Source organism: Scomber japonicus, chromosome 10, assembly GCF_027409825.1.
Source record: "Scomber japonicus isolate fScoJap1 chromosome 10, fScoJap1.pri, whole genome shotgun sequence".
NCBI lineage: Eukaryota > Metazoa > Chordata > Actinopteri > Scombriformes > Scombridae > Scomber > Scomber japonicus.
In genome coordinates, this window is record NC_070587.1 from 5,828,444 (window position 1) to 5,897,214 (window position 68,771).

At 39.5% G+C, this 68,771-nt stretch overlaps 3 protein-coding genes across 3 annotated transcripts; 2 read left to right on the plus strand and 1 right to left on the minus strand.

Annotated features, from left to right (window-relative positions):
* The first annotated feature begins 5,404 nt into the window (after positions 1 to 5,404).
* On the plus strand, positions 5,405 to 14,552 carry thrap3a (thyroid hormone receptor associated protein 3a). The gene is made up of 10 exons (XM_053327567.1): positions 5,405 to 5,526; positions 8,317 to 9,219; positions 9,906 to 10,589; positions 10,770 to 10,942; positions 11,440 to 11,551; positions 11,842 to 11,926; positions 13,216 to 13,394; positions 13,503 to 13,686; positions 13,776 to 13,916; positions 14,035 to 14,552. Exons 1-10 carry the CDS (start codon positions 5,405 to 5,407, stop codon positions 14,266 to 14,268), a joined length of 2,817 nt encoding a protein of 938 aa, XP_053183542.1. The 3' UTR covers positions 14,269 to 14,552.
* Positions 14,553 to 16,845: 2,293 nt separating this feature from the next.
* sh3d21 (SH3 domain containing 21) lies at positions 16,846 to 29,637 on the plus strand. Its single transcript, XM_053327561.1, is given in 18 exon segments — positions 16,846 to 16,956; positions 17,523 to 17,680; positions 17,796 to 17,853; positions 18,607 to 18,716; positions 19,300 to 19,390; positions 19,500 to 19,561; positions 19,645 to 19,684; positions 20,197 to 20,291; positions 20,718 to 20,819; positions 21,181 to 21,232; positions 23,717 to 23,767; positions 23,872 to 23,933; positions 23,935 to 23,993; positions 25,207 to 25,375; positions 26,203 to 26,277; positions 26,416 to 26,612; positions 28,696 to 28,759; positions 28,883 to 29,637. Coding segments are annotated over 18 exon segments (1,482 nt in total). The 5' UTR covers positions 16,846 to 16,952; the 3' UTR covers positions 28,916 to 29,637.
* A 3,858-nt stretch (positions 29,638 to 33,495) lies between these two features.
* Positions 33,496 to 46,039, minus strand: eva1ba (eva-1 homolog Ba (C. elegans)). The gene is made up of 4 exons (XM_053327565.1): positions 45,767 to 46,039; positions 36,531 to 36,696; positions 34,993 to 35,094; positions 33,496 to 34,875 (listed from the first exon to the last, which is right to left on the minus strand). Exons 3-4 carry the CDS (start codon positions 35,057 to 35,059, stop codon positions 34,451 to 34,453), a joined length of 492 nt encoding a protein of 163 aa, XP_053183540.1. The 5' UTR covers positions 35,060 to 35,094; positions 36,531 to 36,696; positions 45,767 to 46,039; the 3' UTR covers positions 33,496 to 34,450.
* Between the last annotated feature and the right edge of the window lie 22,732 nt (positions 46,040 to 68,771).

A 68,771-nucleotide genomic window follows, 5' to 3' on the forward strand; every position in this document is an offset into this window, starting at 1 on the left:
TGAATAATTTGCTGGAAGTTCAAGCTGTGATGCTGAGTCAACATTTATATCTTGGAAACGCTGTAATGGCTCAGTAGTTTCCATCCTGGATCCTTGGACCACCAGAAGATTCATGGAGTAACACAGTTAAATGAGTTGTTTAATTTGACCAAGAGTTTGACTGCTGTTTTTAGTGGTAGGGCCAATGACAGAATGACTGTTGTGATTGCAGGTTTCACCAAGTTGAACTCCACCTACGGTAAACAGTTGCAATCCTGGAACAAGGCTACCCAGTCATAGCAACAAGAATAGTATTTTCAACATGAGTTTACTATAAATGCTTATCTAAGTGGGTTTTGTGGTCTAACGTGAATCTATTTCAGCGGTCCACTGGTGTCGAAAAAGAAAGTTTGAGAACGTTATCGTGCAATTTCATGTTGGTTTACAGGATCCTGGTAGAGGTCAATCCTGTTTAACAAATACAAGCTGCCAAAAAGTACACCCAAAAGGTGTGTCTGTGTTTAATTATGCTTGCATGGACTGAAGTCACATTACAAGACATTCAGTTTTGTTTTCTCTTTTGTATATTGATAATTAAATCAGTGTGCTGTGTGCATGTGGCTCAAACATTATTGTAATTATTTTAACATTGTTGTGCCATTTCTGTTCACACAAAACATATAATAACAGCAACATTGGACAACATGGAACTTATTTGTTGTCTCACTCTTCACTGAATTAAATGAACTGGTGCCTCCACAGTAGAAATTGAAGTAGTATTCCAGTTAAACAACATGCCACTCATAATGGACAACATAAACACCAATTGTGTCTAAGCTTCATGCAGAGACTCCAAAACACAAATGACAACTGTCCGTATTTTGGAAATATAGCACTATAACTCATCATTTGCCAGGCTGTTTCCAACTGACCAAAATAGACAGGACCTTTAGCTGATGAGTTCTCTCATGTATGCAGCAGAGTTCCACAAACATGGTGATGACAGACAGCTGAGAAGCATGTTGGTGTGAGGATGCCTTAGTGACACTCTGCTGTGTCATTTTCCTTTCAAAAGAAGCCTAAATGTGCATCATAGAAACCACACAGTGGTGTGGCAGTGCCTTATATACTATTTCAAATGGTTAAAAAAGGTATCCTTCCGGAAATAGTAGGAAAAGTTAGCCAAAACTTGGATCATGGCCAAGTTCAATTTGAAATGTGTTCTCACTTGTCACTGTAAATGATAAGCAAAGAATAATGTTGTACTAAATCTCTGCGTGAGGTCATCTGTTTTTCTTTCAACCAGTTAACAGTAGCTCCCTGAAGACCTGAATGAAAGACAATGAAAAGCCAGAGTTCAGTGAATGAAACAGTCTATTCAGAGGCAGTTGTTTTCACTTAATCACCCGAGGAGGAAGCTGTATAGTTTATCTTGTCTTTCACAGTCCTGCTGCTGGTTTAGCTATCCATTAACTGCTTCAACATGTGAACTGTCTTGAGGGAAAACTAAGGCATTGCTACATTTCAATAACCCAACATTGTGCCAATGACAGTTGCTGTGGCTTTTCTGAAATAGTGAGCAGGGTGTCTCAGGGGCACATATAGATAGCAAGTGTGATTCCAGCTGCCACTGTGGCATCCCAATCATAACGATAGGCCAGTTGATTGAGAGGAGTGTTTCTTCTCGTACTCTTTGAGCCCTGTATCGAGTTGCCGGACCATTGTTGTTAAGAGCTACTTTTGCTGTTACATGAAATAAACAGGTGATGAGGATTATACAGCTGTCGTTCTCTGCTCCATGGGGACTCTTAATCGTGTGTGCATGTTCTTGAATTTCTTTCCATGTGTGAATCACTTTGTCATTCAATATTCTTTATTCAAAATGCATCTATGTCATCATCATCATACCATGTCATTTGGATTATTTTCCATAACCACTTTGTATGTGGATATGTTGCTGTGGTTAATATTTCCTTATTCATGGTTTTTGTCCCTCACTTTAATTTTTAAACAGGGTGACCAAGGAAAGTTTAATTTGGGTCAACTGGTATTGTACTTATCAGGACAGTACTTTGTGATCATAACAACATCCTTTATCTGATGATTTATGTGCCTGATAAAATATTGAAAGCAGGAAAACTAAAGTTAGACCATGTTTTTCTTGGTCCCGTGCAGCCATTTGTGACTGCGTTATCAAGTGCATCATTTGATACAGTGTTGACAAGTGTGGGGTCATTAATAGTCACGTCATTTCAGTGATTGATGGGAACATAGATGAGGTTGGCAGAGGGGAAAAGCAGTTAGTTCAGGTTTAGGATGGTTTAGAAAAGGAGAGGAAGCAGTCATTCAGGAAAAAATGTAATCAATTGAGAGTCCTCCCATGTATACTCAGAGGTGTGTGTGTGCATTTGTGTGCATGTGTGCCAGTAACAGCATTTGTGTACGTAAATCTAGTAGTGAGTAATTAAAGACTAAGCTTGCCACAGTCTTTTTGACTGCTTTGGTGATTACACTGCCGACCACACACTGTGCAGCTGCAGCTGGTTATCAATCATGCGTTCAGAGTGAGTCTATAGAAAAAGATCCCAATGTAAAATTCTACCATCTAGTTTTTATATTGAATGCAGGAGGCAGAAACCAGTTTTTTATACAGATGTACTATACATACATATACTCACAGTTTAAGGTTCAAAATAAGGTTCTCTGCATTACTAAAGCCATCATAATGTAATAGACACTTTTGCTGGGAAACCTTAACTTTGTATAGCTGTTCTTTACGCAGTGCCTGCTGACACCCACATAAAGGAAGTTTCAAGGAAACTATTTTCAGCCATATGAAAATGTCTGAAACACAGATGTAGTAGTTTTACAGGAGAGGTATTGTGCACAGTTCCAGGTGTATATTGTTTATACAAGCCCTTAATGCAGACCCTCAGTTCATCCTGTTTCTGTAACAAGTCGTTTTAGCTCCTGTCTCTTCCAGGCGCCCCTCCCATTGAACCCACTATATTCTGATTGGTTAGCTTCGAGAAGATGCCTCTCAGAAGAGGAAGGCTATGTAACAGTATTGGAAGGATTTCACTTTTTTTATGTTTTCTAGCCAAAAACTATACATTTCAAATACATTTATACATGTTTGAGGCCCAATCTGATCTGAAATTTCAATTGTGCAACGCAAATAACCTTCGTAACAAACTTTAAAGAACGGACATTCATTTGGTGGAATGCGCAAATAATCTGACGTCAACATGAATAAGTAGGTAACACTGCAAACGAAGCAACAGAGCAGGTTGAAGCCCTAGATTTTGATTTTCATGGTGCATTTTTACTTGAGTTCACCTCAAGTTTTGGACCTTTAACCATAGATATCTGACATCATAACAGTATAAAAATAGCCAAAAACCACAAAAAGCATAATAAAACCTTTAAACATTTTATTGCTACTACTACAACTACTACTACTACAAATTCAAAATAATCTTTGAGAATTAAACTTTTGCCCAAGACCTGCCTACAAGGCCAAACTCTTTTGGTATACAAAAGTAAATCATAAATGTATTTATTTTATTGTTTGGCTACCACATGCTGGAAACGGGCACATGTGAATGCCATTCTTTAAATGTGCACAGTAAGCTAAATTGACGGTCTGTTGAGGCTGGGCCTTCAGGAAATTATTCTCTAAAAGCCAAAAACAACAAGCTGCCAGGAATGAGAAGAGTGGGACGTTCATAGAGCATGGTGAGGAGGCGGGGGGATGATGGATCCATTTCAATACTCTCCAAAATAGTAGCAAGGATACACACAGGGACCACCATGTGATAGCGTGCGCTGGTTTTGAAATCCCTGTCATGTGTATTCGGCAATTTCCTCCTTCCAAAGTCCCTGAAGATCACTTTCATAATGAAAGATCAATTATTTGATCCCTGGCATTTACTGTACTCAGGGGATCATATATCACAGATAATGCCTTGTGGACTTTGGCGAGAACGAGATGCTCCTGCTATAGATTGCATTAATACTCTTGAAAGTATTCAAGTAGAGCCCTGGAGAAGTACAGAAAAAAAACAGTCTTTGAAGTTAGAAGTTTATTGAGGTGTATGTGCACTGAACAAGTAGTCCACAGTAGCATCCACAGCAGATCATTAACCTGAGGAAATGACCCCCCCCCCCCCTCTCCCCCCCCACACACACACACCATTAGTCTAGTGGGGTGAAAGGGAGATTAAGTATTATATATGGACTAGTCATGTGGAGTTACAGTAACCTTTGCTTTTCTAACAATAACATTTAAGCAAACTGACAACTAGATAAAAGAGGTGCTTTAGATGCCAAAGTAGTTAATAGTTCATGTAAAGTAATCAAAAGCATTTTCAAGGAGAACATTTACTGTACAGCAAAGGGTAGATTTTTGTAGATCTAAATTAGACTTAATAATCCTCTGTCAAGAGTCCTAACATAGCTTTATTGGTACATTAAACATAGCAGCACTAAGCTGAAACCTGTTGTTCTTGACAGACATGCAACATAATATGGTCTCACACTACCATAGTATGCACAGTGTGCTAAATACTTTAATCCAGATCTGTTGTCATTAACTTTCTCTAGTTGTCACCTTCTCAGTGAAAGAATTTGAGTTTCCAAGTTTAAACTAAGTGGAAACAGAGAGCAGATATTTAAGACGTTAAAAGTGTGAATTAGTAATGAAGCTTCAAAGAAGACTGAATTGTTTCATCATTGGTTCATCCTTCAAGGAATTACAGTGGTCGGCACTGACGAATGAGAAAAATAGTACTGAACATCCTGGGTTAACATTTTTCTTTTTCTTTCTTTTCTTACACACACACACACAGACAGAGACGCAGGCTCAAATATTTCTATCATCAGTTTTCATTTATGCTGTAAATCACCATGTGAATGTACAGTATATTAAAACAGTATGGCATAACTTACTGATAACTGTAATTTTATATTTGTATTTTATTGTGGGCTCAATAGTTAAGCAGTCATATGACTGACATAAGACTGCCCTCTATGCAAATGATCAGTGACTAAATAAAACTGGTTCTGTTTGGATGCCCTACACCACGGCAGATTGCCTTCTTCCTTTTTCACAGCTGTTCAGTTTCCTCACTCAGCTTTTGCGTGAAGATTGTTTTTGAAGTGCACCTCTGATGGCTTATCTCTGTTGGATATTCTGTTTCATGGATTTGGATTTTTGACTCTCAACTTTCCTTAAATTAATTTCACTTCACACGGCCATTGTCGCACCACATGCCAATACTCATTATTTGCTGCCAGTACCTTGAAAAGGTACAAAGTAATTATTGTTTTCTGCAAAAACATTGTTTGTTTTCTGACATTCCTCAAAATCCTAACCTGGATGTACAACTCTTTTGTGACAGTTTGAGGTGGGCTGTCTGCAGTGATGTCCAGATCCACAAAATCAGCCTCTCGGTCTCGGAGCCGCTCAAGGTCCCGGTCAAGATCCCGGTCCACCTCTCACTCCAGAAGTCACTCCAGATCCCGATCTAGGAAGCATCGTTACAGGTAGATTTTAATTTTATGAACTACCCTCTTTGACAAATAATAGGCTGTGTTGTGTTTTCATGGTAAAGATCAACTGCATTGTCCTGTATTGGTAAAGACACCCCTATTAATTAAAACACTGTTATCTGTCCTGAGCTTTAGAAAAATTGTTTGGTAGACAAGATTTATTAAAACAATGTTTATTAACTGAGTCTTCAAAGGTTTTATACAGTACATATGAACAAAGACTGCATTGACGCCTATTACGGTGTGATTTACTGTCACCCAACAAAGTTGGTCATCGTGAAGATTGAGAAACTAGCAACAGGTGCAGTAGTCAAATCACTGTCTCATCATGCATAGATGTCAACTCTGACACATGCCATCTCTTTTGCTATACACCTTTTCCATTAAGATTTTAGTAAATCTGAAATGAAATGTGCTGTTTACAAAAAGTACATATCCAGAAAGTTTATTTGTGGAGAAATTGTCAACAAGGAGTTCTGTGTTCTGTTATAATCAGGATTTCCTGTGAGCTGCAGATATGTTGTTACCATCTGTAAAACCTAGTCTTGTCCTGGACTTTATGAGTTTGATTCTCATATGAGAGATCAATACCAGTGTAGCGCATTAATGGATTTGGGTCTTACCCAAGCTCTGGAGAAGGCTTCTGTGTCCAGAGGAAATTGATGTTTTGAGATGTTTTTAGTTTAGCTGCCGGCTAGTGAAGTTACTTAGAGTGAATATTACTGCAGTTTGCATTTCTTGGGAAACATTTACATATTATTTGACCACAGCCACACATGAAAATATTTTATCAGGCTTATCAAGGCAGCATTTGTTATTCATTGCTTTGCTCAAGTAAAAGTGCATTGACTGTGTGGTTATCTGCTGTATTTGTGTATTTATAAGAAAAAAATGTGGCTTCACTCTGATGCCTCTGCTGCTTTTGGCAGTGTGATTGTGGCATAGCAGTAAAATGGCAGGGTAGCTCATTTCCTGGCAGTGTTGCAGCACATTAAAATTAGCATAAAGAAGGGACGTGGAAGGAATCTTTCTGAAGTCACCTCGCACATGTGCAAATAGCTTTATGGTCTCACTATTACTTTAAGCCTGAATGCATACATTTGCATACGTTGTACATGAACACCACAAACACCCCAAAAAGCAACGCATTTACACTTACACCCAGTAACGACTTTTCATTACATTTCCATCTCTCTTACTGACACTATGCCTCACTTTTAACATCTAACGGGACCATAGAACTACAGACGTAGAACTGTCACAACTTGTCTTAGTGACTTGTCACTTGAATAAAAAGAGAAGTTATAATGTGTTATTGGCTTTAAATTGAAACATGATTAAGGCGCTCATATCTGCAACATTTCGGTGCAATGATCCAAACAGCAATCTGTGTCTAATTGATCTTTTAATAAATCCTCTCTGAACTGATTGGCTAGCTCTTGTATCTGGCAAGCATAGAGTCAAAGGATTTGAGTAGGAGTATTTTTTTCCCCCCTCATATGGTCCATGTGACTCCCCTCTCCATTAGAGCTGTTCAGAGGAGATGTAGTTTCTGTAGCTCGCACTGTGAGTGTGCAGTGCTGCTTAGTGCGCTGCCTTCTTTAATCACTCTGTATTCCAATGAAAAAACGCACTAGGTGAGTTATGTGCTTTTTTAGCTTGTTTTTAGGATTGAAGAATGTGTTTAGCTTTGATCTGTGTATAAATTGTATACTATGTAATATCTCACCAGACTTGTACATTTATATACTGTACTAAATTTGAGTTGTAGTCTTTATATGCAACACAATTTTCATTGGGAAACTGACTGAGCAGTTTGTTACTTTTTATTTGTTGACTGTTGTAGTGGTTTTAAAAAATACTTGCAGAACTGAACTGAGAACTGAGTTTGATGTCTAGACATTTGTTTGAGACATTCATAATCTTACCTTATCTCAGATACCAGTAGAAAGTTGTGTTGAAATGTGGTCAGGCTGAAAAAGAGCATGTTGGGCTGATTAAACCACTGATTTGAAGAAGTGAACATACAGTGTCATAACTCGAAGACAATGTTAAATGTTCAGCCTGGAGTGCTGCAGCGGGTTATATTGCAGAAGAGCAGCAGAGCCACCATGTGGACTAGTCTGATCCTGCAGCCTGGTTCAGCACCACACTGCCAAATCTCAGCTTTTCCTCATTTTCTCTCTCATGCATGAAGAAACTCTTCTATATACCAATATATGTTTTACTGATTCCAACTGATATATGGCTGCCAGAAGCATGTGCATTTCTGTGCAATGCAAATTTATGTTATTAAAGTGTGGATCATCCGTATGTTAGGCCACTGGTTAGCCTGTTATGCTTGTTACATTGTTGGTGTCAGTGCAGGAAAAGTAAACAGAATGGTTTAAAGAGGCAATGTGCTACAGTAAGTAGTATTTGTATTGTTAATTTATCAGTGAAAGCGGTCATTGTTGTGCTGCTTATCAGTGATACAGTTGAAGTATATTGAGCAGGCTGCACAAGATATGTGCCTATAAAATGTATTCAACACTACTGGATGTTTTCATAGTTTACAGAATCAAAGTGGATTCATAAGTGGTAGTTTTTGGACACTGATAAACAGAAACATACTCTTTAATGTCAAAATGTGTGTGTATACATGCAGCTGCCCAACTACTGTATGAAGTGGTACCAGAACTGAAATTGTGTTGCTTTGTATGGGGTCAGAGATCAGAAAAGCTATGTATCTTTTGAACTTTTTGGAAAATAATAATGTGATTTCTGTCTTTAATTTTTTCACAGCTCTAGGTCTCGGTCACGGTCAAGATCTCATTCTCCAGCTCACAACCGGGAGAAGAAATATCCAAGGGGATACCAGAACAATCGGGAGTTCCGGGGCTACCACCGCGGCTTCCGGAGGCCGTACAATTTCAGGGGCCGAGGGCGGGGTTACTTCCCACGTGGACGCTACCAACGTGGTGGTGGGGGCGGTGGCTACAACAACAATAATTTCCGCCCCAACTGGAAGAATTACAAGCAGCACCCTCAAAAACAGTATCAGTACCAGCAACACCAGCAGCAACAGCAGCAGCAGCAAAACCATTCACGAGGACGATCTCACGGCTTCCAGAAACGCTCAGGAAGCCCCCCTCACAGCCAGTCTCGTCAGTCTGACCGATCCTCCTCACCCTTATCCAGACACTCACAGCATTCGTCCTCTTCCTCACACTCCCCCTCTCCAAAATGCAGGCCAGCCTTGTTGCTTCTGAACCAAAACTCCAAAGATGTAAAAGAGGATCTCTCAGCCTCCAAGGAAGTCCAAAAGGGAGGAGGGGGAGATGGGGAGCAAATGGAGCTGGTTGGCGTAATGGCAGGGGAAGTCAAGGAAGGTGCAAGCAGTGGGAAAACTGAGGGGAACTGGCAGTGCCTGACAGACTGCAACAGTAGTCCAAAGAGAGCCAGTCCTCTGGCAAGCTCTGTTGGTATTGTTGGTCAGAATAGCCATACTACTCAGTCTAGTCCTTCCACAAAAAACACAAATGACATCAGCAATGGAGCCCCCTCCTGGCCGACGGTGCATAATTCATCCTCTACAAAAAAACCCTCACAGGAAGATCTAAATCCAATGCTTTCCAGCTTTGACTTCTTCTCCAGTGAAGAATACCCCGATGGAGATAAAACAGCTATCTCCATTGCCTTCAGAAAGTAAGGCTGATTTTACTCTTCCTTTCTCAGCTATATTATGACATTGTTTTATTAAACTTTGTTGATGACATGTTGTGCATTATTGTTTAGTTTTTAGATGGTTTCAAACACACATTTTAGGCCACACAATGATGTTTTTCTTGGCTTTGTGAGCTTTTGGTAGTCAGTTGTGGGCTTCTTAATGGACCAGTGTGTAGGATTTAGTGGCATCTAGCAGTGATTGCCACCAATTTAATACCCCTACCCTCGCCCTCCCCATCGAAGTATGGGAGAACCTATGGGGGCCATGAAAGACCCTCTTTAGAGCCTGTGTTTGCTTTGTCAGTTCTGGGCCACAGTAGTTATGACTATTATATTCCATTTCTGCCAGGTTCTTTCACTTAGATACCACTTAATTCTACACACTGCACCTTTAACAAACTACAGTACGGTTCAGAAATTTAGAGGAAGTCAAATATTTGTCTTGTGCATTGTTTTCATAGACTTATCAAACATTCATATGTCACAACTGTTTTAGAAAATCTTGTTTGTAGAGGCTCCAATATGACACTTGTCAGAAAACACCATTAATCCAAGACCTGGAGATAACATAAGCAACCTTAACTATGATAATTTGATATTTAATTCTTTAAATTGTCTCAAGTAGCATGCCCAGTGAGATACAACATCTCTTTGTCATTGTTTAGGTTTTTGGAGGAGCAAAATAAAAAAGCTAAATCTTCTTTGGAAAATGGCAAGAATGCAGAAGAAAATGATATGGCTATGGAGCAAGGCAAAATAAACGGCAAAGTATCCGCAGTTGTCTCTGACTCAGTGTCCAGAAAGCACAAAGAGGACACTGATGATGAAGTGTCTCTGAGCAGCTTTTTGAAAGCTTCTCCTTTTCTGTCTGGTGATGCTGAGGAAGAGGAAGAGATGATCATAATGCCCAACTTAAAGTCACTTCAGAAAGACCGGCACAATGGGGATGAGTCCTCTAAGCCAAAGAGCAAGGTCACTAACTCAACCCGAGAAATGTTCGAGGGGTGTTTAGGCAAATGGCAGAATGTGGCCTATTCACAGGTAGCTAACAGTGACCTTGGCGCCATGGCAGAGGAGATGTATCTCAGTCGAAAGCCGGACAAAGCAGCTGCCATTGCTGCTGCATTTGCTAAGAGGGAGTTAGCAGGGAATTTTGAGGAACTGTCCAGTTGTAAAGCCAGAAATATGGTAAAATCTCCCTCCATCCCATCACCTACACCACCACCAAGGAGGAACTCCGACAGAGAGATGTTTATGATCAGGGTTGAGGACTCACCTCTCATGTCCTCAAGAAAACAGGAAGCAAAATTTAATGTCAGAATGGATATCCTTGGAGATAGCCTCATAAGGTGAGCAATCATACTTCTCTCTGCAGTCAAATCTCTACATCCAGCTATAAACTTTGCAATATTAACTGCACTTTTGCTTCTTATGTTTGAAGGTTTTTATTTAATTCAAGAGCAACATGAATTCTATTAATATCTATAGACAAGCAGGGGACTAAATAAAATGCTTGTCCCCATTTTCAGCTCTTCTGATATTTTAGCTGAGGAGCGACAGTTGTCTCAGGATCTTGTGCAGTCCTCAAAAAAGGATCAGGAGTTTCGCTCCATCTTTCAACATGTTCAGGCTGCCCAGTTACAGAGGAGTCCCTCTGAGCTGTTTGCTCAACACATTGTCGCCATCGTTCACCACATTAAAGGTGAGTCCTCTCTTTGTAAGCCATGTCTTCACTTATTATTCTCAGTACAGATCAATCTATCTTTGAGTAATGAAATAAGCATTTGTCATCTTGAATAACACGTTTTTCTTTTTCTTTGGCCATTGAAGTTACTCGACATATTCATTTTTGATAGCATCACAGTATATTGACATTGTGAATTGTCTGGAAACTAAATTTAAGAAATTGTTTATAGACACAATAACCAAAAATGTCTAACTATTAATTGATTATCAAAATAGTTGAGTGAGATTCCTTTTCTTCAGATCGACTAATCGATGTGTTGTTGCAGCTCTAACACAAAGCTCTGCCATAATAATAATTGTACCCCATGTCTCATGCCTCTGCTGGAAAGAAAACTGATAGAGAGATGAGAATATTCTATATTTGACAAGTCAATATTTGCCATCACAGATGGACAGAGATGTTATTGATAACAAGGAAGAGCACAAATAACTAAATATTCTTTCTCAATACAGCTCAGCATTTTCCATCTTCTGGAATGACTCTAAACGAGAGATTCACCATGTACCAAAGACGAGCCGCAGAGAAGGAAATGATGAAGCAAAGAAAAAGCCCAGAGATACACAGGTAGAGTCGCCTATTGAGTGACCCTCTCACCTTCAGTGTGCTGTGGCTTCACCTCCTCTTTTAACAGCTTTCAGGTATTTCTCTCACCTTTCCTACCTGAAAATCAACAGACTATCTTGGCTTATTTGTTCTCATGCTCTGTGGAGGTCAGTTTTATTTTCCCACCAGTTTTTCTTTTATTTTTCTGTTTTATGTTGTGTTTGTTGTTCGGTGTGCCTCAGAGTGTGTTTTCCTCTTACACCTGTACAATCTTAATACTGTTTTTTCTTAATTGTGTTCCTTTCTTGCAGGAGAATTGATGTTTCACCAAGTGCTTTTAAGAAACACTCTCAACTTTTTGAGGCGATGAAAAGCTCAGAGGAGGGCACTTACAAGGTGACTGAATATTTTGCAGTATGAAGTATGTTGGAAAAACAAACAACAGCAATCCAGTGAGCAAGCCAGATGCCTTTAGACTGCGCTCTCTTAAAGCCTGTGGCTTTCCTTGAAAGGAGATGCTCAAAGTCTAAGAAAATGCAAATGCAAAATATGGCACTTTGACTTTGTTGTTTGTTATATACCACCTCCACAAATGGTGAATTGGTTATACTGTGGGCACAAGCCTGACCAGGGCTAATGAATCAAATAAGGTCAGAAATGGAAGCTGCTGTGCCCAAGCTGTTCAAAGGACTCTAAGAAATTGTCTTCGTAAGTATCCTTTACAAAAACTAGGAACGGAAATAACCAACAGCAAGCAATAAATGCACCTGTGCTTGTATTTACATGCTTAACTTTCTGAGTAAACCCTCACAATATTTCTTTATTGATGCACATGGACACATATGATGACGCATTTGTAAACATGAAGCGCAAAAACAACAAAAAAAACGTTAAATTGAGTAAACTCAAATTAGCGTGAACAACTGTATTTTCTTGTTCTTCTTAATGCCATAATGGTGGTTTGCATGTCATAACCAAATACCTATGAAGTGGATATACATTAGTTACTACCAACTATTTCCCAAAGCATACCTGAAAGTTTTTAGATTGATTTCCCACCCTCCATACAGCTACTGGTTTCAGTTCATATCAGTATGGTATGATAATCAAATAGCAGTGACTTGAAACTTTTGAAACACTTGTTTTTAAATTGCCATGAATGCGCCTTGTCACTGAGATACCAACATCTACAAATGTGGCTGCTAGAAGTCATTTTACACAAACAAGGCAGGATGGGTGATGATGAAATATGTTGTTTGATTGGGTTGCTAGCATTTCCTTCAAGCACTTGAACGCACCAGTGAGGAGGTTTGAGACTAAATGCTGATGGATTACTCCTTCAGGTCAAGTCTTTGCAAGTTGATTATCATACCGTATTATGGTAAAACAGCCTTAATAATCCAAAAACATATGCTTTGGGAAAAAATGGTTGAGATTTTTAGATAATAGGCTGAAAAGAAAAAAAATGCAAAACTAGTTTGGCCCGTAAAGTGCACTGGAAAACTCACTCCAGAATGGCTTGGTTGTATTCATGCCAGCTGGCTGTTACCTAGGTATTTACCCCTTTTTCCCCATGGACCCTATTATTAAAATGTACAAACCAGCTTGGCTGAGAGCAGACTGATAGCATCTACTTGCTAATCCAAAGTCTGTCCACGGTCTTTGTTCTGTTTTGATTTGCTCAGGACGGCGGGGGAAAAAAGGGCGATCCAATGGACCTTCGTTTGGATATTGAATGGCGTAAAAAATATTCCAGCCATGAAAGAGATTATAATCAGAATCGGGGAAGAGATAAGGGAGATTCCCCAGATTCTAGTACAGAGAGATCTGTGGAAAACCTCTCCAAATGCCGCAAGAAATCAAAGTATGTGTGAATGCCCTATGTTTTGTATTTTTTGAGACTATCTGCAATTACACTTAATAATAACAGCTAAGCACGTGGAAAATTTGCATGTAAAATTTCTCCCTGTAGGAAAAGTAAGAAGAAGCGCTCTCGCTCCAGTTCATCCTCGTCTTCCTCATCCTCTAATTCCCAAAAAGTAGAAGACTTGCCCGATGACAAGTCTGATCTTAAAGATGAAAGCTTTAACAGGGCTCGACTGGATCAAAGGGAGTCACCTGGACCTGTTGAAAGAGGAAGGCCACGTGGAGGATTTGTAAGTCAAACTCATGTTGTTTTGAAGAGATTAGAAGAGGGGAGTTTTTGGTTCTTTACAATCTCTTTTTTTTCTTCTTCAAATTACAGCAAGTGAGAATTCGTGGAAGGGGCTGGAGAGGGAATTATCAGGGAAACAGTTCACAATGTCACCCTGCAAACATGGCAATGCAACCAAAAAATGACGAGTGGGACCCAGAATTTACTCCAAAGAGCAGAAAATACTACTTGGTAGGGTAGATCTCTTCCCTCATGAATGTCTCCCATTTCTGATTAAATCACACTCATATATGTTGTACACATATATTTTGTCAAGTTTGCTTTAAACATCCTTTTTTTCCCTTTTCAGCACGATGACAGAGAGGGTGAGGTAGAGTGCAAGTGGGCAGACAACCGAGGGCGAGGACGGGGGAGCTTCACGCGTGGAAGGGCGCGATTCATCATACGCAAAGCCACCGCAGTTCCCAACAGCAAATTCTCCAAAAGGGCTCTTGATAAGTTCAATGGGGAGCAAGGTGACATGCAGGAAGAAGAGGCAGAACAGGACCATAAAGAGGGAGAAATCAATGGAGAAAATACTTGAGCATCAAAGCAAAGTCATTGAAAGATCTTAAATGTCGTCTGTGTTGTTATGGGATCTGACTGAGTGATTTTATCCACAACAGTGGGTTGTAAAATGCAGATGAAAATGTTTTCAATCTCTGCTATCGCTTCAAAAATGTATAGGCTTTCATTTCACCCTGGACTGCTCACTCTTACTTTTACTTGACATGGTCATTTCCTCCATCAGGACACAACTTAGGACTAGTAGAAGCACTGTTAAAAGGGTGAATTAATGTTTCTCAGAATCTGGATTTCTTAAACTTTTTTTTTTTTTGTGGCTTTATATGATAACATTTTCCTGCAGCGTTTTGGTAATATTTACACTTTTCTCAAAAAAAAAAAAAAAAAAAGATCTTGTAGATGCTAGTGCCTTATACTTCTGAAAAATGAATTCATGTTTTCTGAATAGTTGACCAGATAAATTGTTTTTCTGGTAAATGCATTTAAAACTAATTTAATTCCCCCCCACTGTGAGTTTGAAAAAGAGTTTGTTGAGTAGCTTTGTTGTTTTGAGCTGTGTCGTGCCTGGATTAGTAAGTAACAGCAATAACTGCACAATAGTTCATGTTGACATAAAAACATCACTGTTTAGCCAATTCAGTACTCGACAAATGACCCTGATCTGACAACGGGACCAAACTGTAAAGGGTCAAAGGTTATGCTCAGCAGTCTTCATTGTGCAACATCCAACAGATTTACAATATCAGCTGCTGTTTTAATTACATTTAAATATGCTGTCAGAGATTTCTATCCTTCATAGATATTTGCTTGATCTTGGATACCACTTATCAATGTATAATATTGATAGTGATTATATGTTTTTCCTCCTGAGACATTCATTGTAGTTTTTGTACATGGGAAGGCAGGATTTTGACTTTGTTCGTAAAGAAGAATTTCCTCTTATTGCAACAAATTTTGATGTGAATTTAATTTGCTGTTCTTAAACTTTTCTCCAGCCCATTATGTTTAATCAATTATGTACACTGTGTGCAACTGTGTCAACATTGTGATAGAAGAGACTCAAAATTAGCAGTTGATTAATATGTAGTTTGTAAGAAACAGAAATACAGCACAGTTTATAGGCCAAGGATTAAATCTAGCCCTAGAGTAATGGTGTTTTTTCAGTGCATATCTTCTTCAGTCTAGGATCAGGCTCACCACTGTTAGGCAAACTGCCTGTAATATTGAAATACAAGCTTTTTTTGTGCCTTGCTGTAGGTGCACTTTTCTCATTTGTACAGTACAGATTGAGATTAACATGTAATTGTTTACCTGTTTAGGGGATATTGCTTTTTTAATAGGTGTTGTTATTGTTTATTTCTTAGAGATTGTAAATTAAAGATACACTGATTACTTTGATGTTTGAATCAAGTTGTCTTATTCTCATTTCTTTTGGTACAGAGCTTTTCAGGCTCATTATTCTAAAGCAACTTTACTGCCATTGTTGCAGTTTTCTCATATCACGATAAAAGAGAAAACCCACTAGACCCTGATAATTTAATCAGTGAGTAAACATCCTGACAACAATGAGACCTTACTAATGATAGTAAATGCTAATTCACAGTCCCCAGAAAGACTGCAGCATATTGACGTAAACCCATCAAGCGGGACAACATCAACCATTTCTGAGTGAAAAGAACCCCCGACTGAACTCACAACCATAAAGGAAGAAACAGTTCACTGGTTCTTTTAGAGTAGCAACTACCTAGGCAGGCTTTCTGATGACACTACTACTGTGTGGTTAAAATGGAAATAAAATATTAGGTTACAGTGCAGTCAGGAGATTTGTTTTTGTGCACGTGATGTGAACCATTTCCTCATACTTACAACACTATCAACAATTACACATATAAGAACACGTAAGTAACACATTCAGTCTGCCCTTTGACCTTTCTGGGTTCCCTACAATAGACATAGTCATACAACATGCCCCAACACATACAGTACAGTAGTGGGCTGAGAAAAGGAAAGAGAGAGAGCTTCAGCTACTAAAACTGCAGCTCATGTACCATTTAAAAGTACATGTTTATCCCTCTAAAGTGTGTCTAGTTCCCTTTATTTGCTCTCTATTTGATACTGAAGAGATGTGTTAAAGTCAGTCAGCAAAACCTCAGTTCTGCTTTCTATGAAAAGTCAGCTGCTTTGCCTCAAAGGCGGATAACACACCTAAATAAGCTCTTCCCAAAAGCATAAGATACTGACTTACACCGACTTTGAATTTCTGTAGAGATAAATGACCCATGAATCCAAACCTGGATTAAAGTCCATTTGTGATGCTTGTTTATGGAGTTGTATGTTCTAATATTTTTGTTGCTGCATATAAACAACAGTATATTTACATGTTTCATTTTAAGTCACACATATGAGCTGTGTTACTTCTTCCACTATAAACCTGTCTTACCTGTTTGTCTCCTCCTTCTTTCTCTCTCTCTCTCTCTCCCTCTCTCGCTCTCTCTCTCTATGACCCATCCTACTCCTTGCTGTTGACTGGCCAAGATTAGCTTCAGGAAAAGTTGCACAATGTTAATGTTTGACAAGTAGGAAGAAGGGCCTTGGCAGCATAGCCGCATGCTTTCAGTTCTCCTGCTTTAAGAGTTCGTTTCCTGCTTTGTGAAGGAATTACATTTAAATATCTGAGGGAGAAAGACACGACAGACAGATACAATGGGTGAGTCAGCATTATCGCCTTTTCTTGTACACAGATGTTCTCAAAGTTTTTGTCTCTCATCTGTTTTGTTTGGTGGTCATCGGAGAATTGGTGGCAAAACTCTTGTTGCTTTCGTGTCAGCACATAAATGCTGTTCATTTTAATTTGACATGCAAATAAAACTCAAGTGGTGGTAAAGTATATGATTACCATTGCATAACTTTGCCTAGACTGAATGTATTTTTATATGATAAGAGATACCTTCTGTAAACTCATTTTTGTACATATCATTTTAGTTAGTTGGTTTTCGCTTAATGTTGATGTTAAGGTTTGTTTCTACAAAAGCAGAGCTGCTGTACAGTAAAACTATGTTTCTGTTTATTGGGAATAATAAGAGATCAAAATAACCAAAAAACAATATGATTTATCTATAATAATCGGCATTCACTCATAGCCCATAATCCTTAGCAAGCCTGCACTGTGTTGAGATTTGTCTTGAAGTGTCAGGACACATTACATGTGAGACAAGTATGCCAGCCTTTGTGCAAAGGATATAATTTTCTGCCCCATTTACGGATGTACTGCAGAGGTGCTGGTGCTGATCGACTTCGAGGGCACCATGGGAGATGAGCTAACAGTGAGGATGGGGGATGTGGTTAAAAACGTCACCAAGGCCAGCGAGGAGGGATGGCTGGCGGGGGAGCTGAGAGGACAGAGAGGCATCTTCCCTTCCAACTTTGTCAAGGTCTATTATTCTAACACTGTCCAGCCAAAAGCACTGCAGTGTTAGTGCAATGTGTGTTTATCTGCATTCATGTTCATCCACCTGTCTTATGTCTGGTTTTGGTTTCTCATTACAGGAGGTGCCAGTCTCTTTGATAGGTGACATTATGAGGGAACCACGAAGCATCAGAACAAGTACGTGAGGGGTTTCATTTTAAAAACTATATTCATGTCTGGAATAATGTTACTTGAGTCAATAATGTGGTAAAAAAAATTCTAGTGCAACATTCCAGCACCTGTGCTTTTTATATGCCAATACAAGCAGTTACTTCAAATTTGCCCACAGTGGAATTAACTTTAATAACATCCTGAGTTTTATTGAGAGACTGTGCCAGTGATTTCAAATTGTCCATATCTCAATTTGGAATAAAAGTCTCGATTTGCAAATAACTGACCTGTAGTTGTACCAGATGAAATGTTGCTACATTCCAGCATTTTTGTGTAAAACACAGTCAATTAGAGATTATAAGATCTACTAACAATAGATATCCTTTTAAAAAACTGCACATATTACACTTTTAAACCCGTAACTCAGCTGGCACATGAGCAAACCAAATATGAACCCTGAAAATATTTGACGATGCTATTCAAACAAGGTTGGTTTCACTATTGTAACAGTTAAAAGTGTGGTCAGCAGCACTGTGCAGCAGGGGAGCTTACTGTAAATATATGTTTACCACATCCTTACCACATAAAACATGATTATAATGTATAGATGGTGCAGACAAAACAAATACAGCTCCTGTGAAGGATGAGATGAGTTAGAAACATCAATGCGTGCTTAGTGCTTTGCAGTCCAAGCACTCTCCTGTTGAGACTTGAGACTACGCTGCCTTCTTTTAAGTTTAGTTTACCACTGGATTATTGACTTCTGGTCAATCTTTTCAGCAAAGAGGATGAAACAGCCGAGGAAATGTGAGGTAACCTACGCCTACAACGCGCTGAATGAAGATGAGCTGGAGCTGGTTGTTGGGGAGACTATCGAGATCATGAATGAGGTACAGTAGTGTCTCCTCTCTGCTGCTCAAACACTCACAATTAACTAAACGGTGCTTGCTCTGCAAACATGCTGCAGTAGGCTAATGGTTAGGAAACTACGCCTTTGGTTGCCTGTGTTAATACCTGCTGGTAAAATTCTGGATATTTGGCTACTGTAGAATTGCCTAGAAACAAGCCTGGTTCTTCTTGATTGTTGCTAGAGTTGCTCAGTAGCCAAAACCAGTTATATAGTATAACATTGTTCCCTCAGCCTATTTTCTTTAGGTAAATAAATATATGTTCATATGGTATTCATGTATTGTATGGGCGATTTATATTTGACTGCCAGGCTGACAAAGCGTGTTTCAAATTACAGCGTTACAGAAATTCGTGTGAACTGATCAGACTGGTTTCTGAGAGTTCATGTGGACGTTCATAGAGCCAGAGATCATTTATTCACTGATTGTAATCTCTATAGTGTGTATAATGGATGTTAATGTTTCATGTTTTAGTGAAACAGTTGTACAATGTTTATTTGTGTTTTAAAAAATGCATCTGTTTTCTGACATATTGTTTTCTTGCTGTACATTGTCTCTGCGACAGATTGAAGATGGATGGTGGATGGGGGTGAAAAATGGCAAAGTGGGGGCATTTCCATGCAATTTTGTCCAAGAAATCTTTGTTTCCCCAAAAGGTGGATGAACCTACACTTCTTGTGTACTTTTACTGTTTATTTCCTACATAAAATTTAAATCAACACTGAAAAACAACTAAACTAACTATGGGCGATACTCTGTTCACAGACCTTAAACACAACGAGGGCAAGATAAGACCCAAACTCGCAGACGCTGTGTTCAATAAAGGGGTGGGTAACGCAGAAATAACTTTATCTAACTACATGGATTGTTTTCCTTTGATTTCATGTATTTTGTGTTTGTCTCTTTTCAGCTGTCTCAAAAAGCAAGTGTGAGGAATAAAGCAAAAAATGGTAAGTGTTTCAATTTTTTTCTTAAGTCACATTGTAAGTTGCTATAAAACTAGTTTTTAAACCTCATAACCATGAACCAAACAATAGGGGATATCCACATTCCACATTTTAGACACTCTTTCTATTTTTGAACATCTCAAAAGTAACTAGACAGGTCTAATTATACCCTGACACCATCAACATGTGACAAGCTGTAACTCTTGTATTTGTAGCTGAATGGTTTATGGGTGAGGTAAAAAAAGAAATAATGTAGCTTCATCAGTTACTGAACATAGTGTTACATCAGAGTGGAAAATCCTTCAGGGGTCAGGGTTTTACAATTTTTATCTCGAGTTTCTTACAACCCCTGTTCTGTTATTCTTTGAGTGAGTAATATGTGATGTTGGATACAAGCCTGATAAGAGCAGTCATTATGGCTGATGTGAACCTCCTATTCCCATCACACTTGAAGTATATCCCCATGCTTGTATACCGTAAAGCTTGTAACTGTGTTTACTCTCATGTTTCCTCAGTGGTGGAGTGTTGCCAAGTCATGTTTAACTATAAGGCCAAAGCAGAGGATGAGTTGGACATGAAACAAGGAGACATTGTTATGATACTGAGGAAGGTTTGAGCACATTTTATTGATATTTCATGACAATGTTTCTGACATGCTATCCTGTAAGGTCACGCTTTTGACAGACTCAACAACTCCCGCGGGTGTCATTTCTTTCCTTTCAAAATAGCTGCAGGTGGATCATATTGTTTAACCAGCCCAACCGGTTGGGTTTCTATAAAGGAAATCATACCACAATGCACAAGATGACGCAAATGTTTTAATGACACAAATGATATAACAAAACATACTGTACTGTATAATGAAAGAGAAATACTTCCAAGAGTTTTAAAACATAAATAAATAATAATCAATTGTGGGCCACAGGCAGTTTGGTTTGCTTGACCGTTTGGTAACCTCTTGTGCTGCAATTTCACATCCCAGAGGACTGTGCTGCTTGTCTTTGAGGTTATGTGACTCTTTAATCTCCATCTGAAGGAAACAGAAGATGATGGCTGGTGGGAGGGAGAGCTGAACGGACGCTGTGGTTTCTTCCCTGATAACTTTGTCATGGTGATACCACCAATGGATAGTCTGAACGTGAGTGGACCTGACCCACTATCTCAATAATATCATTGCTGGACTGGAACGTAACCATTTTCAAGACGGGTTTGACTACTTTGCTGTGCTACCATGAAACCATGGACATGCTTTATAGTAATAACTATTGGCTTTATTATTTTGAAATATCTTTTAAAACACTGGATACATAATAATGTCTATTTATCTGCCTCGGCAAGTCTACAGTCAATGCACAGTGACTCAGGGTTGTCTTTCCTCTGTTTTGGAATTACTCACTGAAAATTCCCTCAGTGGAAAGAGTGTGTAAAGTAGAGGTGTCTTGAATGCACAAGGGGACGTACTTGCCAACCTGTTGAGTTTTCTGTTTCTCCTCCTCTAGCCTGCGACCACAAGCCAACCGCCTGTACGCAACTCCAACAACAAACTCTCAGGTAAGCTACAGAACAGCATTGATCAAACAGAGCGGTGTAGGGACAGATGCTGTTCGACACTAGAGTGGGTAGCAAGGCTTCATGTATTAGAGGTTCTGACTCATGACATCTGGCTGCAGTAGTGTTTAGCCTGGCGCTGTGTTGACAGTTTGGGCTGTGGTTTTAGTAGATGGGGAAACTGGCAGCATTACTGGTTGGGTCCTTTTCAGCATGAAGTATAAAAACAGACAAACTGGTCCCCTGATCAATGTCATTATTTCAGTGTGCTCCTGAAGACGACCTTTCAGTATTGTTCTATTTCTGCCTTTTATTACATTTGATGTTTAATCTTAACAATGACACAACGTTCTTTTCTTTTTAAGTTGAGTACTACCATCCACCTTATTTATCAAAGAATTATATCAGTGCTTATTTTGATGTATATAATAACATTTTACTGCTGGTTTAATTGGTGTGAGTCACAAGAGTTATGTGAACATGTTCCTGACACAATGATCTCGTTCTGTTAGATTAAATGTACCTGATAACACGGTACATCACAAATGGTCTGTGACAGTCTGGTCAGATATCATGACTTTAAGTATTCATCTAGTCAGCATGCAAAGGAGTTTAGACAGACAGATGTTGTCTGCCCTGTAGTACACATAGATTAACAACACTGTTGTTTGTTGTCACACAAAATCTGTAGAACATTTGTATCATAGAAAGGGAGCCAAATCACACATGATAACAGTGGAAGAAACAGAAGAATTAAAATATCTACAGTTAGTAGATGCTGTGTGTGTGCCACGTTTTCTAGTAAAGAGCTAATGTAGACTGTATTGTCGAGCTGTTTGTAAAAATGTTTTTGATAGTACATTTTTTAAAAGTTTACTTTAAAGGTACTTAAATGTTAACATAATGCTCAATGTTTGTTCCTGAAGTATCTCAAAGTATTCTGTTCTTAAATTAAATTGTTGCTGCTGATATGAATCAAGTGAATGCACATTAGCATCCTTTGCAGAAATCAAATTTGCAAGTTTCAGAGGAGGAGGATGTGGCTTTTAGTTTCAGCTGAGGAGTGCTGTGTCTGCAGTGCAAAGTTGCAGGCTAAAGTTGTTGGCAAACATTTGTACCAACAAAACAACTAAAATGTCTTCCCTTTACATCTTTTGACTTCCAAGCTTTTCAAAAGGTGTAGCATTAGTGGTTGGACAGGCAGGTGACACCACTGCCACACAATGAGCTCTGTTATTCAACAATATCACCTGAGGTAACTGAATCTCAGCACAGCCTGACATGTTGCATTTCCGCCACATTACAATAATTGCAGCAATTTTTTTTCCAAACACTATCACACACAAGAATTTCACAGGAAGTCTCGGGCAATAGTGAGATGGGGGATGGTTAGGGTAGTCATGTGACACAGTTCAGGAGACTTAGAGGAAACAAGGGGGTGGGGGGAGCTGAGGAGAGCTCTGTCACAGAGATTTTCACAACTAGCTCGAGAAGCAGCACTGTGGCAACCACTGCTTTGTGGATGGTTTGCTTGAGAGGGAATATTACACAATGCTATGAGCACTCAAGGTAGGCTTCCTGTGTCCGTTATTTATCTCTGAGTTTACTATTCCAAGTGTCGTGAAAATTGTTGTTCCCTTTTTCTTGAAGGCTACGCACTACAATATTTGTACTTTTTATATTTGTGATTATATTTTATATATTAAGATCAAACTCAGGTTTGCAATAAGAATTAGACTTTCATTTGGGATCTCTAACATTACCTTCAGTTTACTGAGGTTTCATAGTTTAAGCATCAATTCTCTCAGGCTCCAAGGTTAAGTTCTCTCAGGCTGTGTTTCTTCTCTGAGCTGAGCCAGTGACTGTCCCTAAAGAACTTGTTGAGACCCTCGGGAACTGTTACTGCATTGCTATTGGATACAGCTGTGACCTGAGCTGCTCCTGTATTTTGCAATTCATTGCCTTCCCATGCATCTGCTCTTAAACAAGATTACATTGTAATTAAAGACTGTTAGCATTTTTTCCTCAACCACATTAAACCCAAATTCCTTTTCGGGTTCAAAAAAAGAAGAAGCAAATTCCCCTCTACAACTAATAAAACAAGCTTGTGGCATTTAGCAGGAGTATGAATCATGTCAACAATAGTTTATTGTATTGAAATAAGATTTAATATTACCATAACGGCCGCAGTGCTTTCATTGAACACAGGGGAAGTCACACCTGCGCAGTGTGAAAGACAGATTTGTTGATCATGCACGCCATTTTAGCAACATCAGTGTCAAGTTCTTATTGTTACACACAATGACACCAGAGACATGACCTGCAGAAATGCTCAAGCTGGCACTCTAATGACTCAAAGCAACAACTTAGTCTGACAAAACCCTAATGCAGGATGTCACTGCGTCATTCTGTGCAACCCATTCTACAACTTGACAACAAGCTTATTAAATAACTGTAAATAATTGTTTATTCACTGCTCCTTTTCAGTAAAGACAGACGCCACAGCAATGGAAAAAGGCGGTTCAACAAAGACAAAAGGTATTAATAGCATTAGCTTTTGTTAAAATGAAAACATTGTTGGGATATGTTCCATCTAAAAGACAAATTATGTTGTGGAGTAATGTGAATAATTTGCTTCACAGATGATAAAACAGAGGTTCAGAAAGACTTCAGAAGCAATCCTCCAACCAAAGTCAAGCTGCCAATCCATCAACAAGCCTATCCCGCCTCCCGTCAAAGACAAACCTAGCAAGCTTTTACCTAAGTGAGTGATACTAAAGCATCTCTGATATCATGTCTCATGCACTCCAGACTTACCCAACCACTTCGACTGAAAACTGAATAGTGATTCATTTGCAACCTTTCTGAAGCAGAGGGCCTTTGGGAATTGTCTGGAACACTTTCTCCTCTTTGTCCTGGCACCAGGAGTGGAGCTTTTAGATGTTAAAGGTTTTGGTTGGTGCCACTGGTTGCTATGGTGTCCTTAAAGAAGAATGCCAGGATGCCCAACCTTTAGTAGTTCAGTGGAAACTCTGGGATGAGTCAAATCGGGCCTAAACAGACGAGTGCAGCCCATTTCCTGTTTCCTGAGCAAACACACACACACACACACACACACACACACACACACACACACACACGCACACACACACGCACACACACACACAAACACTCAAATACACACACACACGGCTGAGAAAACAAAATTAGCCCTGTCTTAAAGGGGCTGCTAGTAGAGAACAAGCTTTTCTAAAAAAGGAAGGGATTACTTTCCTGCTTCTTTAAGAATTATTATTAATGTTTACAAAAGCTCAAATCTTCCAGGCTTTTACCTCCAGGCTCGTTATTTAAAAGTCTACCATCAGATAAAACTAGTTTGTAAAGGTTATAGCAGGTGAGACTCTAGAGACCTGGTATAACTTCATACCGTAAGTGTGCTGTGAATGTGAAACATGTGCCAGAACAAAATAAGATATGCTGTGCACCTGCATCTACCAGAGTTTACGAAGCCGTCAACCACATTCAAAGTTTCACGACCAGCATGTTAGGAGAGAATTTAAGAAATTTAGATTATTTTGTTTCCCATTGTTGACATGTGTTACTGAAGAGGACCAGTGTAAGATTTAGTGGCATCCAGTGGAACAGAGTCGGCAGAAACTAAATATTATATTCATATGTTTTAATTAGTGTATAATAAGAATCACTGTCACTTTCATTACCTTAGAATGAGCTCTTTAGGGAGCGGGTCTTCCATGGAGACCATGTAACACCACCATGTTTCTATAGTAGCATGGACAAACCAAACACTGGATCTTAAGAGGGCATTTCATGTTTTTCGTGAGTTTCACAGCCCCCGTGGAAGATTAGGGAGGTGCATTCATTAGGTTAGAATCTGCAACCTCACTGCTGAATGCCACTAAATATTATACACTGTTCTTTAAATATGATGGATTTTTACTTGATTTTTTTTCTCCCAGTAAACCCAATGGTGATGTGGCTGCTGCCTTACCAAAACAAGCAGAGGAGAAAGAGACAGACCAGTTTGATGGAGTGGACGTGCAGACTGAAAAGCTGAGCCATCCCACAGCAAATAGAGCCAAACCCCCAAACAGAAGACCACCATCAGGCCTGGTCACAGTAGCACAGGTATGACTTCTTTAGTGACAAGCCGATATTGATTTATCACTTTTCATACAGTGATTTTTTGCCTGAGTTAAAAAAGTCACATAATTATATGAACCGTCTACTGTGGCAGGAACCTTTGTAGTCTGAGATTATCACTGCAGCAACGAGGAAACTCCCTCATTTATCTAGTGCATACTTCTCGGGTGAAAGAATTTACATTTCCTTTTCACAAAAGCATATGATAGACTTCCTAATAATGGACACAAACACATTTAGTACCTTGTATTTCTATATTCTTAAACCCATTTTGTTGTTTGGTGGTATGTTTTTCTTATTTTTGTACATAAAATATATTTCCTGCACAGCCTTGAGTATAATAATCGATAGTATTTTGCAAAGTACACGAGTGGTAACTCTTAGACAGAAGACTTTTTCTAACAGATATATTATGTTTCAGGCCACTCCCATTTTATGCAAAGGTTCAATAGTCACACATGAAGCAATCATTGTGAGAGGAGATCATTTCTGCACTACCAACCTCAACAGATAAGACTGTAATGTGGCAACAAGGCGTGTTTGAACAAGAGGGCGAGCTCAAAATGATTGCCATGAGTGTTCACTTTTCCCTTACAGCAACAAGATTAGGCTTGATATCAAGGAAACACTGAGTCATTCTGGGAAATGAAGGAATTAATTCACTGAAGTAGAGGTGAATTATGAGGGTGGGATTTTCCTTACTTTTATTGTGTGTACTTGGCTTCCAGTCAATAAACTGGCATAGTGGAGGTATGTTGAGAGGAATGATTCTTGCCATTTACGTTGTGTGTGATTGTTCTCTGTATACCCAGAATGCCACCGACCAGACAGAACCAGATGTATCACCAAAAAAGCTTCAGACAGAGAAATTACCTGGCTTGCAAAAGGTTTGTGACACCACACTAGTCCCAGTTCAGCCATGGTTCAGGAACAAACCAATATTTCATTTGAATGAGTTAATATATTAGCGAAAATTGGTTCTATGGTCTGTACAACGTCATGCAAACCTACCTAAATCATTTCAGGGTACAGAAAATCTCATGCCATCGCCTGCAAAGCCGGATCTTCGTCCCAGAACGCCGCCTCCAGTTCGACCAGCACCGCCCAAAGTAGTTGTGGATGGCAAAACTGTGAACAATAAAGAGGAGCCAACTGTAGAGAGCCTGCAGGCTGACATCAAAGAACTGAGGATGGCTCTGGAGCTGCTGCAGACACGACATGAGTGAGTGTTACTCAGCTGATTCCATTTATCTAGGAGCTGTTAAAGAGGAAATTAAAGCTATGGTATATCTTAAATGCAAACGCAAAACTGTCTCTTCATTTAATCACATGAAGTGACTTCAAAATATAAATGCTCCATCTTCCCTGGCTGAGATGTTGTGGGCATTTTATCCACACAGGAAGTGACTAATCGAAACGTACGAGAAACATTGAAAACATAAGTGCCCCATCTAGAAAAGAAGTGGGCTGAACAGTGTTAGATCTTTTTCATCTGCTGTGTTTTTGATTTGCTTTGATATGAGACATCACAGAGGCCTGGGTGGTTAACATGGTCAGTGCTGTGAGCAGTTGTAGACACAGGATATCTTAGCAGCTTAACTGAAGCCATTTCCAGCCATTAACATGTGAATTTAATCAGTGTAGCTTTTAAAAAGGTGAATCTACACAGTCAGGCATTTCAAAAAAGCATATGTCCATTAGAGCTTCATGTGCAGTGTCTAAAAAAATGCAAAGTGTGACTGTAGCTAATGATTTGCTCAAATGAGTATCCACTTATGCCTATCTCCATATCACATTTTTCAAATAGTCTAATTTGGATATTGGTTGTAACGGAACAGCTATGCTAGCAGCTGTATGAGGCTGTACTTAGTACTTAATGCTAACGTCAACATGCTAACATGGTCACAGTGACAAGTCTAACATGCTGATGTTTGGCATGTAATATGTTCACTATGTTTAGCATGTTAACATACCAACATGTTCTAATCAGAACTAGACACAATGTACTGCTTATGACTAAAGCTGGCGGGAAAGTAAATTTTGCAAGCATTGTATTAACATTTTGACCAGATCATAACCAGGAACATTGACCTATGAAAATTCATCCTCAGTAAGAAACAAATTTCATGGCAATCCATACTATAGTTATTAAAACCACAAAACTGCCTTTGTCAGGGATCAACAAAGTTAGTTGCATTCGTTCTCTGAGGATAATAAATGTCTTTACCAAAATGTGTGCCAATGTATGTTGTAGTGTTTAGCTATTTCACTTAAAAAGTAAAAACTTTGACCTGCAGGTGGCGCTGCAAGAAAGGTCTGGGATTACCAAAACAATAATAGTCAATCCCCTCACGACCATAAATATTTGCACTAAATTTCATGGCCGTTTATTCTAGTGTCAACTTAGACACTTCACTAGAAAACAGAAATATCAACGTCATCATTATTCTGGCTCAAAGTAATGGACTGACCAACAGACAGAGTGACATTTGGCATCGCCAGAGCCACATTGCTAGCATGGATAAAATAATTAGTAAAGCAGTGCTTTCATGAGATGAGCTGATTTGTCTCATTAGTCTAATTCAGACTACTAAAACCTCATATCCGCTTCAGATAAACTTGGCAATAAAGAGTAGATTTTCTCCCCCATCTCTTAGGGGCATCTTTAAAACAGTCAATATGAAACCAAAGGAGTGATTACAGAGAGCAAACCTATTTCAATGATCATATGGGCACCTGACTATTGTTTTAAGACAGACTTTAACATTTTTTAACCAATCCTTTCAGTTAGAGACTTTTATGAAGATAGAGTAAAGAAGTTAGGTTAAGAGTTAGCTTGCCAGTATTATATAGTGTCAGCGACATAACTCAAAAGTACTTTAAATGTTGCAACATGCTATCTGTGAGATACTCTTCCATTCCTCAGACTTCTACCAGCATGCTTTTTATTTGTTGTGAGCCAACAGTCGCTCTCATGATGTCTGCTGAATGTTTTACATTGCGCCACCAAATACATAAACCTTCATACTGAAAGTCAGAAATGCGACTGTTAGTGTTTTATTAAACGTGGTGCATCCATGTATCATACCGTACATTATTATTATATTGTCTGTTCACTACAGGAGTATGATTAGAGTAATTAAGAACAAGGCCATATCTGTTTTGATCTAATTCATGCTGTGAAATGTAACCAAAGTTTAAATATACAGTAAGTTGTTCAAAGTGACTGGCACTGTACATGTTGACCTATTTACACATGCCCATGTCTACAAGCACCTTTTTTCATCTCTGTCTCTTCTGATCAGCCGAGACATGCAGGAAGTGAAAGAAGAACTGAGGGAAGAAAGAAACAAGCGACAGGCACTGCAGGTCAGTGAAGCGCTCCTTGAGTTTCACGTGCATCTGTTCTTCTTGCTTACTGCATATTGCCATGTCAAAAAATACAGTAGCTGTGGTATGATTGATAAATTCAAACATGTCTTTTCCATACAGGAGGAAGTTTCAGCTATGACGATGAAACAATAACCCCAAACACAAATTGTGATTGGACTGTCTGAAACTGTGCCATGAAGGCCTTTGAGCTGCAAATTTGAACAAGATGAACTTTTTTTTGATGTGGAGCCACGGAGAGGAGGAAGAAAACCAAGCGAACCCTCCAACTGCAGACATACAAATGAGGACTTCATTAGTCAAAGGATCTAGTGAATCCTGCACTAGACCAAGGACACTGGATCCTTAAGAATACTTTTACAAGATGTACTGATAAAATATTTTACATATTCTAATGCTGGAGATCACAGTTATTGATAAAAAGTGGAATATCTTGTTTTGCATTGTTCTATTTTCAACTATCACAGTTCCTATTTCAACATAGGTTTCACTGAACTTTTGACATTTACAGCATTGATGCCTCAGCTAAATATGTATAGCTGTAAATAGGAGACAATATTGCAATGTCCTTTTTTAGAAAACTTTAAGATCATTTGGATCATCCTCAAGAATATTAATATTTGAAAAGCTACTGTCAAAAACTGACAGGTAAATTTTTATACCAGAATGTAATAATGCATTGATCCACTGGGGGGCACTGTACATCTAGTATTATAAAGAAGTTCTTACCTTTCCACAGTGCCTGCTGCATTTATGGAAGTGGGCTGGAGCTTGTGACCTCACATACTGATATTACATTGAGAAAAGTAAATGTGTTAAGATGTAAGATTTAAGTGTTAATAAAGAGTGCTTTTATGAGACAAAACCTTGCAGAGTGCACTTAAAATGTTTGTGGTCAAGAGCATTTTTACAGTTGTGGAAAAGGCATCCCATGTCACTCAGAGGAAAACTGACTCACGCTCAAATCTCAGAACGTAGTGACTCACCACAGTGGACGCAGAAAACGTGGGAAGGGAATTAATGAGAAATTCTTTGCACCCATCAGAGGGAGAGATATTTAATTTGACCATATTTGGACCACGACCACACCTTCAGAGTATAGATTTGGTTTTGGCTCCAAATGACAGTGGCTGTGATGGTGGTGTGTTTCTGTCTAAACCTACTAGTGTTGCCAACTGCATAGCACATCTGGACAACATCTGGAGCTCATCAGAGACGAGGTGCTTCTGGAACTGCCATGGGAACATACTATTTTAAAAAACTTAGAATAATGCCCATTAAGGGAATATTCCCTCTCGGGCAAAGGGTGACATGAAAGTAAACAAAGAGTCAGTTGACAATTCGTACAGTTCTGAACTTTAGAAAGATATGAAAATGAATACCTTTTTCTTAAAAGCCCTCCAAGCACAAGTGAACATTTGACTTTTTTCACTGTGATTCAATAATCTTAGTGATGACAAGTGCTGCTCACACTAAAGGCGCTCCTATAAATCATAATGCACAGCTTGTACAGATATTTGACTCGCTTGGAAGAAATATAGTACTGTAAGTCTCAGACAAAGACAACACAACGCAGTGCACCGTAACTGGGGGAATCTAAGACAAGTGGGATAGGGCTGTTGGGAGTGCAGAGTGTTGAAAACTGGAGCTCAAAGTTCAGATACAAAAAGCACTCTGAGATAAAAATAGAAATAATGAAACGCCAACTGAAGTGACAAAGAATAGTTTGTCTCTGTCAAAAGAAGGGCTGGACTGATGCATGACCTCATGGGAAATGACAATCCACCAGTTATTAAAAAATACCAGTTTAATATGGAGAAAATCACTATGAGGAATCACAAGGCAGTCACTTAAAGGCTGTTTTTAACTAAGGAATTATATTGTTTGTGGCATTTTAGAATTAAATCAAATGAGATAAATTTAACTATTTACAGCAGTGGTTAAATAGCATGAAGCTATAGATCAAGAAAGAATAAAGGGGTGTTTTCTGGCATCAGCCAAAACACCACAAATGATAGTCTTACCCGTGTTGCTATGTTCCTCTTTGTGGAGATCATTCCCACGCTGTGTTGTGGTTCAGACTTATGGTTTTCCCAAACTGGATTTCTGTCATGTTGATGTTCACTTAATTTTATTGATGTATTGTTTCATAGCTGCATAATTACCATAAGGCTTAAAATAGGTTGCTTCTAATTATATGTGCATCTTGACTACATCCTGCAAAATGAAAACGATGAAATTCAAAATAACGAATCGCTGGGGTCTAGTAAAACATATTTTGGATCCTATGAGGTAGACGCCATTCAAATTCACGAGGTTTATACAAATATAATTACATCTCTACTTGAAAGAGTCCACCATCAACGCCACTGATTTCTGAAAGCCTTTGACCACATGAGAGGCTTTTCCAAGACCTCAACAGAGACAACTTCAGTGTGGGCTCCATCTGAAAACAGTGCGGGCCCCAAGGCAAACCTGAACTCTGTGTGCTCCTCCAGCACATTGTGTACTTTGAGGACAACTCAGACATCTTGCGGAAGTTCTTGGCCTGCCTTCCTCTCCAACCAAAACCTTCCAACGTGCAACGCTACACCACACTCAAAAGCATAAAGGTCTAACACTAAAGTTAACAGCATCCAGGGTGAAAATGGACACATATCATACACTAACAAGCATTTAGTCCAGTTTGCCTTTTGTAAAGCTTTGCCGACATACCAACAATTCATATATTCATACATTCATGACTTGTAAATGAACTAACCACTGACTTGAGGTAATATCCAGAACAAACTTTTGCCCATTGTAGGCAATTCATCAATGTCGTTTAAGTCTTTATTGGCAGTCAAACAATATTTCAGTCAGCCAACTCACATGAAACAAATTTATTATGTGAAAGATAAACAGTATACACAGTTCATACTGGCCACCTAGGCTCTGACCATGTCACTCTCCTCGTGCATACAGTAAAGTCAGAACAGCATAGATTTGAGAGTGATAATACCCCCAAAAACCACATGACATACAGGGCACCAGCTATTGTGTGGAATCCTGCAGGACTACAAAAGGAATCTAGCGAGCACCTTCTTTGTGTGGGCTGAGCACCAGCTGCTGTGTGACTTTTACTTAGCAGAGCACCTCCAATCAGGAAATAATACCATTTTAACAAACGGAGATGGCTATTATTAAACGTTATGTGGCAGCAACATAACCACAGCAGCAGCAACACCAGTGCACATGAAAAACAGTGAAGCAAGCTCTCCTGGCATCAAGTTAAAATACCTCTAAGCTGAATATAAAGTTCCTGAAGACTGTTAACGTGGCTACCTACAGTATGTTTTATGAAACAAAAGTCATGCTGTGTTTCTCATGAACCCAGTATTGGGAAATACTGATGGTAATAGGCTGTGTGTGCGAGGACAGGGTTATCTACTGTATATATCTACCCCCTAGCCCATGTTTCAGTATGACATGAATCAAAAGCATTTTGAAAGCAAGCAAACAAGCTCAGCAAATGAAGGAAAGCAGCACCAATGCAAACATTCTATAGGCTAGTTAAAAGCAGCATAAGAGCATACAGTAGCAAGCATCATATCAACAACATAAGACTAGAAATGAGCAGTCAGCAAATATCAACATATCAAAGGAATGAACGTATGAGAGCCAACATTAGCAACCAGCATATCAACAGCACACAAGCAGAAATGATGAGCCAGCATATTGACATCTTAAAAGCAGAAATAAGCAGCCAGCAGACAAAAGACATGCCGAGAAGACAGAAGGGTCAACAGCCAAACTCACACACTAACCCACCTCTAAAGTTTGAACTTGTAGTACTGCTTTGAGGATGACCTGAAGAGGCTAAAAAGTTGAAGGAAATGTCTGGGGAGATCCAAAGTAATTAGGATTCATCCTCTGGAAACCACTGAAGTTTGTCTAAAAGGATCTGCCAATTCTGATAAGATATTTCACCAGGTAAGTGCAAACTATGGCCTGTTGGTGGCACTAAATGTAAATTCATTATCTTGGGTACTTGATTAACTGTACTAAATAAAGACATCTATATTGTCAATATAATAAATATTAATATTTCAGACCAGCTGACATTACTGTAAAACCTGGATACTAGAGTTTTGATTTATAAATAGCCTTAAAGCATTACTAAGCTCACAAGCTACTGAGCAGAGAAACATATGCACAAGTAGAAGAGACTTAGCTTGGAGAGGAGGGGGCGGTGTAGTCCCATATTGTCAACAGCAGGTGAGGATAAAACCCCGACTGTTGGCTTGACGTGGCAGCTAGTCGGCGGTATAATGGTTAACGACACAAACACTCATTTTTAATCAACAAAACTGTCCTGAAGTTATATAATTGGAGTTCTGGCCGCAGCCATCTTTAGGAAATAATACAAAGGCAGGAGCAGGAGACAGGTTAAAAGTCCCGCCTTTACATTGAGGGTGCGCTTGATTTAAGTTGCAACATGTGCCGACTGCAACACATCTACCTGAACCAACTTCCACAATTTTCAGTGTTTTTTTTTCTTTACTTAAAGCTGTCCATGCATTATTTTTGTTATCATGGCATCTTTTACAACCCTATAATGTCAGACTCCACCAGAGCATATACAGTATATATATAGCCTATACATATATATATATATATATATATATATAAACCCACATTTACTGTCACAAGGGGACTGTTTTGGTTCCCAGAAATTTTTATTATAAAACTGTATTTATTTAACCTTCTAAGGCACATACGTGAGACACTGAGCAGGAAAAACAACTTACAAAGGCTAACCTTTTCCATTAATCATGCTGGCAAAATTAGGCTGTCTCATTCAAAAAAAAACCCAAAAAACTCTAGATATAAATCCATGGCCCGAAGGTACGGAGAAGAAGAGCTTAGTTGAATATTTGTCTGACATTTGAGCATTATGAAGAGAAACAACAGTGAATTATTCCAGCTTAATACTTTAATTTTGTCATTTCCTTTGGTGGAATTATCCCTGAAAACACAGACATGGTGTAATATAGCCTACTCATAAATTAAGACTTAATTGTCTTTACACTGTAATCTGACCGTCTAAATTGATTGATATGTTCTTGCTAAGACAGTCTAATTTCCTTTGAGAGGTCTCCTGAGGGTGTTTTCTTGGAGACATTTCAAGAGTAGTTTTGTATTTTCGTCATTAACTCACCATTCATAAGGAGAAATGTCCTCATTCACACAAATGATCTTCATTGCAACATACAGTACATACATTGTCCTTATTTATACTTTCATTTTTTTAGTCACTACATACCTAGTGTGCATTTTTGTCATTAAGCGCCATACATTTCAATAGACCAGTTACTTCAAGTGTCCATCAGCTCCCACATTCATACTGCATTGTTTTCATATGGATTCATTAGTCTTTAAGACACCTTGTGGATTAATAGAATGTAGTCAGTCAAAAAAAAAACATTGCTACATAGGAAGTGCAATATCACATAGTTCAGCTCTGTCAGAACCAAGTATATCAAATGTGGCACATCACTGTCTGCCTGTTAAGGTGATGTTGCATTGTCTCTGACACAGGCTTTCAAGTCTTAAAGGCTTCAGGGACTCTGGGCCCACCAACAGGTCTCTGCTTCTCTTTCACAGAGCTCCCTTGTCGCCTCATGTATCTTAGTAGTAATGCACTCTTCCAATAGTCCCTGTTCCTGACCCGAGGATATCAGGCTGGCCGTTCCTCCAAATCTCACGTATGATACGTTCCCTCTCCTCCAGTCGCTGTGCTCGCTCCAGCTCTTCAGCAGAGGTAAATACGTTCACGCTCAGTGTCCCATCTGCTAGGCTGGTGTGGTTACCAACAGGGATTTCAGTGCTGGGCAAAGGGATAGGTGCTTCTACATCCTCCCCTTCATCATCTTCTTCATCCTCACTCTCCTCGTCCTCCTCACTGATGTCTTTTAACTGTTTTTTCTCAGGCGTGGAGGGGGCAATGTTGGTCCGTGGCTTGCAGGAGATGCGGATGACCAGGAGGCAGAGTGTCAGCACCAGGCCGAAACACACTCCAAGCACAAAATAAAGACCAAAGCTCTCCGGGTTTGCTAAAGACAGGATACAGAAAATAGTTTTTTATATATTTATTTCTTTTAAACAACAAAACTCTCATGATGAACACAGGTTGATGTAGGTATCGTGCGGGGTTTTAGAAGGTGATTTACCTTTGATGTGTGCATATGCAGCTATGCTGTTGCTCAGGAGGTCCATTTCTTTTTTCTTGACATCCATGGTGATTTTGACTTTACTTTCTTCACACCTGAAAAACAAGAAATCACATGGAATACTATATTAAATCTGACCTCGGCATATATAGACACCCAATCATTGCTCTTTCAGGTGCTAAACATCTTTCTCAAACACTCTTCCACCAGTGTAACATTCTGTGCAGCACATTGATGTCAAACACACTGACCACAGCCCTTCTTCATATGCCTACGGGTGGGTGTGATGAGGCCTCCAAGTGTCAAACAAAAGCTCCTCTGTGCCCTCTTTAAGTACTGGCTTCATCTGGGATCATCATAATGCGTTTGGCACATGGCAATCTGCCACTGCCTTTCTTTCTGAACCATGACAGCCCTATGTAAAAGAGGTCAAGAGTCAATTTTCCAAGTAGTCACAATGGACTCCTTCCTATCTGATGGGAATCCCAGACCAATTTGTGAGGTTCAGAGGAGAAGGCGAGTGTGCTGTTGACTTATTTGTATTGTTTAGACATTGTGTCCTTGACATTTAAGCTACGCTTCTGGCACCCTGCCAGTCTGAGGGACTCTTTTGTTCCCAAGGAAGTCTTTCTTAAAGTAAAACATCTTGGAGTCTTGCGCCACATGAGATACAGTTTATGTTCATAAAATGTTGCAGCCTGTTTTTTGATTCCAACTATTATCTGTATCCAGTCCTCTTAATGCTACCTCCTCACTCAGTAGCTTTTGTCCTCAAGAGAGACAAGCTGCTTAACATCTGAGAGAAAACATTTATTGGATCTGCTTGCAGTGAACACCACACAAAGGTCATGTTGTTTTTTTCTTTCTGTATTTTCTACCTTAACCTTCCCCAGCTCCCCTTCTCCTCAACCCTGTAACCGTTTCCTGCTGACTCTGGCTTTTCTCCTCTGCTTTGCCATTTTGTCAACAATTCCCACCTCACTAGGCTTGATGACATCATGGTGTTACACCATTAGACAAATAACAGTGTTGATGAAACATAAAAGGAACAAGTTAAAAATAACTACAAGTGTCTTTAATCCTTCCAGCTTATATTAGCACCATTCCCCTAAAACATATGCTTCGTGTTGTGACCGGCTGTGGAAAAAAAACTCCCAGTGTTCTTGAGAAATGATGACGAACTCTGAAGCCGTACCCCTCTAACCTGTGTACACTGCTCTCTAAGTTGAACCATATGTCACTGCGCCTACACATGGATCATATGGATGTCCTCAAATTGTACAAACCACATGTTTATGTTTGCATTTACCTCCATATTGTGCCCACTGATGACCTCAATGCCTGAGCTCTATCATGATGTGAATACCTCAGTGATTTATGCAGCATTTGTGTTTATTTGTTGATGCAACTTTTTGTAAAATTCAAGCATAAAACCACACATGTAAACCATATGTAATGTGGTCCACTAATGAACTTGAAAACACACCATTCTCCTGTAAAAGCAGAAGTAAACAGAAAGTAGTTAAAGTATAGAACTTACCACAAAATGAAACTTTGAAGCAAGTCCTCAGTCCCAGCTCATAGTGTAACGAGAAGTTAGAGAATGGATGTGAAATGATCAAGCTTTACTCTCCGTTTCTCCCTTGCTGTTGGATCTGGGCCTGCAATCTTTGGTCCTCAGGCTAAACAGTTCATTTGGCCACCCTGAGACAAGAGCAAACACACACATACAGACGTCAAGCTACATTAGATCTAAACTCACTGAGGCATCTGCAAATGCAAACAACGACAGGCCTATTGCAGAAGACACAGTCCAGCAAGAGACCAGAAGCAGTGTTTTCATTCTACAGAAGGTTTACTGTGCTGTCTCGAATCCACAAAGGTTAAAATGCACAGAGGCTGCACAATCACAGGAATATCCAGGCAAAGCAAACATATTTTGATAGTCATGCTGAAATCTTTGCTAAGCAACCAGTATATCCTTGGTGTTAGTTTTTGGCTTGTGTACTTGGTCAAAATTGTAATTCCAAGTTAGACTTTTTTTTTCTTTGAAACCTTCATTAATGCTTTTCAGGGGTTGTACATTTTCGCTTCTGACTGACATTATATTTACTGTCTTGATTGGTGTAATATCTATAATTTGTATCACTTCAAAGACCAGTTGCAGGACCAACATTGCCAGTTGTTGCATAGTCTCATACATGATTTAAGAAGTCCCTACATCATCACATTATGAATTGCTGTGGTTACAGGACTGCACAAGTTATGACAATCTGGCCAACATCAACTGTGAGTATTTAAGTTTGAAGGTTATACAGTAACACTTTTCAGTCAGTATTGCACCATAGAAGTTGACAGTGTGTCTGCATGAAACACTGGCTCTTGCAAGTCAGCTGCTATCATTGGAAACACCCACCCAGAGATTCAGATGCTGTTGTCACAGAAATGTCCAAAAGGTTTTATCCTCATTTAATAATTGAAAATATGAATGGCTACAGTAACATATGTTATACTTTCTTACATAAAATGAGAGTAAAAAAATTCAGTTTGATTCTAAAATAATGGTCTCTATTGCTGGAGGGATGCACAATAAGGGGAAAAACACATTCCAACTTATAATGCGGAAATATGATATTTTCCTTACACCAAAGTCCGCTCACATCACTTTAAGCTTAAACCACAACAATCTGTTCGAAACCCTGTAACAAAAGCTGCAGAATCACTTTTCTTTACTCAATAAAAGCCCTATAACTTGCTGGGGGTTACTTTACATGCCGGTGGGGGATCAAGGGCTATGAGAAATGCTGAGCTGTGAGGTTTTCTAGCTTGTACGCCTGTTTAGGAAAAAGCTCCTCTGCCAGCTACAGTTGGTTTAGCAGAGCCTGTGTGCTTTCCAGGGCAGATTTTGATCTTGCTGACTCTTGGCAGATCCTATGTACACTGCACAGCGCCTGACTAAGGCAGCGCTTGGGGGCGAAGTGACAGAGCGGTCACTATGGCAACATGCTTTCCAGGCCACCCCCTCAGTCCCCATGGGAGCGAGACGATGGGCCTTTTGTTTCTGCTCCTCACCATGAGGATGGCCCTACGCGTTGTCTTCCTGTCGAGCTTCCTTCCTTTCTTTTCAATTATGAACAAGTCCATCTCCTAGCTCCCGCAGGGCCTAATCCCTCCTTACTAATAGAATCTATTCATCACTATCCAAGCAGAGCTGAAGAACACGGTCTTTCAATGAGATATTTTGTTTTTGTCTCAAGGGTAATAAAGTGAACAGCTCAAATGACTGCAGCTCTTCAAGCCAAGGTCAAAGCTAATGACTAGACACCTACAGTACAGTAACTGGCCTCTTCTCATACTGGAATGCGGCAAACCTGTGCTTCATCAGGACTCAGGCATTTGTTACTGGTGGTTAATGACAACTGGAGACCTGTTTAAAGCCTATCTAAACACTAATTATCCGGCCCTGTTGTTTTGTTGTGTTTTTGTGTTACCCCAAGAAGGAAATTATTAACAGACCTCCTCTCCCTTGTACTACCCTATGACTCAGTCATTTTCTTCAAGTGACCCAATTTGCTTTTCTGTTACAGATGTTGCCCTTCCCCACAGCCTTGAAAATGAGCCCTTCATTATAACAACATTATTTTTATTCAAACCTATAGTTGCATTATAAACATAGACTATAAACTGCCTGGTAAACCATAATCCATGCATATAAAACAAGCTCCTGACATAATCAAACACTGACACTAACCATGACTCATGACTGCTGAACAAAACAAACCAAACTTCAAATGATTCTTTGTGATTTTGTCACTTTGGCTAGGACCAGGGTAGTCCTGCACTTTGGCAAAAATCAATCAGTCAAACAAACAAAGCCTTGTACTCCTCGCACTTTAAACTTTGGAGAGCGCTTGTCTGGTGGGAGCATTCACACCCTCTGTTCTGCGATAGTAGTGAGGATATCTCAAGAAACAGGATGTGTTAGGACTGGTCACATATGGGTTTTTAATAAAAGCTTTCCTCTGCCTTTTGATATTTTTATTTACAGAGTGGAATGCATGACACTAAAGATATAAGATATCATGAAATTGTCCAATGATCCAGCCAAACATGCCACAGTACATGTCTTTTTGCTGTCTGGCCTCCTGTGACCTTAATGTTAGTGCTATTTTTTGTCTATTCTATCTTATCATTTGCTCTTTCCTGCCCTCATATCCTGAGGTGAAACACTCACAGGCATCCCTTTCCTGAGTCCCCACATGTTGCTGACTTATATAAATAATCATAGAATCCATCCTGATGTGGCTTAAATAGTGTGGGAAAGGAACCAATAGAGATATCTACATCTCATTTTAAATCAGTTAAATACAATTAAATACCACCGACAAATATGAAAAGTAACAACTAGCTCAACAAATTCTTCCCAGAATCTGGCAGTGAGTGAGTTATTTCTGTAAGGTAAAAGTAGAAAATGTCCTCTGCCAGCGTAAACACAATATGATGTGGTGTTGTGGCCTGGAAAGAGGTCAAGCACTATTTCTAACTGGGTATTGTTTGCTTTGGTTTGGATGAAGGAGCTGAGTGGTAGTGTAATATTTTTGTTGTCATCCACTCTGTGATAACCACAATGGCCCTTCCTTCCCACTAAGGTTTGTCCCTTTCCGCAGGGACAGTCTTAGAACAACGTCTTCCTTCTGCATCATTTCCAGTGTCTAAGACAGAGCTGTCTACTGTACACAAATGTCAACTGGGTGATTGATCGGCTCCTAACGGGGGCAGACCTCCAAAGTAAGTTCGTCACAGGGTAGAAGCCCTTTTCCCTAGATACTTCATCAGCAATACTTGTTTCATAACCCATCCAACCATCCACAATACTCCCATTCCACTATGAAGAAATCAAAGTCATAACCCCTCAGTGGAATTTATGCAGGGAGTTAAGCCACATTTGATTTATAAACAGAAGATGAAAAGGTCAGATTACACAAGGGAGCAAGTCAGTGTTATTTCCTCATTGTAATGACACACGCCGAACCGCAGAGGGAAAGAAATATTTTTAATACCAAGAATGGCTGTGCAGTCGAAACAATTCTTGGCACAACAGATGGTGTTTCTGCGGTTCGGCTGGAACAAAGCTTCTCAGAATGAGAGTGCATGGTCAGATTTGAATTTAATCACATTTCATTGTTTTTCAACTCCCAGGTCCACACACATGCTGTGTTTCTCTTCCTCTCCAGCGGGGGAGATCATAGAAGCTATCGTTAGAATATATAGCATCTTGTGTTTTGATTACGTTCATTAAAATGTTCCCGCTTTGATTGTGTGGCTGCTACTGAAGAAAAGAAATCAGTTTGGACTTAATGATGCACCGCGTTACACAAACAAATATTTTATTAACTATTTTCAGCTTGTGGAGCAGATTTTGAAACTCACTATGTAAATAAATATACTGAGCTTGATCTTGGCTCAGTCATTCTCTCACTCACAGTAGCTGTTGAAAGGTTAACGCTTACCTAAGGGCTGCCAAGGAATCTGAAACTGTATCACAAAAATATCTGCTGGATGTCTCTTCAAGACATTTATCACACACCTGTAATCAAGCCAGAAAATAGACTCCAAGTTTTAAAACATAATGGAACTTCAAGCTCTCCCCAAAACAGCAGAGGTACAGGCAATTACTTTCCACCCGGTAAACAGAAACACTGTCCAAACCACGATATCTGTTCACAGTGTCTGTAAAAGTATTCATGAAGGTCCACAGGGTGAAGGTAATTTCTTGTGAACACCACAGTGAACTTTTATTCACATCAAAGAAGGAAAAGTAAAGGACATTTCTGCAGAAAGTTGGAGTCCATTTCATTCTAGTTCCTATTGACATGAAGATCTCAGAGGTTTCAAGCTGTGCTAACTGTTAGTGCTGCTTCCTCCTTGTCATGGCCTGCCAGAGTATCTGACTGCGATAAAGGGTTGTTGCATTTGGAAACAGGACAGGTATGTGGTTTCCTTCAGGACAAAGACATGGACAGACATCATTTTATGGTTTGGGTTAGGCTTCTTTTGTGCTGGATCAATGAAATACTCTATTTAGGATGCGTTGAACTAAAACAGAAACGGTCAGAACAAATCATACACCATGTCAAGGGGTAGACAGGATGAGAAGCTAGACGCAATAGGGAGATTGTAAAGTACCTGAAGAGATACAGAAGCTACAGAAAATGTATTTACAGGTAGCGCACAGGTATCCATATTTCCTGATGTGTGTTGAATACTGTGTTTGAGCTCTCTTACACATTTTCATTACTTTCATGCTGTCAAAAAAACACACCTGAGGCAGCATAGATGGGCCAGTGATGCTGACATTAAATAATCCTGATGATATAATCCCAACTCAATCCTAATCCTCTGTGCAGGTAAAACATTAAGACATTTGAAGTCATAATTGACTTTATTTTGAACTACATTGTCCTGCCAGCTGCAAAGACAAACAGTTCCAGTGGATACAACTCAGAACTTGCCCAATTTTTATTGAGTTTCCTCTTGAGTGGGCCTAAGGTGGAAATAAATTAAGATCTAAACCTGTGTTGTTTGTGCAGCATTCAAACGCCAACATTTTTGTTCCATTACACGATTCAAATCTTATCCCAACTTCTTGAATATGTTGTAGTGTTTGATATATCGAGCTGAAAGAAAGCTTTGTGTTATTTTCATGGGTTGATGTATTTGGCTTTGGGCATGTACTTTATTTGACATAGACTCAATGAACAACAGCTTTGCTTTCAAGGGCAAAAATCTGTCCAAGTAAACACAGAACTGAGCCAGTCAGGCATTGTTGAGTGTGTATTATTTGACTTTAGACACTTTTCAAGAAGAGCTATAAATTCAACATGACTAGGTATGCCAATGTGACGCCAGCTTGGTTCAGAGTAACTACATCTCTTGTCCGAATGAATCCCTGTGTATCCTCCTGTCATAAAAAGTGAACCACAGTGCACTGCTTGTACTACGAAGAGCATGTTCTGTGGGGCATGGCAGGTAATAGGAGGGTAATGGAGATATGGGACTGAGCTGGGGGTTAGGGCAAGTGGTTAATAGCACCCAGATGTGTCCCTGATGTGAGGCAGAGCCAGAATGCTTTGCTATGTAAATCAAGGAGATATCCCTTGTACCATCTTCATACTGATGTTATCACGATATCAGTCAAGCAAATCAAACAGTGCTCATGGCAGTAGGAAGCATTGGAACCACAGCTGTGTGCATGCTTGTTGATGGAGTTTGTGTGCGTATGTGTGTGTTTGTACAGTATTCTGAATGTGTGTGTTGACAGTAAATGCTTGGCTCTGTGTGTTTCTGAATGTTGAATTTGATATACATGAACATTTCTCTCTGTTTCTCTCTAAAGTGCAGCAGGCTTTAGATCATCCCAAACTCCAAGCTCCAAAAATAGAGCCATGATCTCACTCCTTTCATCGATCTGGGCCACCATCCAGCAGCACGCCAACACCACATACTGTATCAATTACATGGACCCTACAGATTACGCTTTGACACAAAACACGTGTATGCCCTCTCCATGATTAGGTCTGTAGCATTAGCTGCATATGCTCATGAACATGGCGCAGCTCCATGAGATTTAGTTGTTTCAGAATTGTTGTTGTGACAGCGGGTTTGAGTAGTAAAACTGAAGGCTGTCTGTAGGTTTTTCAAGAGTACTTCAACAAACCTCTACTAGTGACCAGTAGCAATCACAAAAACATCATCTGTGTTGTTATTGGTCAAGCGGCCATTTCAATTACAGTGGTGTCATATTTTTGTAATAGAGATGAGTAAGTACAGTAAGCTCCTCAGAGTACTGATCTAACATAAATGTCTACTAGAATTATATTTGATCATAATAATGTTGGTCAATAATGGTTGCGTTCGCTTGTTGGGGTGTGTTACAACCATCGCGTTATCATTGATATTATCATCTGTGTTATCATGTTATAAATGTTTGTTTTGTTAGTATGATATATTAGCAAATTTTTGGTTATTCTTATGGCTCTTGGCAGTACTATTAATTACCACCTCTAGACAGTGATTGCCTTAGTGAAATGTTAAATTTCATAAATAGTTACACATCACATAGGGAGAACTGAGACTTTCAGTTGTCCATCTTACCGCCTGCTTACTGAAAAAAACTACATTCTGCAGTCTGTTTTTCCAGTGACCAATATTCCAACAGTCGTTAAACTAAATAAAAGACCACACCTTTATATTGCTGTGTGTGTGTGTGTGTGTGTGTGTGTGTGTGTGTGGGTGGGGGTGTGTGTGTGTGGGTGGGTGGGTGTGTTCAAGATAGCTTATAAGTACCCCACTGGATTTAACATGTCAAACATTTACCTGAGCTTTAACAGAAGGGTGTCTGGCCCAGTGAAGCTCCTACTAGAAAAGCAATAAACCCTGAGCCATCAGTGGTGAATGGGAGCTTTGCTAAATGCAGTTTTTGAGACACATCATTCATCAAACTCGTGTTTCTCAATGACTCTAAAATATACTCTTGGTAACTTAATGTGAGTGAGATTAGAGCCTCTAGTAAGCAGAACATAACTACTTGTCATTTATATTTTATAAAGAATCACTTTTAAAGGTGCAGTCCATAATTCGTTCCCACTATATTCATAGTGTTTTGTACCATTTGCTGACTATAATATGATATATAATGTGAGGGACTGGAAAAGGCATTAACAAAAAACAGTTGTAGTTGTATGTAGTTTAAAAGTCAAACTAATTGTTAATGTTGTAAGTAAATGGATGTAAGTTTCATTTTTCTGTGCACAGCAGCCTTTAGCCACAGAGCAGGGTTTGAGCAGCAGCAATAGTAAATCACCAACAGTAATAATTAGATGAAGAGAAACTGTTATAATTTGAACCTAGCTCTGTCATGGGAATGTGTGTAGTTTGTATCCAAAACATCAGCTGGCCTGATTTTCCATTATCATGGTGTTTCAACTTGTCATTCATTAATTCTCTCTGAGGGATATTTGCTTGGCCTTTTCAGCTAGATTACCCCTCTGTATTGTGACAGTGAGACCCTGGTGATCACCCATAAAAACAAATCAAAATCATTCATCAGTTACTGCCTCTTAAAGTGTGAGATAGACAAAAATTTTACTTTTTTTTCTGCTGAAGCTCAGAGTTTATAAATGTGTCAAAGGTCAAGACTGCAAGCAATGCCATAGTGTGTCAGTCTTGGAGATCTTGGAAAAATTAGCAAAAAGTGATAACAGAACTGCATCATGAAATTAATTGAATGTATGTATTTTCAAGGGACTTTTTTGTGTGACACTGTAACACTGTTAAACAAGTATGCACATTTGTGGAGTGGCTATTCTTTGAAATCTTTAAAAGCATGTTTTGTCTTTTCTCTTGCACAGGGTTGAGTTTATATATCATCATTGTGTTATACTTTCTCCATGGGGTTCTTTTCTCTTGACCTATTCCAACTTTCTGTATACTGAAACCTTTTGTATCTCACCCACAAACAGATTGGTACCATGGGAGTTGAGACAGGCAGTTCAAATCAGGGATTGACCTGTGTCCTTTAAGTAAATAGAGTAAGTTAACAACCATCCTCAAGACAGATAAGACAAGCCGACTGATAAGTGGGTCAGGGGGGGTTTTTTGGAAAAAGGAAAGTCTGTTGGCATGAATAACTTGGAGAGGTCATACAAAAGTCAACTCTTCCCAGCTGGGCTTGAAGAGGTTAGTTAGCTAAACATTCACACTCGTCCTATGGAGGGTTATCTGATTGACTGGAAGAGGCACAACTAAAGTGCAACCAGCCCACTCAGATAGTGTAAATTAAAGGAGACCCCTGAGAATAACCCAGCCCAGTCCAGCCCCCACCCATCACCTCCCTCCTCCTTCACCTCGCTTTCTCCTCTCTCCCCTGATAAGAGGTGCTAACCACAAACGTCCAGTGGAGAGAGAGCTATGGGAGATGAAGCATATGGTTAACTGCTGCATGACACATTAAAAAAAATGGGAACAGCTGAAAAAGAAATAAGGCCATATGTACCATGTGTACACTTTTCATGCCTCCTTTTAAACTCCTGTGACATCTCTCACCTCAGTGCTCTCTGACTGTAATACACCTGCTCATTTTGGGTTAATGTAAAATGCAAAAAGCGACAGGATGTTTGCTTTGATGGTAACAAGGTGATAACTAATTCATCATCACAAGGTTAGCCAATAATGTGCAGCTGCACAGGAAAGCCATACCCAGGCTCTCCTGTCCTGTCTCTGCTGTAAGTGCTGCATCAGCTCCTCTTTGGCACTCTTTGTCAAAAACACATATATTTAGCAGGACTAATGAACTGACACAGTTGGGAGGAACATGATATTTAGTCCAGGACTGATAATGACAGTGAAAGTGAGCATCAGTGGCTAAAAGTGTTACTCTGTTAACTTACAAAACTAACACTTTTTAACCAAAGTCTATCAAAATATAACCAATCAGACAAGAATCTAGTGTTTCATGTAAAATGAAACTCGCTACCCCTGATGCAGTGACAGAGACCAGACATCCAACTTACAGCACTTGGAAGTTTTGCCAAACACATGTACATCTAAACAAGCCGATCAAACTGAAGTTTTAGTTCACAAGAGCTACATGAAAACTAACAGAAAACAACATGCAGTTATACTGTGTTATTGTCAAGTACAGTGACAGAGAAGTTGCTGTTCCCTGGAGTTTCCATGGCACTGTCCATACACTGAAATAAATGATCAAACTCACCGGTGTGTGGTGACAAAAAAAGTCCCTCTGAAACTGTTCAGTTCACACAGAGACCTTCAGGCTAACTGCAAGTCTGAGGCGTCTTTCCCTCCAAATTTTGGAAAAAAAACGGCATCACAAACAAGCAGTCCTGTCTGTTTAGTTGGTTCCCTGTTGCTGCTGTGGTCAAGTCCTGAAGAGCGTGTGTGCCTGCCTGAGCATGTGTGCGTGTGTGTACGGAGTCTAGGGAAGAGGTGGTAACTTCCTCTCAAAGTTGGAGACGGAGTGAGTAACAGAGTTTTCTCTCTCCCGTTTCCAGTCCACAAGAAGCAGGAAAAGCTGTCATACTATCCCCCCTTTTCAGATGGAAAAAAAAGAGGAACAGCCTAAAAAGGGCAAGCTTGGGGAAGGGGTGGGGGTACGGGTGGAGGGTTTTCCCTCTGTTGTTAAGGAAACAGGGAGAAAGCAACTCCAGGCAAATTAGCCAAGTTTTTCCATGCACAGTTCAGTGTGACAGGAAAACAACAACAACACTGTGTACAGCATGTAGAACTGCTAATTTAGAGCTGTGCATGTTTCTACCAGTGATTTGCTTTATAGAACATTGCTTTTTGAACTTTATAGTCAGTTTAGAGCTACATTCACAGTACATTCATTTCAGTTCTGTTGGGTGTGGTGGAAAGAACATCTGAGTTATTTAAAGTAATGAAACCTATTTTTCCTCTTTGTGATGATTTTCATGGGCCTGTACATCATGCCACATATTCAACATGCAGTCTCATGTGTGTTCATGCAATATAGACCAAATCATTTTGTACTGTGAGAAAAAGTGTGATAAGAACCATCCAGAATGTCTGAAGTTGCAGATTGATTTCATCTCATTAGTGTCTTATAAGTGTCTTATGCTGCCATAATGCTTACAATATGATGAAGAATTTTCCTCCCTTTACATTCCAAATTTATCATAAATTCATAAATTTCACAAGCATTTGCAAGTTAATACCACAGTGACGTTAATAGCAGGTCTACAGTGTGCAGCTATAATGAGATGGTTAATATAGTTTTGCTGAAAGCAACCTCACACAAAGCATAGTAAACATGTAATTGCAATAATATGTCAGCTCCCATGCTGAAGGAGTTGACATGCTAACTGCTAACAGCTGTGAGCGACATGAGAAAAAAAAAGTCTTCTAATACATGCTTCAATGATCACTGACAATAATTCAGGATGCTGCATGTTGCACATGTTCACAGAACCAGCTTTATTGCTAACATTTCCTCAACTATAAGAGCTTTCTACCATCTCAGTGGGCTCAGTTGTAAATCTTTGCGGCCACCAGGCTCAGTCTTGACCAAATTTTATTGAAGCCAAATGCTCTGGAGGGCATAGTGCCATTTTTCATTAGCACTACCTCTACTCTTCATGGGAAAAAAAATAAGGAAGAAAAGCTGAGAGCAGTCAAATCAAGAGTTCATTTTATTCTTCCAAAGGGTCATCATTCGAGCAGTGCTGTTATTGTGCTACACCCTGCTGGGGCTTGAAAGAAGATCTTGGTCTCTATCCCGCATATTCTCACTTGCTAACCTGAGCAGCCTGCCCATGAAGGGTTAGAAGAAAGACTCACTTCAGCTGTCAATCAAACATCCTCGACGTGCTTTATGCTCAAATTTCTGCTTTTAACTCTAGCCTCATAAAAAAAATCCTGGATGCAAACAAGAATATAATATTGCTCTCTGTCAACTCAACAATCGATGATGAGGAGGTGTAGAGGCTGGGAGTTCGGGAAAAGAAAACAGTCCCTCTGCTCTGTGCCAGGATTTAGATGTTTTTTTTCTGAGCTGCATCAGTGATCACATTCCTGCCTGGATCTCCTCATGGCTGGCAGATGTCCACCTGTCCCTGGGGCTGATTTATACTCCAGCATTTGGTTGGTCGGAGGAGGGTGGATAAGTTTGGGGCAGGCGAACAGAGTCGAGCACAGGAAGGAAGAAAAGGAGAAGAAAGAAACTGCAAGCAAAAGGAGAGGAGGTGAAAATGAGGCTTAAAGAGAAATGAGAGCAGTCTAATTACAAGGCACCTACTGTATGGCCGTCAAGTCAGACTTTTCCTGGATCATGTCAGACAAACCCAAGCGTGCAGTGTGGCGCTCACAGTATACAATGATAAGCTGTTGTGGAGGCGGAAATGAGAAGGGATATGTGGCTGATGACTGCAGAGAGTCTGTCTGCAGGTGGGACAGGATGATGGAGAAGATGAAAAAGGGGGGGGGGGGGGTGTGGCAGGCAGATTTAAACAAGATAGCACTCGTTCACAAAGCTCTCTGCCGGGGTGAAGCGAGGCGATACGTTCCAAACAGTTTTCACAGGAACAAAAGATAACTACTGTCTTTAAACCTAGATTAATATTTGCAGTGCATTTCATTAGAGAGTCACTTCACTCAATCATTTTCTAAAGGTTACCACACAGAGCCTTTGTTGGTGATGTGCTCTGCTGGGAGTCTGTGTGAATGAACATTGCATGGAAAACCCTAATGAAAGGCTGGGTTTTGTCTGGGAAAGACACATCACAAAGCAAAGAAAAACAAAGAAAAGAAACACTTATGTTGTTTGCACTGTAGACAGCCTCAACCTTAACAAACACAGCACAATCCATTTGGAGGAAAGCAGTAATTTTTTGCTCTCAAGAAAAGCAATAATCTGATAATTGTCATGAAAACATAATAATTAAGGATTTGTCTTCCTTTTACAACCTTAGGAAAAATCCCCACCTCTGATAGATGACTCATCTGTACTGAAATTAATATCCTAGGAGGGCTCCCTGAGAGAATTTGCATAGTTCTTTCTAAAATAAAAACCATGCAGTATTATCAAACTACAAACACATGTTGCTAGGAGATTTAGCTCTTATTGAAAACGAAATCATGAAAAAAATATCCTGACAGAACAAGTGAAGGCAAAATAATAGTTTCTTTGTCATCTTCTTGTGTGCTATCATCAAGCTTGTCAAGGTACAAACATCCTGGCATTCACAAAGTGTTCATTAAAACTTCTTTGGCAAACCTGTGGATGGATTTAGTCTAGGTCTGTACCTTCAGGTACTCTCCACACCTTCTTTCCAGTGCATGAAAACACATGTCTCTGTCTTTGGCCTCAGTGCCCCTGACATAAAAAGTGCACTGGAGGCATCTGCCAGCAGTACCTTCTTTATGAGACAGATGGGATCCCAGGGCAGGGAGCTCCTGTTTTGTGATCATAAGTCTGATCTCCTTCCTGCTGTGACTTTCCACTCCACCAGCATGCATGAATAAATCTCATGCACATATGTAGGCACATAGAAACACTTCACTGTTCCACACATAATGCAGATATGTACAGATCCATCATCTTGGCCATAAAGAGTCCGCTTATATAGAAATTCAAAAACAATAATCTTTTGTTCTGTTTGCTCAGGTTTGGCGATATAGATCCCTGAAACCACTACATTACAGAGGTGAATAATTATCACTGTTAAGACTTGCAAATTTGCTATTTGTCAACATTGCAGCATTTCTATTGATCTTTCTGCACAATCTCACAATTTTCATACTATAACTGTATATTATCTAAACTAATGGGGACATCGTTTCTACATTTTGTTGCTTCTGTATTTTTATAATATGTACAGTGTATCATACTGAACCATATGTAAGCTTTTGGAAACATGTCAAGAAAAAGGGTGTAATACCTCCCTTCCGGCACACCCATGCAGTGTGCAGAATAGAAAGGAGATTGAGAGAGAGGTCTGTTTGGTATTAGGCGGGAAGCCCGGGACAGGAAATGGCCCTTGGTTGCACAGAGGGACTGAGGCAGTCCATCCACAGAGCAGGGCAGAAGTCCCACCACCACCAAGGCTAAGGATAGGCTAACCCCTGCATCCTAGCCCCTCTCTCTGTCACTCAGCGCAAAGGGCCTGACAGAGATTAAACAAGCAGAGGAGGAACACGGGGATTGCAAAACTTCAGGAGAAGTTTAGGGGTGAGATTACGTAAACATCTCAACACCTTGGCAGCTCCATGTGGCTCTCAGTGCCTCATAGTTTATCTTCCTCCATAACCTCTCTCCAAATCTTCCACTCTCTTTCTCCACACGTCTTGACTGTGAGTTGCCAAAAGCCACGAGGATCCAAGCACATTAACTGAACCTTTCACATTCTTCCTGCTCAGTTTATCATGATGATGACCCCAGTGTCAAGTTAGCTGCTTGTACATGAAACTGAAAGACTGAAGTTTAATTAAATAGAGTGCACTGGAGGAGCAGATGATGTTTTCAGTCTTTTGCTTTTTACCATTTGCTGATAATGTAGGACGTATTCTATAATTGCAAGTGTCAGACAGTTTCTAGCCATTAGCAGCATGACAATGTTAGCAGGTCCACTGCTTTGGTCCTTTTGGATGGTTTCCAATAAAACTTTGTACAGTCTTTCATTGTCTCCAAAGGATGACTCCTACAGACTTATAACGTCACCATGACATTGACATTTTGTCATTCACAGTAAAATGTCCCAATATCTTTGAGAAGGACTGTCATGCAGTTTAATGCACACGTTCATGTTCTTTGATAACTTTGGTTTAGGACAGAGTACCTTCAAAATTTATGACATTATCATCCTCAGATGTTCTCTGTGTTTAGTGCTACCTTACATGTTAGCTATCTTTAACATACTAACAGGCTAATAGCATAATGATGACAGGATTATAATTATAAATTATACATACTCATACTCATGTAATGACTGGAAGTGTTACACATTCTACATACAAACAGTTTCTATTGGGAGTTGGGAGTAAAGCATTTACCAAAATTATTTTGTTGTTTTTTTTCTTTTCCCCCTGACACCACCTTTGGGCCAAGATATCACATGTAAATTTAGATGTAAAACCTATGTTGGAATCAACTTTTATCTGTCTCACTATTTGGTTTTCTTTATATTCTGCACAGTCTTACAGACTGTTTGTCTTGTTAAATGTCATGGAACATAAATGCTACTCAGCAACATGACATAAGTGCATTTGTGGATTCAGCAGAGGACTTTCCCACTTAAACAAACTGCTGAAGTTGTGCACATCTGAACAACATTACAAAGACCATGCAGGAGGCCACAACCTTCCTTTGCATATTTAAGAATGGCTCTTTGTGTGAACTATATGCATTACATTAGTGTGTGTTATAATACACTTCTCTGTGTGTGGAAACTATGTGACTGGCCAACTTCCTTGACAGCTTTGAAGTGTTGGATATAGAGGATATAGTGGTAAAGCCCTGTAGTGGATTCCTCCACTCCTATTAAGTCACGGTCTGCCCAGAGCACACACATACACACATGCACAGAGTCACATCCAGCGGAGAGAATAATGGTCAGCTGCAGTCCGAGATAATGAATAATTATTTCCACTTCTCTCCATTTCTACCAGCAGCACCACTCCTAGCAACACCAAAAATCCCCTTCTGTTTACACATAGGGCATAATGATGGGCTTTCTTTACAGGGAACTGTAAAAGATGGTAAGTATATACCCCAAAATAAGCATGAACAATGTTGCACTGTGTTTATGGCTTCCTTCATAAATTTGCTGAAGCTCGATTGGTGAAACTCAGTCACTGAAGCACTAGTTTCTATTTTGAGAGGGAGAGTGAAAACATTGGAGCGGTTGGAATTCCATTAGTTATACTGTTTTTGCACACATTATAACAGAAGACCATTATGTCAAAAATGAGATGAAAGGATGAATCTCTGCATGTCTCATGGTCGCGCAACATGACAGATAATAAAGATTATTAGAGGTGGTGATATTAAAAAAAAAACATTCAGACTTTCCTTTGCAAAAATCTCCTTTTTTTTGTTATGACGTATAAAACTTCACAGTAGCTCTGCTGGACGTCACTGGAATGAAAAGTTGAGCTGCCAAGGTGGCAGAATTTCAGCCAGTATGTTTTTAAGATCGCAGCTGTTTTTACTGAGCAGCAGAGAATATTATGGGGGACAACCATAGCCACTAACACTTATACAGTATCACATTTGAGGTTGACACTAAAAACAGCAAAAGTAGTAATTATGGTCTGATAAAGGAATCAGTCCCTGCAAGCTGGAGCCAGTTTGCTTGCCTGTCCTGCACACACACACACACACACACACACGCACACATACACACACACACACACGCACACACACACACACACACACACACACATACACACACGCACACGCACACGCACACACACACACACACACACACACACACACACACACACACAAAGAGAGACAGACAGACAGAAGAAAAGCGAGAGCAGCTGTTGACTGTCAAAAATTATAGTGTCATTTTTTGGCCACTGAAGAAATTTAGAATATTCCGTTTCTGGCCCCCGTAACCCCCCACCACCGTCCCTGACCGGGCCTCCAGTCATGATGACAAATGTAACAGCGGGCCAAATGATCATGCAGAGAAAACACCGACAAAATGAAAAGTGGAGCAGAGATTCCTGTACTGGCTTTTATCATGTTCTATCTCAATTAACAATGTAACATCAGGTCTTACAGGCAGTAACATTAATACGATGTTGTTCACCGCATTCAGAGGTTAGGAGGTAAATAACCCCAATTGACCTGCATGCACCACAGACATCAGACTTTTATGTGGATATTAAATAAAGTTTTATACAAACTGCAGCATCTTAACCCACAAACCCTTGCCCTCCTGTCCCCTCTCATGCCCAGACACCAGAACACTGTTGAGCACCACACACGTTGCGAGTGAAAGCAGACTGCAGTGTTGGTGCCTCAGGGCTTTTCAGAGGTGCCAATTTGGTTTACGCATAAACAATTTAGGCCAAATGACAAGACTGTAATTGCAGCATGTTACAAACACCTAACTATTTCTAGTAAAAACAGTTTAGGACCCTCTAACGTTTTAATGAATAATATGGAAATGGTTTGTTGATGTATTCTTGAAGCATTTAAGCAACAAATAGTACTTACTGCTTCATAAATTCTGTCTGAATGTAAAACTTTTGTGTTGGATTGCAAACATAATGGTTCATCATTGTTTTATAAATGTGTTAACACATCTGAAAACCATTTGTGTAAATACAGCCACTAATCTAAAAGTTACAACTGCACATTACACCAATAAGAGGGCTTCATATATATTTATTACTTTTACCGTCAGAATCTTTTGAATTGACTGTAGTTTCAACAGACGTCTCTATAAGCCAATCTCTAAACCAACTGAAATTCAGATTTATTGACAACATTGCCCTCATGAAATTTTATATATAAATATATTGATATGATCGCTGAACATAATGGGGTTTTTTGTATTATGTGGTGAAAACAAAACCAGTTTCTTGCTCAGTTCTCATAGTAAGACCCAATTGGAGTAAAAGTTTGGAACATGACCATACTGTCCCACAATATAATATACTGTGGTGTCAGTATCGAGGTCAAAGCTCTGTTTATTCATCCATGAAGTCATGGGAATATTAGTACTCCCACGCTTATCAACCAACACTGATTATAAAAACATGTAAGATATAAATACCCATAAGAGGAAAACATTAGTAAAGAGATAAAAACAATATATAATACGTTTTATATGAAATGTATGCCCTACTTAAATTTACAACCTTGTTACATTATTGGACTCATTGGAAGGATGTGAATCATCATAATCACAGACAAAATGTAATTCAAAAATAGAAAGGTCTGTAACTTTTAATTTTGTCAAACAAGCTGCAACTACCGTGGCTTGAGGCTGAAGCCAAAGTGCCTTAACATGCAATGTCACCAACAGCTACGAGATGCTGCCTTCAAAACATCTCTAGCTCCAATTGACTCTGATTCAAAAAGTGTCAACTTCTCTTCAGAAATACTCAAGTCAGAAATACTGGAGTCAAATAATAATGAATCCAAAGAGAAAAGATGGTGCAGATGATAAGCAACAACTCTTGGCTCCATTACAAACCAATGGGTGACACCATGCTCTTTATATAGAGTCTATAATGTCAAAGCATTTACAGTTCAATATACGAAAGCACTTCATTTTAATTGCCTACTTTGTGCTCTTTATCTGTGTGCTGCTTAGAGGATCTCGTGTTCTCATCAAATTTTCACTCTGGAACCAGTGTCTTAATTTATCATCAGGCATTATCATCAAAGGACTTAGTTTAGGGGCTCAGCAGAAGGTCTAAGAAGTAAAAAGATCTTGTTTGGCTTTGCAGTTAAAGAGTCACTTGTTTAAGTGCAATGACCCTCCTTGGGGCTCTGGTCTAAAAGCATGCAAGTGTGTCATCAATTTATTCTGGTGAAAAGTCAGTTAGCTGTGAAGGTCTCATGATGATACAGAACTAATGGTACAAATAGATCTCTAATGACTGATTGTGTTTTTACTGCAGAAACGAAGAAGGGGTGTGCTTTCTTACTTTTTGATAGCTATGCACACAAGGAGGTCATTCAGTTCATTCTGAAGTGGGATATTGCTTCAGAGTGAGGGGAAATGATGGTAGTGAGATTCTAAAATGTCTAACCATAAAAACAGACAATATCACTGCCTGTCTCTCCCTCTGGTCACCCCCATGGGACTTAACTGCCATTCAGGTGCCAGATAAATCCATGCTTCTGGTCGCTTGTACCTCAAATGACATTCATCCTGTACCCATACTGTAACTTTCCCAAAAGAAGCCCAGCCTCATACCCATCCCTTTTGAAAAAACAGCCACTTGATGTACACACAAGGAGAGAAATAGATTTTTTAGAAATGAGCTTGAACTATCTCACAGATGAGAACTAAAAATACAGACCCTCACTGGTATTTACTGCTGAGAACAAGTTGAAGTGAAACGTCAAGCAGAAATGTGGTGTAGGCCTGCTCTTTGCTGTAAACCACATGCAATTGTGCAGCCTCGGGAGCAAAGCTCTCTCAAAAGCCTGCACATTATGACATAGAGACAGGATCAATAATATGTCAACAAACAATCTGTTTCTATTCATGCTTTTCCCACAGTGAAGAGTCTAACATTGACTAAGCTGAAGATGAATATACTACACATACACAATGAGTTGTACAATGGACATATGCTTTACAGAATGAAGATGGATAGAAATAAATACCTGTAAGATAAGTGTGTTTTTCTGCATATGTGCAGGTGACTATATGCATCTCAGTTTATGCATGTCCATTAGTACACCATTTACACATATGCAAGTTATTTATGTGTGCCCAAAAGTGTTTGTGTGTGTGTGTGTGTCCAATGATGCAGCCCAGAACCATCAGCTGCTGTCTTTTTTTTCTCTCCCTCTCATTAAGGTGGAGCCTGGAGGAGTGTGCTGGAGGAGTGTAATCGAGATAATAACACGGTTGCTCACGCAGCTGCTGATGGGGACTGCAGAGCCGAGCCAGGTTGGAAGTCAACACCGCTGAAAGTCAGAGTGCAGGTTTACTTGACAGCACATTCTGAGGACAGGATCCAACAGGCCAGTAGACAGAAGACAGAGAGCAGATGTGGCACATCATTTTTTAGTATCAAACACTCACTGCTCATAAGTGTACATTTCACTCTGACAAATGTGTAGCTTCAAAACAGATATGGCAAAAAATAATTAAAAAAAAAAACTTGCATAGACACTTCTGAAACCAATCACTCAGAATAATTGATCTTTGATCTGTATCCTCACTATCTTTCAAACTCTCAAAGTTTCTCCAGTACTCCTCTTACAAACCAAAGCCCCCTAATTGCTCCAAAACTCCTCCAAAAAAAGGGAATATCTGAGAGTGGACTATGCTGCAGGGTTAGTTTGACATGTTGTTGTTGTTGTTGTTGTTATTGTTGTGAACCTCAGTTGTCGCTGGAGTCTCATTACTGCTTCGACTCCAACTAAACTTCCATCCTCAGCAAGGAAGCAAGCTAAAAACTTTTCAGAGAAACAGATGGCAAGCATTTTATACTCAGAAGATCCAGTCCAATCCACTGTCTTTATATATTTATATATAGATTTTAACAAACACAAGGTTTTCCAAAGTGCTGCACAACAAGATAAAACATCATAAATAGATAACACAATAGAACAGAGGTCTTCAACAGGGGGTCCTCGGAGGTACTGCAGGGGGGTTGCAAAAGTTTTGGTTGATTAGACATTTTTTTTATATTCCCCCTCGCAAGTTTTTACACAAATTATACATTATACATGGCACTATAGGACCAGTTTAATATAAAACACAATTTTATACAATATATATAAGTTTGGGGGTCCTTGGCCTGAAAGATAAAAGCAATAAAATAAAATTACAATTAAATACATTTTTGGTGCGAGAATTCCCATCAAAGAATTGTTTAACTTTTTTGAAATATGGGAAATACCGTTATTCACTTTCTTGCAGATAGTTAAATGAGCAAAACCTGTTTGTTCATTTGAAGCCAGAAGGCCGTTAGCTTAGCTTAAATACTGGATGTCTTCATGCTAAGCTAAGCTAAGCTAAGCTAATAGTCTCCTGGCCATAGTGTCATCGATCTTCTCATCTAACTCTTGGCACATTATTCCCCTAAATGTCTTCATATTTGTTTAAGTGTAATTGGATGAAGGCATATGTTTGTACATGCACTTGTGCACGCGGCCCTGCCCAAATTCAAACATTTAAACACCCATGAACAACATCATAATTACAGCATTCTTAACTCACATCAGTACACAGCGCTCACTTTTTTGCAGCTGAATCATTCAGGCATCGGCTTCCTGTTTGCCCCCCACCCCAGAAGCTTAAGCTCCATGTAATCGCTCAACACCATTGCACTTCCTCTCTTCTGTCCCCCCATCCTGCCATCCCCCTCTGCTGGGAACTGTTGACTCATGGTTGACTAAATCAACAGTTTCGGGTTAGAGGCATCCATCTGGCATCTGGACTGCAGTCACTGCTGTGGCCTGCTGGTCATTTACCTCTTTACCAGAAGAGACCCCTGCAGTTATAGTCAACACACATTGACACTTGTGATAACAAGCTGAGCTGCCTTTCATTGGAAGCAAAATGGTGTCAAAAAAGTAAATGAACAGCTTGTATTTGTACCAGAACAAGTTCGTCACAAGTTCTGTTTTTGAGACCCGGGGGTTTTGGGAAGCAGATGTCCTTCTATGCCCTGTGCACAGGGAGTTTCTTTAGCCTGCAGATAAGTGTGACCCTCCTTTCTTTGAACAGATATAAAAGAACAGCAGGAAATTTGTTTGGTCTCAAGCCACTGGCTGCATGTTAGAGCGCAGCAACTCCTATTTCAAACATCATCAACTGCCGCAATCTCATCTTGATCTTCAGAGCATGCGCTCACACCTTTTGACTTCTTAGCTGAAGTACTTAATGATTTACTCCCCCCCATGAGGAGCTGGAACAAGAGCTGGCATGCAGAGGACAAATCTCATCTTTTTGTGCACAGTCAGCCCATATCAAAGCACCCTCATACTGTAAGCTATCACTTCCCTCAGGCACAGCCGAGAATATATTACTGTCATTCAAAATGGAGAGCTGCTGAGTTCATGAACCATTTGATGTGCTCTGTTCTTAGCATGATAGCAGTAGTCTGTAGTTCAGAGTGGCTCAGAGTAAAATTATATATTTATGGGGAAACCCAGGGTTGGAACTCATTTTCAAGGCTCAAATTTGAACCTCAGTGATTTATGACATTACAGTTTGCTCAAGGTGGAGCTCTGATGATGCACATCCCTCTCTGTTCAGGCACAACACTACACACCCAGACACAAAAATCCGCACTGACAATCTTTGCTGAATGCATTTCACATTAATTTTTGATAGAGGCTCCCCTCAAGCACATTATATTTATCAACACCTGAAAGTTTAGTGTAGTTTAGAGTGTATGAATTTGCCTGTATGAAAGTGTGTACTGTATATGTGCATGCATATGTGCTGCATTGCATTTTTCAACTTTCACGTGACAGGGGAATGCAAAAACATGACTCCCTTGGCGTGTAAACCATCAGCCTCACTTGTAATCAGCTTGTGCAGTGTCAGGGTGTTTACATTGGGGCTGCATGCTTGGAAGAAAAAAATGGGCAAACCATCATAAATCAGTTTCCTGCTCAAACCCCCTGTGTGTATGTGGCTTCAGCTTAATGTGATGACCATTGCTGATAAAAATCAGTGACCTGTAATCTGGGAAACAGCCAAAATGCTTTGCCCTCATGCAAAAACTGTGCAATTTTCTGGTTCTTTAAAGCACTCTTGTGTGTAGTTAGATAGATGTTAGAATATTTAATCACTGATATCTTTACTTGGGTTGATAACTTTTAAAAGATTGGTGAAGAATACTGGATTGTCATGGCACCACGCAGCATCCGGCACAGCACTCACACCAAGGAAAATCTTGTTTTTCGCTTCATTGAGTGAAATGTATTAAAAACCTCCTCTGAGAGAATGAAATTCCAGGCCTGCAGCTGCTCAACTAAGAAAGCAGGGACTAAGGCATTGTGATCCAACCCCCCTCAGACAGTTCACCTCTCTCACAGCACGTAGTCCACTCCGCTCGCTTTTAGACCAGACTTCTCCTGGATCCAATCTGAGGAGCTGCAGCAATAGCTGTAACATGAGGATGTAGTCAGTGTCTTAACGGGAAATTATATGGATGGATTGGAAATGTGTCTCCAGCGTCCAAGAAAAACTGCCATACATTGAACATTCCTCTGTATGGATTCCAAGCCAAACACAAACTCTGATTAGGTTTCTGTACTGCATTCTGATTGTGTATAAAGACATACATGACAAAAACAAAAGTTAAAATGTAAGTTTCAAAACTTAAGGAATGTCTCTTACACAATCCTAAAGTCAAAGTTGTGTTCTTGGTCAACATCAATGCATATTTTCAGCATTCTTAGGCAAAGTTGACTCATCACCGCATCATTTTCAGCATCCAGAAATAGAACCAAGGGCTCCGTTCAGCTGGACAGTACAATGTTGGGGGTAATGTTTGGCCTGAAAGCTCAGCGAGACCCAACATGCAATCTGGACAACACGACCGCTGAGTTCACCCCAGGACATGAGAGAGGAGAAAATAAACTATTACAGGCACACAAAGTATTCACTGGAAGCAACTTGGGCAGCTTGTGAGATTGAAAGACATTATGCATGCGAGTGTGTAGAGGGAACAATAAACACAGCTTGAAGTCTTGAACTCTAAACCACAGGTTGTTATGCCAGTTTTAGTATATATTGGAGCGTAAACACAGCTGACACCTTGTCAAAGTAGAAAAAAAGAATATAAGTATGTTGAATAAAGGAAAAGAACAGATAAGATACAATTCTAGTATCTACATGCTTATATTAATGCTGAAAAGAACTGACTACTACTATCTATACATGTGATCAATAAAAAGTTTCTCAAAGTTTTAAGACATTCTTCACACGCTTGTTCATTGTTTTATACCTTTACTCTTGACTTTGTAACAGAACCTTCTCCACACTCCCTGGACATTAATATCTCCTGGTCCTGTCTGCTGTCTGAATCCCTGTTGCTGTTCCTGATGGTCCAGGTTTTTGGAATAAAAACCTCTAAACCTGCTGCTGAGGTAGAGAGCGTGATCAGTGGGGCCTAATAAATAACAGTCAGGCCCTCTTAAAGTCTATTTTACAGTACAGAGGATCATTTACAGCAAGAATACTGCAGCAAAAATGTAATCTGGGCTTTGGTACAGAGCGTTTCCACAGATGGAAGGGAAGTTACCGTTGTGGTCGAAATGGGAGTCCAACTTTCATTATGACTGCGGAGAGATTTCAGACGTTTCAGTTTCTGTTTCATTGCTGCCTGCTCGCTGTATTTGAATGCTAAAACTAAATAGTGCTTTTTTTTTTTTGCTCATGGAATTATTAAAGATTTATCCTCAACTATGTAAGTCTTTATCTTCCAAGGCTAGTTTATGTCATCTTTTTTTAACAAGAGGACTATTCAAAGTGCTTTATGTAAGACATAAAAAGACAAGAAAGAAATACCCAAGGCCTTATAAAAAATAGAGAAATATGAGTGATTAAATAAATAAATACAATTTTGATTTAAAAGGCAAACTGAAAAAACATCAAGCCTTGATTTAAAAGAACTGAGTTGGAGCAGACCTCAAGTTTTCTGAGTTTGTTGCAGATACGTGATGTATAAAAACCGAATGCTGTTTCTGACCATGGAGACATTAAGCAGAGACGTCTGGACGGGTTATAATGTAGCAGCAGATCAGAAATGCCTTTTGGCCCTAAACCATTCAATGCTTCATAAACCGACAGTTAGGGATGGACTGGGACTAAAAAACAGCCCTGGACTTTCTCCCTAGTAGGCCAACCACCCCAACTGTGTACGAATAGTCACTAACAGGGTTGTCCTGATATCTCCTCACAATATTATAGAATAAACAAATGATTGAAAAGACAGGTTGTAGACTATTATTGATCCTATCCACAATATATGTGTTAGCCTGGTTTATCCTATTTAATAATTTAATGCCATATTACACTTGTGTTTCATATTAAGGCTATCAAATGATAAAACTATTTGGCTAACTAATTAATTGTACAAATCTACTTTGATTAATTACAACCCTATCAATTTCTTCTTTATAATAATGAAGCTGTATAGAAACAAACCCCAGGCCAGGCAAGTGTCAGCTCATAGCCCACCACACAAATGACACTCAGAAGGGAGACAGTGAGATTTTAAATCCTCAAACTTTTGGTTAAATGTGGAGCTTTATTTAGCCCTTTCCCCAACTTGCTAGCATGTCAAGAGTGATACCAATGGATGTTTTACGTTTTCCATTTTCATTCACCACCATGGTCTTCTACCTACCTGCAATTCACTTTTAATGCATTTATTTATGTATTTTTTCTTATTAGCTTGACAGCAAGATTTAGCACTTAAATTTTAACAGCGTGATATTTTTCATCATCATATGCAAATCCAGTTGGTAAAAGCTGACTATAAGAGAGGGGTCAATAGTAACCTGAATAAATGTAGCCTACTGTTTTGTGTCTCTGCCGACCTGCCATTTACCAATACCTCTGCTGTCTGTCCCTCATCATGACCAGTGGATGTTCATCAGGTTCAACTTCCACCTGGTCCATTACACTTTTGCTGGATGACTCAGTGCTTTGACCGACGTCTAGGACCACATTACTGCTGCTGCTACTGGCAGTTACGCTGCAGCCACAAAGCTCTGTGAGCTTTTTACATTTTGACGCATCAGTCTCGAGAGACATGGCTTTCTTTTAACTTTTACCATTCACTTTTCTCCATACATTGTCTGCTTGCCATTGTTACCGCTAATGATTCACTCTTCTTTGTTAGTTTTTTTTACACTTGGCAAACAAGTTATCGTATTAGTGCCCCCTGTTGTTGGCTGTTAATATCCATTTATCTGACTTTTTGGTTGATGAACCAGGCAGGCCGATAGCCGTCCACCAGATGGCCGTTCTGGACATTTCCAGAACATCCAGATTGCCAGTCCACCCCTGCCAACAGTAATATCTCAACATCAGCTCTTTAACGGACAGGAAGCTAACACAACCATCTGAGATCTAGAGTGGTGTGATCTACTTTCTTGATCTGGTTTGATAGGCTTTTTAATGAGACCTGCAAAGATATGGTTCAAGTAGTTGGGTCCATGATAACACCAAGAAATGTCACTTCTTATGTGTTTTTTTTTCATTAGGAATTGAAGGTGACCCAATGTTATGATTGCTGTTTTGTTTTTTGATTGCTGGAGAACATTTGAGCACATTCTAACACTGATTACACACTAAATGATTGCACTGCACAATAATCACAAATTAATAATTAGAACTTTAAAGTGATTGCATCCAATCAGATGAACAAAACTGTGTGCTGTAGAGTCTTCACAGAGTATGAATGGCTCTCTGGTATCTGAATTCAATTAACACAGGAAGAGATGATATCTGTGTAATATTCTGGCTTCTGAAACCACTCCTTTATCCATGTTATTTCAGTGTACTTCACAGAGAACACCCAGCGTCACTTCCAGAAAAAATAAAATTATATAGCTTTGCGCCACATTTTTCAAATGCATTCATTATCTCGAGGGAAATGATAGCCTGTCAGGAATTTCAGCCACTGCCGCCTTTTAAAAGGGTGTACAGAAAGGCAGAGCCCTTTCTTGAAAAGCAAGAATATAGCAGGTCTTAATTTTATAAATCTAAGCAGAACCAAAATGCACATCCTGCTGTCATCTCTTTCTGTCAAAATGTTAAATGATTTTCAAACAGCATATACAGTATGTGCTTCTTATGAATAATTCATGTAACACAGCTTGATGCTTGTAGAAGAGTTGTGAACATCAGAATCAGATTATTCACTTTATATCATTTTATTGATCCCTGCAGGGAAATAGGTTTGTTACAATTGTTCAACTCACAGTTAAGAAAGAGGAGGTAAAACTACTATACAATAGCTAGTAATAAATCCTTGAATAAGAGAATATAAAAATGTACCAATGCAAATGTGCAAAAAAGCAATGTGCAAGGTAGAATTGCAGTATGGACAAAATAAGCAACACTGGAAATTTGCAAAGTAATTTAACAGTGAATTAACCATAATTTGTGAAGCTAAACTGACTGGAAAAATTGGTCTGGATCAGCAGTAAAATAAACAGTGGTTTAAAATCAGAGTAGCCTACTGATGGACATGTGCAAATAAGTGCTTTATCGCAAGTTAGCAGTTGTGGTAGTAGAGTGTTGAATGTGTAAAAATGGTTGAAACACAACAGAAAGGAGAGGAATTGAATTGTATCTGGATGAACACATGAAGCAAAGTCTACTGTGGCATTCAGAACAAAAACAGAACATAAAAAAACTGTTCACTCTGTAAAAAATCAGTGACCTGGGGTTGAGCATAGCTCAGTGGGTAGAGCACCCGCCCCATGTGTTGAGGCTATAGTCCTCGGTGCAGGTGACCCCGGTTCGAATCCCGAGTTGAGTGGTCTTATCCTGCGTGTCATTCCCCCTCTCTCTCTGCCTCCTGTTTCCTGTCTATCTCCACTGTCCTGTACATTAAAGGCAAAACTATTAAATATTAAAAAAAAAAAAAATCAGTGACCTCCCGAAAACAAGGTAGCAGACACGGAGCTTCTCCAAACATGGACATGATCTAGATCGATGACAAACCTCTGGAGACTTGAATCCTATTTTCTATATCCTGCTGGTGCAACTGTGACAGCCCTGCACAAAAATATGGAACAATGATTACAATTTACAATTTACAGTTTAATTTAGGAGTGTCTTTAATCCAAGGGGACGTACATCTGAGAGTTGATACAACACCAGCAGCCAAGATGGGACGGCTCCCAACACAAACCCCTGAGGAATTCACATATGGACCAGAATGTATAAAGTTTGGTCCAGACTTGTTATCTCTCCATGGGTGCCTGGCACCACTTGGAATATCCTAGTTTGGTTTTAGTAAGTGGCACTCCACCCATGCCTCATTGGGGTTGAAGACACAACCACAAGAATTACACTCTATATGAATGTTTGTCACCCAGTGTCGACTTAGAACCACTGTGTGCCCACTTCATCTTCACAGAGCGAGAATAGACCTGAGCACTCAGTCAAGCATTACCCTGAGAAGCCTCTAATGACTACCTCCAGCTCTGTTTGGTTTTGTGTGGGAAGAGTGATGGTTCAGATAGAGACAGAAACAGTAAGTAGGAAAAAAAATATGACTTCTGTCACAATTGTAGGTGGGCTGTTGATTCTCGTTCTTACATTTCATCTGCTTTCTTTTTATGATGCAACACAGTCAAATTATCTGTGTGGTGCAGATGTCACTGATGTCCCAAATAGGCTTATAATTAAAGGTTGACACTCTAGCAAAGTTTGAAAGGATAACACCAGTGTCTATGCAAGTCTTATAAACTTTAAATTACTGCTCAGTGCTCACTGTTCTCAAATGCATGCTTTATAATTTTAGACATCTGGATGTATTTTTTTGGTGTCCATTCATTTCTGTACAATATGAAAATCAATCACCAGATTCCTGAAACTTGTCACACACGGGCAATTTATCATCTTTTAGTCAGTGATTGTGTGCTTGTGTAGTTTAATGTGCACATTACTTTGGAAATGTCTACAGTGCTAATTGATTTTCATACTTTTGGACTGTTTTGAACATGGTTGTGTGGAATACAGGAAATATGCATTTAAAGGACATACAGTTATAATTAAACCAATACTGTATTAGTGTGTCTCTCAGTATTTGTTTTAACTCCCCTTCCCTGTGTGTGGCATCAGTCCTATCTCCTTTCAACTCTACTGAAGATGTTACTAGAGGTTACTCCATCACTAGACAAGACCAGCTTTCTCATTTAAAAACCTGAAATACTGCAACATGAGAATCAGAGTCAACTTCATCGATCAAGTATGTTGACATATACATCATGCATTTGACACTAAGTGTGATTTGCAACATTGGATATGGCTAATGATTTTCTATATTTTTCTAGTTGTTGGAATCAAACTAGGGACGTTGCTGTTTTATGGCATGAGCAGTAACCATTCAGCTAATTCTGCTTACTTCTTGACTTTGTTTTTGCTTTGAAGTTCTTTTAGAAATGTTAAATGTAGTACAAAGTCAAGAGGTTGTCGACATGTATCACAACAAGCTAGCAAAGTACCGTAAATGGAACTGTGTCTACAGACTAATGTGATCGTAATCTTTGACGTGAAGGAACATGTCGACCCAGTCCAGCCTGTGTGGCTCAATGAGCTGTTTTTAATCGTTTTTGGACAGCAACAGAGGTCTATGGCAAAGAGGAGTAAGATATATCAGACTTTGGATATACACACAATACTTGCAAGAAGATCAGTTCATTGGTTCAGTGGTTTGACTATGCACATGAGATTTTCTGACAATAAGAAAATATAGAAAATCACCAGCCATATCACTGCAGTGTAAAGTACACTCAGGTAGATTTAGATGGACAAACATTTTCCAAAATAACTTTTGGAAGCGCCTACTGTGGCCACAAGTGTTATTGCAGGATAATGGTGAACTCTAATTCTCTTCGTTTCCCAGCTGTAAGGCGCAGCACAAATGTGCAAGTGTATCTGTACGACACACTTGGTTAAGTTTAGGCATGAGGAGGGGGATTGTTAGGGTTAAGGTTAGGGGTCATGGGGGGTGGGTCGTATAACATGCCGCTAGGCTGACAACATCAGGGGGTGTGAGTTGTGGAGTAAAGTGGTTGTGTCATGTAGGATTAGGGTAAGTCAGAAAGACTGTAGCTAGACCCTTCCCTCTGGTGACCAGCCATAAATAATGCTGTATCGTAAAACACAAGTGTATGAAATTGTGAACATAGGTTTTTTATTTGTTATGAATTCAGCTTTTAACTTATCACAGGAATTATTGTGTTTAATTATTTTTTGATACTCACATAGTCTCGATCTATGGCTGTGTTTGTGTACAGAAATATTAAGCAGCACAGTACAATGCAATACAATTTGTGCATCTATTAATTATTCAATTTGAATTAAAATGTTCTCTCTCTCTCTCTCTCTCTCTCTCTCTCTCTCTCTCTCTCTCTCTCTCTCTCTCTCTCTCTCTCTCTCTCTCTCTCTCTCTCTCTCTCTCTCTCTCACTCTCTCTCTTAACTCATCTGCTTCATCCTGTGCTTATGGGCTTCCAGAGATTAGACTGAGCTCTGTAGTTTGACTCTTTGATTGCAGCATACACAAAGAGAAAGAAAGACGTGTCTCCACCACCCACACCAAAGCACGCTTTTGAAGGGGCAACAAGAGGAAATCCAGGGACTGTTTGCCATCTGAAGATACAAGAAAAATGAGTGGGAGGCACTTGAGAAGACGAAGAGGAGGAGGAGGAGGAGGAGGATGTGAGAGTGAGAATTTATTTTTGATAAATCTGGTATCTTTACTGGCATAAAGACGCCTTGTGGTTTCTATGAAGGTGGGCTTTATTTTCCTCATCATACTCATATTACAAGTGAAATCACTTGATTTCTGTAAATGATTCAGTTGTTGAACGCCCACATGACTGATGTCAAAACTCATTGCTTTATGCACTTTCACACAATAAATGTCTCATGATAGGGTGAATTGCAGTAACATGACAAGATGCAAGGTATTTTTTAAAGTGCTGAATCTGTTTGGCTGACTCCTGTGGTGGTAGTGTAGTGAAAATAGTTGATCAACATCTTACAAATTCCCTGATAGCAGTGGATAAAAGTCCAATTACACACACTAAAACACTAAGGCAAAAGCAGACCTACTTTTTAAAAAGAAGAATACTCCTTTGTGTTCTAGAGAACAGCTGCATTGCCACATATTAATAAACCTAAAAAAATGCAGTCAGCTGTTTTTTTTGACATATTTCATTGTTTGTAAGACCCTCAGGGACGTGTTGTCAAGAGGGTCCTGACAAGACATTACATTTCTCAGTCTATTAATGTTCATGTTGATGCATGAACAAAAACATATGGGCTAAAGAAAAAAAAAAGACTATCAAGCATTGGTGGATTGTCTAAGTACATTTACTCAAGCAATGTACAGTTTTGAGGTATTTGTACTTCACTTAAGCACTTCCATGTGATGCTACTTTATACTTCCACTGCACTATATTTCTGAGAGAAGTATTGTACTTTACACCCCACTGCATTTATTTGACAGTTTCAGTTACTTTTCAGATGAAGATTTCACTCAATGGAAAATATAATAAGCTTTTATAATATAACTATTGTTGAAGATCCAGTGATTTCCAACCTTTTTGTCATTTCACATCATACAAAAAGCAGTGTGTTGTCAGGGTCACATTTCAGATGTCTATGAGTTGTCAACAGCGCCACCAAATAATGATTTTTCCCTCACATCAAAGATTAGAGGTCAAAAAAACTGAAGACAGGTTTGTGTATCAGAAGTTGTTTTCTTCTTCTTCCCTCTCCCATTAATCACCTCACGACCACTAGGATTTATCTGGTAACCCTTTGGTGGGCCCGACCTCTAGGTTGGGAACCACTGGACTAACCTATCTGTATATAAAGTGGTTCAAGATAGATCCACCTCCAGCAGCTACAACAGGTGATACTTAACGTACATTTTGCTGCTTTGGAGTATTTTTACATTGCTCTGTTGATACTTTCATCTATAGCAAGTAAGTGATCTGAATACTTCTTCCACAACTGCTATCAGGTACATAATTAGAATAACAATTTTTGTGACACTATATCCCAAAAAGGATTTATAAAGATTAGGAAAAGGGGTCTTGGTTTGTAATATGAAAGTGATTCCAGCTGGATTGAACCTTTATTTTCCAAATAGAGTCCTTTTGGCCCAAACTGAATGGAAAAATCATCCCAAAAATCTTATGCACTTGCAGGAAAGTACAGTAATTTAATAATGTGTCTTCACTGTTTATATCTCTAAGTGTGAGAGAGAATATGTAGTGTGAGCTCAAACATCATTAGGGACAGACGAGTGCTGACAGACAGCTGTTTTCTTGAGTTTTTCCACAGCATTAGCAGGGAAGACTTCTCTCTGCTGACTGTGCTTAGTGGGGACAGCTGCGAGAGTCATAATCACCATCGATGGACGGCAGCTCTTTTCCCAAGCCAACACTCCCCCTACCCACAAATGAACACTGTGGGATTGGAGCGCGAGTTTATTTGGGATTTTGCGCATTCTTTTATGCTCACTTGAATCTACATTTAGTATTTCTCTTCAAAAGTACACAACACATGTTTTTCCTGATGTAAATATATGGTCTCTTCAGCAAAGATCACCCAAAGAAGAGTGACACATTTAACCTGATACGGACACAGATTGACAATAATCACTGTGGAAGTCTTTCTGCACAGAGAGTGATGTGTCTAAGATTTTTAACCTCTTAACGCACGCTGTTCCGGCTACGGGACGGGACGGATGTTAGGAGGTAGCCACACGTTCTTCTGAATGTTTTAAACACCAACCCTTAAACATATATATTCGTGCCGTACATTGTTGGAAAGCTTAGGTTGCCCTGATTCATTCAAGACCACTCACGACTTATATGGTTGCTCACAGCCGTAATAGTATTAGCGATTAGCTCGGCTAGCCACTCAGCTAAGTGAGAAAAGGTATAATGCCTACATACCTTCAAAGTCTTCCCTTTATCCACAACGATCATCTTATGACTCAGCACTTTCTGTACAGCTCGCCAAATATCCATTCTTGTGAAATATGAAATCCGTTTCCATAAAACCGGAATATTTTCCTCAATATGTCCATGTATTTAGTCCAACACGTAACGTAATAACACAAATAACAAACCATATACGGTCCGTTTACGTCATTTCCTGACCTGCACGTCCATCTCAGAGTACACGTGACTAGATGTTTACGACCGTGAGCCTCTCCTGCTTCTGACGACACCACACACAAGCCAATCGGTGTTTAGGATTAGGCAGTACATGTCTCCAAAGCCAATGAGGACATGTGACCGACGACAACGACAACGTGGGTTTGATTGACAGCTGTTCCAGCCTATGGAAATATTCGGTGAAATGAAGTTGATAACGTTTTAGCCAATAGTCTGAGATTTCCAACGGTGTATGACACTAAGCTATCAGTTTGTCTGACCATAAACAAACTCCAAGCGTAACCGGCGTGCGCCCTGTGCGTAAAAGAGTTGAACCATATCATTAGCGTTTTGGTACACGGTTGGTTCTTCTTCGACTTATAGCAAAATAGATAGATACGTAGGTAGGTAGATAGATAGATAGATAGATAGATAGATAGATAGATAGATAGATAGATAGATAGATAGATAGATAGATATGGCCAAACCAAACCAAATATGGTTATATATAATAATATAATATATAATAATAATAATAATAATAATATGGTGTCAGCTTTCATTAGAGACCAAGATTTTGATTGTAGGCAAAGGGGTTGTAGTTATAGGTGTTTGACTGCGGTTATACAGCTTTGGTAACCATGGTAACCAAGTGTCCA

What these genes read in the sequence shown, in the direction of transcription:
- eva1ba (XM_053327565.1), bottom strand. Translation starts at nt 35,059, where the DNA reads ATGGATGTCAAGAAAAAAGAAATGGACCTCCTGAGCAACAGCATAGCT. An exon ending in TGCATATGCACACATCAAAG is followed by an intron (nt 34,876 to 34,992) that starts GTAAATCACCTT and finishes TCCTGTCTTTAG; the next exon opens with CAAACCCGGAGAGCTTTGGT.
- thrap3a (XM_053327567.1), top strand. Translation starts at nt 5,405, where the DNA reads ATGTCCAGATCCACAAAATCAGCCTCTCGGTCTCGGAGCCGCTCAAGG. An exon ending in TCTAGGAAGCATCGTTACAG is followed by an intron (nt 5,527 to 8,316) that starts GTAGATTTTAAT and finishes ATTTTTTCACAG; the next exon opens with CTCTAGGTCTCGGTCACGGT. An exon ending in CAGAGGAGGGCACTTACAAG is followed by an intron (nt 11,927 to 13,215) that starts GTGACTGAATAT and finishes TGATTTGCTCAG; the next exon opens with GACGGCGGGGGAAAAAAGGG.